The 69992-nt window shown below is 51.9% G+C and overlaps 1 protein-coding gene and 1 long non-coding RNA gene across 3 annotated transcripts; one reads left to right on the top strand and one right to left on the bottom strand.

The window, feature by feature from the left end:
• Positions 1 to 12739: 12739 nt before the first annotated feature.
• On the bottom strand, positions 12740 to 20140 carry LOC123829537. The gene is made up of 5 exons (XR_006787614.1): positions 20022 to 20140; positions 19654 to 19857; positions 14207 to 14276; positions 13972 to 14095; positions 12740 to 13208 (listed from the first exon to the last, which is right to left on the bottom strand). It is a non-coding gene; the product is annotated as an uncharacterized LOC123829537 (long non-coding RNA).
• A 19800-nt stretch (positions 20141 to 39940) lies between these two features.
• On the top strand, positions 39941 to 63706 carry LOC123829549 (inner centromere protein). 2 transcript variants are annotated; one of them, XM_045855380.1, is made up of 19 exons: positions 39941 to 40056; positions 42947 to 43097; positions 43522 to 43635; positions 44964 to 45766; positions 48361 to 48412; positions 49197 to 49251; positions 49355 to 49472; positions 50596 to 50647; positions 51065 to 51185; positions 51270 to 51404; positions 51871 to 51882; positions 55265 to 55374; positions 55457 to 55577; positions 55935 to 56057; positions 56856 to 57037; positions 58559 to 58637; positions 58801 to 58893; positions 60101 to 60251; positions 61723 to 63706. In XM_045855380.1, the coding sequence occupies exons 2-19, from the start codon at positions 42958 to 42960 to the stop codon at positions 61935 to 61937; spliced, it is 2676 nt and encodes an 891-aa protein (XP_045711336.1). In that variant the 5' UTR covers positions 39941 to 40056; positions 42947 to 42957; the 3' UTR covers positions 61938 to 63706. The 2 variants fall into 2 exon arrangements, with proteins under 2 accessions (XP_045711336.1, XP_045711337.1); XM_045855381.1 differs by lacking the exon at positions 51871 to 51882.
• The last annotated feature ends 6286 nt before the right edge of the window (positions 63707 to 69992 follow it).

The following is a 69992-nucleotide window of genomic DNA, read 5'->3' as shown; positions in this document are numbered from 1 at the left end:
CCATCACACCCTTTGACTCTGACGGTGCTCCTGACTCCAGCCATGTCCCCCTCATCTCCCTACTCCGTTCTATGGTTGGGCCTTGTCTCCACACGCCCTTGGCAGGCAAGGACCACCCCCGCCTTCCCCTCTGTGTCCATAGCAGGGCCTTAGACAGAGCTGGGCATCCGTGAAGTGACTCAGAGTCAACACAACAGGATTTGGAGGACCCGAAGCTCAGGAGGCCACAGCCCAGGGCCTGCCGCAGGTCTCTGGGTGGTAGGCAAAGCTGGGATTAGAACCCATGACTCCATTCGAATCCTTCTGCTTCCCAGTCCCGACGAGGGTGCATTTTCTACCCCCCTCACGTGGTCTCAGTGTTTTGTGATTCTGGCTGTCAGCCTTGTCGGGACTGTCACACCTGCTCTCCGGCGGGGTCGGAAAGCTCTTTGTGTGTAACGTTACTACCCTTGACCCACGACCCGGAAAACTGGTGCACCACAGCCCCCAGGAAAATTGGGACACACACGCATTGCAGAAGGCTCAGAGCCAAGTGCGTGGGATTTCCAGAGGAAGTGAAAGCTTGATCTCAGCACCAGCCAGGACACCCAGGCCAGCTGGCCACAGCCCCTCCCCACAGCCAGCTCTGCCCTACGACCCAGAACAAGTGTATCTCCCCTGAGCCAAAGCTCCGAAGCCCCTCAGCGGACAACAGAACTGCGCCTCCTGTCAGTGCCACTGGACGACGTGACCCCCGGGGGTCTGGGAGGTCTCAGAAGGACTGAGGCTTGGCCGTGGATCTTGCACTTAGAAAACAAAGAGCCACCCCCGAGTCTGTTTCTCAAATGAGCCCTAGGGCCGCCGGGAACGGACAGGACAGACCAAAGACGAAAAGCTGTTCCTGGACAACTCGGAAGCGGTGTCATGTCTGTCCTCTAACCAGAGCTGAGGAAGGACGTGCCCACCGATAATGATTCTGAACAAAAGTCAAGGCAGCAGCTGGCCTGCGCCTCCAAGCCAATCTGGAGAAAGAAAACAGTGCCAAGAATGATGGTATTCAGGCCCCCTCTCCTGCTCCATCGCCCCCTCACTCTCCGAAATAACTCTTCCCACCCACGGGCACCAGCCCTTTCTGCCCCGTGACTGGTGCGTGGGGGCAAAGGGAGAACGGGCTGCCAGACTCTGTCTGCCCGGCTGGCTGCAGTTGCAGGTCACGGAGTGCAAGGGGGTCCAGGCTCAGAGTGATGCTCCCCAGATGTCATCCACCAGTCCTTTGGGGTCTTCCGTTTGCTCCCACCCCAGGGACCTAAGCTTTTTCTCTCCCTCAAACCACACGGCTGGACTCAGAGCCTTTTCTTCGAGAAGGCTTATGGGCGTGTGTGTGTGTGTGTGTGTGTGTGTGTGTGTGACAGCTTCCCCAGGGGAAGCGACTCTCCGGCCAAGACTGCGTTGAGCCCATTTGTGCCTCTTGGACTCGGACAGGTGGTTCAGATGGCCAACAAGCGGCTTTCACCCCGTGAGGGGTGCCACCAGCAAACCCCAGAATTTATGTATGAAGAGTTGTGTCTTTATTCTTCCTTGTTCAAACTTCAGTGACCTCCAAAGTACTCTCCAATCCATGCAATACCCCTACGGAGGCCTTTTTTCCACCGCTCAAAACAGTTTCTCAGCCTGTTGATTTTGATGCCTTTTAGGGCTCCTGCCATTTTTTTGATTCACCTCTTTCATATGGGCAAAAATGTTTCCCTTTGAGGACTTTTTTCACTCAGGCAAACAATAAAAAGTTTATTTGAAGTAAGATTGAGTAAATAGGGAGGGTAGGGCACAGGGGTCATGCTGTTTTTGGTCAAAAACTACAGGTTGCTCAGTGCGGTGTGGGCAGGTGCGCTCATGAATCACCCATCATGAAACGGGCAAATGCGTTGAAAGAGTCTTCAGAACAATTCACTGAAGCTGAACACAGCCTCTCACAACAGTGCCAGCTGGCACACAGACTGAAGCTGAACACAGCCTCTCACAACAGCGCCAGCTGGCACACAGACGCAGATGGGATCCTAGAACACTCACCTAGCAGGGAAGCTTGTCCTACGAGGGGCCCGCGCTCGGGAAGATGACTGTGTTTTGGGAGCCCCTCCTTTTGCACTCCAGGGCGATGGCGAGGAAGGAACCACCAACACACACAGCGACTTGGATGAACCTCAAAGGCCTTACGTTGGGTAAAAGAAGCCGATCTTAAAAGGCTCTAACTAAGCTTCCATTTATATGACACTCTTGAGGACCAAACTGAGGGGAGGGGCAGCAGATTCCTGGTTGCCAGGGGTGATGAGAGGGGAGGGGCGAGGGAGAGCGCCAGAGAGTCTCAGAGATAATGGAACTGTTGTGTGTTCTGATTACGGTGACAGTTACACGAATCTATACGTATGCTAATGAGAAGGATTGTACACCAGAAAGGCTCAATTTTACTGAAGTGATCATTTTTCAGATAAAACCCTGAAAAGTTAATGATAATAATAACGGCTGCCATTTGCTTCCCACACGCCCAACTCTGTGCTAGCTGCAATCCATCCATTGTCTCTCTTTTCCCTCTCAAGCGGCCTTCTTGGCATTCAGGTCATGCAGCTTGCTCCAGGCCACGTAGTAAGTGGCAGAGCTGAGACTTGAACCCGTGTCTGTCTGACTCAAGAGCCTGTGGTCTAACCACCGTGCACTGGTGGTGCCCCATTTAGGGGCAGGAGTGGGAAATGATACCAGCGTCTGACACCCTGGCTTGGAGAGAGCGCCAGAGAGAATCAGGTTTTCTTCTAACGAAGGGGAACTGCCAGGGGGGTGAGGGAGGGCTGGCCCCGGTAGTGGACCGGCCCACAGGGTTGGATTTACAGCCCTCCGCTTCAGATAACCCTTGGAGACCCAGCTCCGCTTCTCTGGCTCTGCCCCGGGGAGGGTGGGGGGTGGGTAGCTGAGTTGAAACCCTGTCCACCAGAGGCCACGCTCTGGAGGAAAACCAGGGTTGGACTGTGGTCCCAGAAGAAAGAGTTCGTCCACCGGCACTGGCAGAGCCAGACACTGAACGCGGAGCAATATCGACCGTTTTAGTATCCACGGCGCCGTCCGAGAGAACGGGAGCCGGAGCTAAGGCTGGAAAGCCCGAACTTCCTGCTGGCGTGTAGGGTGCAGATTACACAGGGCAAAACCACGACGCGTCGTGGGTTTGGGTCTCGGGGTCACGCTGTGAGCTCATTGGTTGGAGGTAAGGCGAGGGTAGTGAACCATTTCTTCAGGTCTTTTTTTTTTTTTCTTCGAAGATTGTATTCATTTTATTTTTAGAGAGCGGGGAAGGGAGGGAGAAAGAGAGGGAGAGAAAAACATCGACGTGCGAGAGAAACGTCCATTGGTTGCCTCTTGTGCGTGCCCTGACTGGGGACCAAACCTGCGACCCAGGCCTGTGCCCTGACGGGCAATTGAATCAGCCACCTTTTGCTCCGAGAGATGTTGCTCAACCAACTGAGTCACACAGGTCTGAGTCGTTCCTTTACGTCTTGAGGGCCATTCCAAGGCCTGTTCTAGTGTCCCTCTGTCCGGTTTCATGGGAGAATAGCCAGGGGGTTGCTCCACCTTGAGTCCGAGGAACTAAAAGATAACTCGGGTCAAGGTGTTCTGTTTAGCCAGCCAGAGGCCTGGACTGCGTGATTATCAGTCAGGTCCTGGCTATTGTCTTCTGCTCTCTTGAAGGATGCTGATTATGGGGCGGGGGGGGGGAGAGGGGGAACTAGATCTCTGAGGGACACACACACACACACACACAGATGGGTTTCTAGAGATAGGATTAAAACGACATTTAATCAAGGTCGTAAGGAACCTTGGTTTCACTGGTTGCAGCCTCCTGCCCCCAGGCCAGGGGTGGAAACGTGGGGATTTTTCGATAAAGGGGCAGTTCTTCTTCCTATTTATATGTCCCATAGACGGACTTCTTCTCCTCTTTTGTTACAGTGTTTCATCCGTTGGCCCAGGCAGGTGGGTGAGGGACCGCTGACAGGCTGCCTGTGAATCAGAATCAATGAGGCTGTCCCACGGAAGGGCCTGGAACAGTCTGTGCTCCCTGGGAACGGGCGGTCCCTGGGCTTCTCAGAAACACAGTAATCCCGGGTGCTGAGGGGCAAGTGTCATTCTGGGAACTTCCAACCCAACAGGTCTTGGTAAACGGAATCCCGAACCCCTGCAGGGTTGAGAGCCGCTCAAAGTCACGAGGCTTCCCAGCAGTCAGGTCTGGTGGGGGGTGGGGGGTGGGGGAACTCGGAAACGAAGGTGAATCAGAGGAAGATCCCGCCTTGGGCAAGGCAGAGTTAAGGGGAGGGTCCAAGTTCCTAGGCCCTGCTGACCTGCAGCCAGCTCGCTCCAGCCAGCTTCCGGCTGCGGGGGGCACCACGTGGCTCAGGGTGGTGAAGGGGGCAGAGCTCGGAAGGCTGGGAGTCTGGCCTCTGGAAAAGTGTGGGTTCGGCTCTTTCACACTCCCCGGGAGGCTGAGCGGCTGGGAAGTTCCCATCACTTGCCTCCTGCCTTTCCTGGAACTCTCTGAAGAGCCAGGCCAGAAAGGATCTGCCCAGGGGTCCCCGGAGCTGCAAATCCTCTCCCTCCCTGCCCCCTGCACTGTCACCTCCCCCTGGGGTGGCAGCCTTTGGTGACGACAGTAACAGGAGTAGGGTTGGGGTTGAGTGACTGTCATCAGTGTCCCAGGCAATGTTGACCTCCTTGTCTTACCCGAATTCTCTGGACAAGTCTGGGGGGTGTTCTGTTGGTTTTACGGATGAAACGGGAGCGAAGAGGCTGAGTAACACCTCCAAGGAGTGGCAGGGCCACATTCCTTCCTTCTGAGAGGGCTTGTTGCCCTCTCGCCTGTTTCAGGTAAAATCCACGCTCTACACGGCCCACAGGCCCATGGGGTCTGGTCCCCACTGATTCTCATCTCCCTTTAATGTTTTAGCCAAACCGCACCCCCTGGGCCACCCTCTGCCTGTGCTGTTCATTCTGACTGCAAGCTCCTGGCCCCTCACTCCCACTCTTCTTCTTCTTTAAAGGTTTTTATTTATTTATTTATTTTTATTTTTTATTTATTTATTTTTTTAAAAGATTTTATTTATTTATTTTTTTGACAGGGAAGGGAGGGAGAGAGAGAGAGAGAGAGAGAGAGAGAGAGACACCAATGTGCGGTTGCTGGGGGCCGTGGCCTGCAACCCAGGCATGTACCCTGACTGGGAATCGAACCTGCGATACTTTGGTTCCCAGCCCACGCTCAATCCGCTGAGCTACGCCAGCCAGAACTATTTATTTATTTTTAGAGAGAGGGGAAGGGAGGGAGAAAGAGAGGGAGAGAAACATCGGTCAGCTGACTCTCAGGGACCGAACCTGCAACCGAGGCATGTGCCCCGACTGGGAATTGAACCGACAACCTTTTGCTTTGTGGGGTGACGCCCAGCCACCTGAGTCACGCCAGGCAGGGCCCCATTCTTCTCTGCTAATCCCTCTCAGGGTCTCCAGGCTCAGTTCCTTCCTGAGGACACGCGTGTTAGGGGTATAGCGAACATCTCTGGTGGCTGTCCTACTGACCTGAACTTTCCTATAAGTTTGAAATATTTCATAACTGAAACTAGACGACCATGCATGTCCTTCTGCGGGGCACTGTGGTAAGGGAAATAATGGCCTCCCCAAATGTTTGGGTCATTCCTTATCCCAGGACCTGTGAGTATCTGACATTATAGGCAAAAGGGACCTTGCAGATGCAGTTAAGCGAGGGGTTTCGAGATGGAGGGATTGGCTGAGAGAGGCAGGCACCTGCGAGTCAGGAGACGAGAGTGGAAGCTGGACCGTGAGTCCAGGCGCCTGGGCAGCCCCTGGAGACTGGAGGAGTTGAGGAACGACGCTCCCCTGGAGTCTCCAGAAGGAACGTGGCCCTGTTGGCGCCCTGGTGGTCCCCGTAGGACTGGTTTCAGACATCGGACCTCCAGGACTGCGAGATAGGAAACTGGTGTGGTTTGAAGCCACTGAGTTTGTGGCAACCTGTAGCAGCAGCCATAGGAGATGAAGGCAGGCACGGTGAGCAGCTATGGCGTTGGTGGTGATTCAGTTCCTTAAAACAGGAACAGGAGACCCAGGAGGGCACGGCTGGCCCTCCCAAGTCCTGACTCCCCAGTCCCTTGCTTCCGCTAGAGCCAGTCAGCTCTCCGACTTCAGCGGGAAAGTGGGGATGCCAAAGGCCAGTGGAACCAAGAGCCCTGACCTGCGTGGCCAACATGGAAACCCTGTCAAGGCCTCAAACACCCAGTTCCTCCTGGGTTTCCGGCTACAAGACACAGGGTACTTCTGGCCCAGGGTTTCCTGCCCAGGCCTTCTCTTCTGGGTCGTGCAAATGAACAGACTGATTATCCAGCAGGTGGACAACCACCTGCTTCTGATCAATCCCTCATACTACTGCCTCAATGTCCTTGTTCTTCTGCTGCCGTGGAGGTTGCTGGTCAGAGAACTGTGGCTTCTGAACGCCAAGCCGATCCACCCACTCTGTGAGCACCCAGTCTGCACGATGTGGGTTCTGTGGGAGATGGAATGGGATCCTTTTGGAGGTGCCTTGCCCCACTCACCCGAGGAGCTTACAGTCCAGTCGGGGTACGTGCGACATGTACCTGGCCAGCCGTAGAACAAGGCGGTACGTGACTGTAGCAGGGGGAAAGGGGTCTGAGATTCCACACTTACTGATTCAGTTCCTTGTTTAGGCTCCAATATCATTTCCCATCTGCCCACTTAGGCTCTAGACACTGACAATGTGGTCCTTTGTCTTGAAGGAGCAAAGCGCCTGACGAGAGAGACAAAAACACGGGCCACTGAAAACCTCACTAGCAATACCCAGTGGCACTGGGAAGGATGGGAGTGGCCTTGCCTTGCTGAGACAGGGACAGGACTCAGAGAAGAGAGAGCACGGACTGCTCTGCAGGGGAGGTGGCCTCAAGATCTTGAGCAGGGAAAGGCATGGCGGCATTCTCAGCCGTGGGGGTGCAGTCAGAGATTGGGGTGCAGAGGGAGGACAGAATGAGATGAGGTATGATGAAGGGGCTGACGGAAAAGGTGTTCACAAGGATGGGTGGCTCAGGAGGCGCTGGCATTAGCCGTCGAGGGAGACCAGGTTTGTGTTGGGAAATAATCTATGTCTGTTAAACCCACGACAAACCACATGTCCATTTACTGGCATATCCGTGTCCCTGTAGAACCTGCTCAGCCTTCCCTGGCAAGTCTGTCAGGGCAGTGGGGGGCAGGGACTCAACGGTGGGGGGAGCATTTGTCCAGGGTACAAGCCCTGAAAAGACAAGACAGGGAAGAGACAGCCGACAGGATAGGCCGGTCTTATAATTGAATGTGCTTGCTCTGGTTGGGTAGCTCTGTTGTTTAGAGCATTGTCCCAATACGCCAAGGGTGTGGGTTCAATCCCTGGTCAGGGCACATACAAGCATCCATCAATGATGGCATAAATAAGTGGACCAAGAAAGTGATGTTTCTCTCTCTGTCTCTCTCTGTCTTTCTCTCCCCCTTTCTACTTCCTCTCTAAAACCAATCAATAAAAAAAAAATGTGAGGGGGGGCTAACAAGATGAATTCAAGTGATAAGGGTGAACTGCCAGAGCTGAGGAGAGGAGATTATTCCCAGGAAATGAAAGCGACACCAAGAAGGAGTCAGGTGCAGGCACCTTCCCTGGAGACGTGATCTGAACTTCAGCAAGACGCAGCCAGGACTAATAAGTTGGTTGTTGCATAGTGGGAGGGGGCTGCCCCCTCCCTTGATTCCCAGATGGGAAGGTGGGAAAAGGTAAAGCAGGGGTGGGGGCTGCTCTCAGTGTGGCTGAGCCTCCGTGGAGGACAGGGGGCAGGGAGGGAAGGAGAAACAACATTGCACAAAGCCAGCACCATATGGGTTTAGGATGAATGGTCAGAGAAAAAGAAGGGCTAGGAAAGGAAAGGTAGAGGCAAGTCACTCTATGAGTATGAGAGGGACAATGCAGAGATGAAAGCTGGAGGCAAGAGAGGAGGAGGGGAAAACATGAAGATAACCAACAGTAACCAAGATGGGGTACAAAAAAGACCAGCGCACAGAAAGCACAGGGTCTGAGGACACTGGGTCCTGGGAGAGAGCAACAAAGGCCCCCAGAGCCAGCGCAGGCTGCACCCAGAGGCAGGTCCCCAGATCTGGTCACACAATGGGGACCGAGAGCATCTGCCAGACCCAGTGACAAGTGCCCTGCTGTCCAGCTGGGCCCAGAAACAGGTCCTGCAATCAGTGGAATGTTCCCTGGACACAGTCTCTGCACACCTCAAGCCTGAATGAATGAGGAGGCCTTTCTCTGCGGGGTGAGATGGCCGGAGGGTTTCACGCCAGCAGGGATGGAGGTAACCAGGCCACCGAGGTGAGCACAAGTCTCCATCGAGGCGATTCTGGAGCCTGAAAAGTCAAATGGCAGCATCTGGTACAACAACACAGAATGTAAGTCAGAGCCTAGTTCAGTTACTTGTATCATTTCTTAAAAAAAAAAGAGATTGTATTTATTTATTTATTTATTTTTAGAGACAGGGGAAGGGAGGGAGAAAGGGAAAGAAACATTAGTGTATGAGAGATACACAGGTCAGTTGCTTCTCACATGCCCCCAAATGGGGACCCGGCCCACAACCCAGGCATGTGTCCTGACTAGGAATAGAACCAGTGAACTTTCAGTTTGCAGGCTGGCACTCAATCCACTGAGCCACACCAGCCAGGGCTGTATTGTATCACTTCTGATAGTTGCACCTGATCTGGACGGGAGTGTAATGTACCTTAGAAGGGACAGTATGATATACTAGTTGACATGCAGGCTCCATGCTCTACTGACCTGGGTTCATGTATCTGCTCTGCTACTAGCAGAACCTTGGCCTCAATGTTATGATCTGTAAAATGGGTACAATGATTACGTACACCTCATAAGGTGGTTGTGAGTATCAAATGAGAGCATACACATTAAGACCTTAGAACAGTGCCTGGAGCATAGAAAGTGTTCACTCTATGGTAGCCATAATTATGATTTATTGGAGTTCATTAACCCAGGAAGTAGAAGGAGGCCCTACGATGAGGGAGGAGAAGTAACTTCTGAGTCAGCTGCGTGCATGGGCTGTCTACTGAAGCTGGGGTGTTGGGTGTGGCCCTTCCTGGGGATCCACAGCATTTCAGAACCCAGAGCCTCATCCGTTCACAGCGCCTGCTCTGGGGGGGGGTGGATTACTACCTGGGATCCCGGCCTAATCGCTCGCCTGCTTCAGAAATCTGTTCTCTAGTCTAGCAGTTGGACATTTGAAGAAACAAAATCAGGTTTGGGTTCTGTTGCTTGCTAGCATCGTGACCTTCTTTGTCCTCAGTTTCCTCCTGTGGCTCAGAGAGCCGATGCGAAGATCCGGGGAGGAAAATGACTCAGGACAAGCAAGGCTGGGCCCAGGGCAGCACCACGTACAAGCCCGTTCGTAGGGGGACTGCAGCCCCACCTGTGGAAGACGCCCTTGAAGGTGATAGAGAAAAGAGCTGCAGGTAACATCTCTGTGAACTGGAGGTGAAGAAGTGCTTCTTAGAAAAAACTCCAAAAGCACAGTTCGGCACGAGGCTCCGCATGAGTGTGGTCCCTCCAAACAGACGACACAATATAATATAGTGAATAGGTAACAGATTAGGAAAAGATATTGCAGTATCTGAAGCCCAAAAGAGACTAATATCTTAAATAGGCAGGAACTCATGCATGTCAACAAGCCAGAGAGAAGATCCCAGTGGGAAAATGGGCAAAAAGTATGAATGGGTAATTTTCAGAACAAGGAAACTAAAGGAGTAAACAAATAAGTGGAGAGATGTTTATTGACTATAAGGTAATTGCAAATCAAGCCAATGAGGCATTCCTTCCCACCTAGTTGGCAAAAATGTTTAAATTGAATAATGCCACGTGGGTTAGGGACGGGGAGCTATACGCTCCCTGTATTATTGGTGGTAAATGGGGAGGTGGTGTGGCCATTCTGCAGATTCTATCTATTACCTGTCTATCACCTGTCTGTCTATCTGTCTGTCCGTCCGTCCATCCATCCATCCATCCATCCATCCTACAGTCTCTCACAAGGGGGGCTAAGGACACATACAAGAGGTTGGTCATCATAGCACAGGGCTGCTTGTGGAGGCAGGAAAGTGAATACAGTCGGGGCCCTTCCATGGGGGAATGGGTGGGTGAAGCATGGTAGCTGCCTTCTGGGTCATCACACAGCCGGGAGAAGCGGGCAGCTGTGCAAAGCCATGCAGGTGGATCTTCCTAACGCCATGCTGGAAGGAAAGGGGCAGCCTTCTAACTCACCTGAATGTATCTGACGTAAAGATAGAACACATGCAGAGAATACAACCACCTGGAGTTCCCGAAACACAGACGAGATCATACATGAAACCCATCAGGATGGTTGTTTATAGAGGAAAGGACAATGGGAATTCTAATGAAAGGAAATGGCTATTTGAAAAAGGGGCCACAAACCAAGGGTTTAGCACAGAAACTGGCATGCAGTAAGCACCCCTGAAGTCTTAGCTATTGTGACTTCACTAGAATAGTCCAGAGTCAGAGAACGCCGTTTCCCAAGCACATGTTAAGTCTATGAGGAGGCACGGTCCAGCTAAAAAGCAAAAACTTCTACTCTGTGAGAAACAATATCTCAAGTATAAGAAAAGCCACAACCTGGGAGCAGATACTTGCGATAGGCACATCTGAGAAAGGCTATGTCCAAAATACAAATATAAATATAAAACTCAACAATAAGAAAACAAAAAATGCGATTATGAAAAAATGGACCAAGGACTCGAACAGACACGTCACCAGAAAAGATACACAGATGGCAAAGAAGCACATGTAAAGATGCTCCACATCGTACATCATCAGGGACATGCAAATAAAACAGCAACGAGATGCCACTACACACCTATTAGAATGGCTGGAATCCAGAACCCTGACAGCACCAAATGCTGCCAAGGGTGTGGAGCAGCAGGAACTCTCATTCACTGCTGGTGGGAGCGCCAAGTGGTGAAGCTGCTTTGGAAAACAGTGTGGTGGGTTTCTTACAGAACTAAAATACTCTTACCATACAATCCAGCAACTGCACTCCTTGGTATTTCCTCAAAGGAACTGAAAACTTACGCCTATGTCCATATGAACCCCTGCACACGGATGTTTATAGTAGCTTATTCATAGTTGTCAAAACTTGGAAACAACCAAAATGTCCCCTAGTAAGTGAATGGATGCATGAACTGTGGTCCATCCAGACTAATGGAATATTATTCAGTGCTAAAAAGAAATGATCTACCAAGCCATTAAAGGACTTGGAGGAATCTCGCCCTGGCTGGTGTAGCTCAGTGGATTGAGCGGGGGCTGTGAACCAAAGGGTTGCTGGTTCGATTCCCAGTCAGGGCACATGCCTGGGTTTCAGGCCAGGTCCCCCAGTGGGGGCCACATGAGAGTCAACCACATATTGACATTTCTCTCCCTCTCTTTCTCCCTCCCTTCCCCTCTCTCTAAAAATAAATAAATAAAATCTTAAAAAAAAAAGACTTGGAGGAATCTTAAATGAATATTATAAAGGAAAGAAGCCAATCTGGAGAGGTTATGTATGCTAAGATTCTAACTATATGACATTCTGGAAAAGGCAAGACCGAGGAGACTTTGAAAAGGCCAGTGGGTGCCAGAGGCAGGGGAGGGAGAAATGAGTAGGATGTGCACAGAGGGTTTTGGGGACAGTGAAGTGACTCTGTACGACACCATAGTGGTGGATACAAGCCACTGCATGTTTGTCCAGACCCATTCAGGGTGGGGCCAAAGTAGGTTTACAGCTGTGAGTGTGAAAAATAATACAATAATGAATAGATAGTAATGCAAGAATAAACTGTGTTCCACATACTCACAACTGTAAACCTACTTTGGCCCCACCCTGTAGACTTTGTGCACCACCAGGAGCAGACCCAAAGGTGCATTAGGAGCTGGGAGGGATTACGGTGTGTCGGTGCAGGCTCCTTATTGGTGAAACTGTACCGTTCCGATGGGTGACGTTGATCATGGGGGAGGCCGTGCGTGTGGGGGGGCAGGGGGTGTCTGGGAGATCTCTGGACTTCCCTCTCAATTTTGCTGTAAACCTAAAACTTCTCTAAATAACCGAAGTCTTAAAAAAATAAAAGGAGGCAGTGCCCGGACCTGCCTTGCCTTGGCCGTTTTCCAGGCGCCTAGAACAGCGTCTGGTGACGGATGTGTCCCCAATGGCCACACACAAGCTGGTTAGTGTCGGAGTCACCGGCAGGACGTTCTGGCCCTCTCCTGAAAGGTCAGAATTAGGGCCAACCACACATCTCCTTTCCTACAGAGAACTCAAGCCCCAGATGCCACCTAGCTGTCCGTTCGACACCCTGCTCTCCCCACCGTCCATCAGTGGGAGAGTTGTTGAAATCGGAATTGCAAGCCCTCGCTGTTGAGTCTGGAAGTTTCCACCCCAGTCCCCGACCTCTAGGAGGGGAGGCGCCTGCAGGGTTTGTGGGCCCAGGAGCAGCAGCACTCTTCCAAGTAAGCTGGGGGAAGTGAGTCAGCGCCTCGCCACCGTGGATTTCAAAACAGAAGACATAGCAGACCTCACAGATGGAAGAAACCCATTGGACGGTGTCGTTACTACTTCGGAAGGGCTGAAGTCAGCAGAGCTGTCTGCAGTCAGCAGACACGCACAGGACAGGGCGTGAACAGGTTTGTTTTGGCCACACCCCTCTCAGGCCTCAAGAGTCAAGGCAAAGGGAAGAGCCCAGATAGCATGACTGGCAGAAAAGCGACCATTTCTTTTATTGTAAATTTCACAAAACCATGTCCTCAACACGCAAGGCGGGCCTTCATGTCACTGGGTGCGCAAAGACCGAGTCAGCTTCAGGTCAATGACCCTGCCCACGGGAAGCAGCCTGCCTGGCACACGACTGTGCCTCGGGAAGCCGCCGCTCTGTTGCGTCGTTGGCTCTTGCGTCCTTGCAGCTCCTCCTTCGCTCTCGGGGGCCACAGGCCTCCTGTCTGAACTTCAGCGCCACAGTGGTCAGCCTGGGTTGCACAGTGCCATTACCCGGAGAGCTTTCAAAGATCCCAATCTCACCCTGGCTGGTGTGTCACAGTGGATTGGGCGCCAGCCTGCGAACTGAAAGGTTGCTGGTTTGGTTCCCAGTCAGGACACACACCTGGGTTGTGGGATGGGTCCCCATTTGGGGGCGTGCAAGAGGCAACTGATCTATATATCTCTTGCATATCAATGTTTCTCTCCCTTTTTCTCCCTCCCTTCCCCTCTCTCTAAAAATAAATGAATAAATAAAATCTTTAAAGATCCCAATCCCGGTCACTGACCCCAGAATCTCTGGGAGCTGGTGCAACATCAGCATCGGTAAGGCTCCCCAAGGTTGAGCAGCACCCACTTTGGAGTCCTGCTCAGAGGACATAATCAGTAAAGGTTCATTAAACAGGGCATGAAAGGGGATTCCTCCCGCGGAGGCCAGGGGCGGCCCTTGTCCTGGGCATTTCACTGGGCATTCCAGGTTACAAGCGAGAATCATCTGCCCAAGGCACAGGCTGCCTGGTCCTCACATCCCGTGGGTCCCACGGTGAAGTGGCTTTGCTGAAGGCCCAAATGGGACCCAAAAGCCTTCAAACTCAATACTCATTGGAGCCTTAGCATCGCTTCTCGGGGACCTGCCATTTGCCCGGTGCTGCTCTGAGGGGACCCCACAAGGGCCCACTTCTCCAACTCCATTGGGTGGATGGTGAGGGCCAGGAGCTGCAGCCAGAGTTCCAGCAGGATCGGGGAACCTCTTATTTCTTTTCCTCCTACTTTCCCTTCTAGGCTGTTCCACGGTTCTTTGGGGTGCAACACAGACGGGGTTGTATCTGAAGGGGGAAAGGTAACTTACCACACCTGGGAAGGCACGAGAGGAAGCCAAAGGTGAGCTCTACCTGCCAGGGTTACGGGGCCGACGGTGATTGTCGAATCCTCTGGGGCTCTCCTCTCCAGAGAAAGCTTCTCGAAAGCTGAGACTGAAGGTAACAACGGTGAACACTTCTTTTTTTAAGTTGTGGTAAAAACCACATAACATAAAACTTATAATTTTCACCATTTTCAGTGTACAATTAAATGGCATTAGGTACCTTCCCGTTGTTCTGCTACCCCCACCACCATCCATTTCCAGAACGTTTTCCATCTTCCAAAATGGAAACTCTGAAAAATAAAATAAGATAAAATAAAATAAAATAATAAAATAAAATGAAATGAAATAATAAAATAAAATAAAATAATAAAATAAAATAAAATAAAATAGAAACGCTGTCCCCATTACACAGTGAGCCCCCATCCGCTCCCCAGGCCCAGACAGCCACCGCTCTACTTTCCGTCTCTACGGCTGTGACTTCTCCAGGACCCTCAGACAAGTGGAATCACACAGTCTTTGTCCTTTCCTGTCCGGCTCACCTCACTGAGCACACTGTTTTTGAAGTCCATCCATGTTGTAGCATGCGTCAGAATTCCCTTCTTTTTAAAGGCTGAATTATGTTCCATTGTCTGTGTAGACCATATTTTGTTTATTCATTCGTCCAGGGCAGAGATACCTGGGTCATTTCTACCATCTGGCTGGGACAGAACTGAGCCTTTCTGAGCACCCTGTAGTGCCAGATGTTCTTCGGAGCACTTCACCTGTATTCACTCATTTCGTCTTTCCAGCAGCCTGTGGGTTAGGTTCAGTCATCACCGCTGTTTTTCAGAGGAGGAAACTGAGGCACAGCGAGGTAGAGCAGCTCGCCTGGTTACTCAGCGAGCGTGGAGTCAGGACTCCAACCCTGCATCCGGTATCCAGGGCCACCCGTCTGGGATTATCACAGCAGGAGTGGACTCACCCACCACATGTCCAAGCCATTTTATAGATAGGAAGCTGAGGACTTACAGTGTTCGATGACCTGCCCCAAATAGCTCCGGAGACCATATTATCTGAATCTCCTAATCAAGATGTATAGTTTCATATTTTTAATGTTTCTTGGTAAAAACAACAACAAAAATTCAAGCTGAGAGGCATAATTTAAAAGGACCCCCAAAGGCCAGTGAAACTGGCTCATCTTGGGGGTTTGAAATGGGGTCTCCCAGACAGAGCATTCAGGATGAGCTCTGTTTTTCTGGAGAACCCAGGTCTATCCCTCGAGCTGGCGTGCAAGTCTTACATAGAGATCCACCAACCTTGGCCAAGTGAGCCTTTTCAGAGTGACAACTCCAGGCAAAAGTGAGTCACAGAAGGAAGACAGGCAGATTTCTGCTTCGTCACTGCCTGGGACACAGCTTCCGGCCCCCAGGTCACAGCCCAGCTCTGAGCCCAGGCTGGTCTTATTATCATTTTCTACCTTGGCACACAGGGAGACTGGGGAGGAGGGGAGATGTGGACTTAGCCCAACCCGTTCCCCTCCAGGGAGAGCAGAGCACTGTCCCCTTGCTGGAGAGGACGAGGACATGCTCATTCCAAGGATTCCCTAGTCAAACTTCCCACCTGCAGGTTTTACTCCGTTTCACACTTTGCAAAGAGCTTCCATTTCCATAGCAACTGCCCCGCCTGGCAATTCCTCTTTGGGCTCCTGACAGCTAATTTCATTTTGCACCTTGTTGCCAGATATCTTCTAAAATGGAGTTTGGTCATGCCGCCCTCATCCTCAAACACCCACAGTGGCTCCCCACGGCCTGCAGAGTCTGCGCACTAACACCCCTGGCATTACGTGTGCCCCATGATGGAGCCCCACAGTTCCTTGCCAGCCTCAACGGCCGCCTTCTCCCTACACGTTAAGTAAGACACTCCACGCGCTGCCGGCCCCCACTCGATGCCTCTCCTCTTGGCTCTCCGGCTAAGCCCACTCCCTGAAGCTTCTTCCTTTGCACACCTGCCCTTCCCGGCATTTTCCGGTCAGAATTAGCCACTTCTTCCTCAGTGCCATCACTGCAAATAGCCTCTGAGTCGGCTCAGCCCTGCCGATGCCCTGCCGACGCCCTGCCTTGGATTCCTGGGAGGTCTTTGCAGCCCTTCCTCTACAGACAATGAGTAGGTTCCTCAAGGGCACTGACCATGAATTCACCTTTGTGAATGGCAGAAACCCAAACTCTTCTATTTATAGGCAACACAATATCCTCCCTGGGTATAGCATCCTTTCCTAGCCACCTCCTCTCTGTCTTTTTTTTTTTTTTAATATATCAATGTTTCTTAAAAGGAGATGGGAGGAAGCTGACGTCAGCTGAAAGTCACCCCATGGCGAACACTGCAGCTGCTGTCGGCGTGAGGCACTAGCCTGGCATAGGACAGAGCGAGGAAAACAGTGGAGAACCACCGCTGGGCAGCCACACTGCTGGAAAGAACAACCCTGTTTTGTCTCAACCCATAATATGGGCATATAAGACATCCTGCACTAGGGATTAAGTAAGGTGGCTTGGGGACTTCAAAGGGCCATTGCAGAATGACAGGAGCAGGTGTTTAGCAAATAGAGAGGTCAGAAGAGGCCATCTCTCAGGGGAAAGACATACTATGGGCTCAGCCCATGGCAGATGGGATGTGGGCCCTGCAGAGTTGCCAGATGCCTTTCTCGAAGGTGATCCCCGAAAAGCAAAACCCAGCACAGTTGTCACACTCAACACTGCTGGCAGCATTGGCCTTGTTGGGTTTCAAAGTCTCTCCTTCCTTGCCCTCTCCTCCTTTCCCTCTGCTGGCCCCTGTTTAAATCCCCTGTACTTGATTGTCTTTTTGAGTCCAACTCACATGAGTGATATCCTGGCTCCATCTGGGAGGATACTGTCCCCAGACAACTCACTTGTGGGGCATCAGTTGCTACCTAAATGCAGGAGAGCCAAACTCTGGTCTTTGCTTTTGAGCTTCGGATTAGAATTTCTCACTCCTAGCTAGACACCCCTGCGATGGAGGAAGAAATGTTCCCCTACCTTCAAGCTTCTTTCGGCTGATCTAGTAATTAGACATGAGAAAGATTAGCAAGAGAAAAGAAACATATGTATGGGAACCCCATATACATGGAGACTGACTTTCACATGCACGAGAGGTTCAGAGACAGGAGAACATGTGTCTATAAGACATTCCGAGCTGGGGTTAAGCAAGGTGGCTGGGGGTTTCCAAGGGTCATTGCAGAATGATGAGAGGAGTTGTTTAGTAAATAGATAGGTCAAAAGAGGCCATCTTCTATTATGGGGGGGGCCCTAATTCAAGTTCTTCTAGGTAGTTGAGTCAGGGGCAGAAGTTTCTCCTGAGTTCATAGCTAAAGTTGCCTTTAGTTCAAAACAATCCGAATACCACAAAGGCACATCTTGGGGTGATTCATTCTGAACCCCGACACCCAAAGTCACCTCAATTTTCTCCCTAACTAATACTTTAAAAAATCCTTACCCAAGGACATTTTTTTTCATTGTTTTTAGAGAGAGAGAGGAAGGGAGAAACATCAATGTGAGAGAGATGCATGGGTCAGCTGCCCCCACATGTGCTGGGACCAGGGATCATATGTGTCCTAACTGGGGGCTGAATCTGCAACCCAGGTATATGTTCTGACCAGTAATTGAACCCACAGTCCTTCAGTTATGGGAGGCCACTCCCACCAACTAAGGCACACCAGCCAGGGCCTAACTGAGACTTTTATTGGGAGAAATAGACATGCATTATTGGCTCCACTGTCTTCACCCCTCTGCCTCACTGTGGGCAGAGTATACACCCCCACCCCTTGATGTGGGTTTGGCCATGTGACTTTCTTTAGCCAATGAGGTAGAAGTGATAGTGTGCCCAGGTTAAGCCTCTGATGTTGCCATGGGAGGAGCTCCCCCTAGGTAGCTGCAGCCTCCCGAGTCTGGGTGGAAATGAACACCCATGGGGCAAAGGTGCGCCAGCCAATCTGCAGCCCAAAGTAAGAACCACTGAAATGGAGCAGAGCCACGGGCCCTGCTGACCCCCTAAGCTGTGAGAACACAGGCTTGCGGTTTGATGTCACTGAATGCTGGGGTGGTTTGTTATACAGCATTATTGTAGTTATAGCTAGCCAAAACAGTCTTACACAGAGATGACGTGTATAAAATACAGGTGCGCAGGTTACAATGAGTTATTCTGGGAAAACCCACATAACCATCACCATGGCCAGGAAATCAACACGGGTCAACACCTCAGAGACCTCTAGGCGCCTCTGCCTGGTCACCACCTCCGCCCTCAGCCCTGCAGGTAATCACAGCTTTCACGGTTAGAACGTTTGATTTCCTACTTTTCTTCGTAGCTTACCATCCATATATGCCTCCCTAAATTAGATGTGTGTTTGTTTTTGATCTTGATGTGACTGGAACATTCCTATGTGCAGTGTGTGTGTGTGTGTGTGTGTGTACGCTGTTTTATTTGCTCAGTATAGTATGTAAGAATCACCCCAATTACTACACGCAGCTATGGTTCGTTCACTTCCATTGCTGTGTGATACTCATGATCTGAACAAACTCTTGATGGGTATTGCACGTCTCCAGCTTTTCATTATTACAGACAATCTTGTGTAATCATTCCTACATATCCGGGGCCGACAAACTTTTCCCATAAACAAGCAGATAGTTAAAACTTCAGGCTTTGTGGCCACATATGGTCTCTGTCACAGTCTTCTTTATTTACAAATAAATCTTTAAATGCTTTTAAAGATGGAAAAGCCATTTAAAAATTGGAAAACTAGATCCTAGCTCCGGGGCCTTACAAGGAGGGATTGGGGGCAGGACTTGGCCGGCGGGCTGTGGTTGGCTGAGGGCTGCTTCCTGAGCTCCCTGGCGCATGCGCACAAGTGCTTCTGCGGAAGCATCCTGGCTGGGTGCAGGGTTTGCGCATCTTGAGCCTCCCTAGGTGACGCCCAGTCTTAAAGGCAGCACGCAGACAAGGGAAATTTCATCTTCTCAGTCAAATGAGTCTGTGGGCTCTGGCTTCTCAGAGAGAGTGACCTTCCTGCTGTCCCCGTGGGATCTGAGCCCTCTGCCACTCCAACCTTTCCTCCCTCTCGTTCCAGAGGGTGTGGTGAGCGGTGCCCTTGTGAGTCTGGGTGCCCATCAGGGTGAGCCAGGGCGGTGGCACCGGGCAGTCCAGCGCAGGGAGTCACACTGGGCCTTGAGTCAAGGTGGGGGGTTTGGATTCCATCCTAACTGGAATCGAATACCAGTGGGGGCGGGGTGTGAAGCGGGGTGCTGACAGGCCCGAGCTCTGCTTTAAAAGGAGGCGTTGGCTGCTGAGAGTGGATTCTTAGGGAACAAGAGAGGAGGTGGGGAGACCAGAAGGCGGAGAAGGCCACTGCAGGAGTCTCATGAGAGGGGTGGGAGCTGTGGCCCAGCGGCCTAAGCCAGGCCTTGGCCTCCGCCGGCGTCGGCCACCCGGCACTTCCGCGCTCATCCCCTTGCACATCCGGTACCCCATTCCTGCCCCAGTCCTCTCCCCTAACCCAGGGAGCATGGTTCAGGCAGCCTGCCCACTGCCTGTCCTTCCCTGGCTGGTGTCGACCCCAGGCTCCCCCAACAGGCAGCTAAGTGGCCCCACTTCCTACAAGTTCATAATCAATGTGGTACATACCCTAAGTCTGTTTCCTCAGTGAATTTCAGGCAGCTCTCATCTGTGGGATCTATCTTTGCAGCAGTCCCATCACAGGCCACTGAGTGGCATTGAGGGGAAGGAGGAGGAGCTGAGCGCATGGCCAGGCACCCAGGGAGGGAGAGCGGCAGGGCAGATTCCTTCCTCACTGTGGTGACAAGGCAACCCAGGGCCCCGCCAATGAGCCTACAGGCAGGACACCGAGAAAGAGACAGTTAATCAAGTGGCTGAGCTGCACCAGAAGGGGTGGAGAGGCTTTTGGAGTAATTGGCACCCAGGCTGTGCCCAAGGGAGCAACACTAGAGGCTCCCAGGCTTGGGCTCTCCCTAGAATGGAAGCCCAGAACATACCTTACCGTTGCTTCACAAAGAATAAGCTGTATCTCTCCTCCCACCACGTTAGCGGTTGTTACAGCCACCTCTGCACCAAGATAGGACGGGAGGTACTGCTCCTACTCCACGTGAGTTCTTGGCACTTTTTCTCCCTGTTCTCTAGATAAGTGGCAACACCCAGAGATAAATGAACTAATAAAACAAGGTCAAACCGTCCAATTAGTTGGCTATTGAGATTCTGGAGAAGGAAAAAGGGAGGCTAGAAAGGCTGAGCTGGGTAGAAGGCTGGTAGAAGTTTAATCAAGTTATTTGTTTGTCTTGCTCTTTGGCTAGAAGGTGAAGGAAAGTACGCAACAGTGTAGGACTGGTCAGAATAACCGAGGTCTTTCTAGGTAATGAACGCAGCTTAAGTGACTCAGGTCTATATCGGCGCAGAGTTATTTACCCTCCCAAGGGTTATAAAACCAGAGACTCCAAGAGCACCCTCGGTGTTGCCCATAATGTTGAGAATGGCAATAAGGAAGTCGCTTCAGAATCATCAGGATCAGCCAACCAGGGTGATAACATCGCTGGTTACAACCAGGGGAGAAGCAGGAACTCTGCGTACTCAAGGAGAACAGTCAGTGCCATCCTGACATAAAATGAGACAGACATTCCCCGTCTGGGCTGAGGGGGAGCCTGCTCCCACCCCCATCTGTAGATCAGCCTGACCTGCATGGCACACTCCCAGTGTATTCCCAGCAGAGGAAGAAGGCGGCCAGCTGGGAGGCACAGCTGGGTTCTGGGCTCCCAGAAGAGACACCCGGTGGCTCAGTGGGTTGGGCGTTGTCCTGCAAAGGTCGCCAGTTTGGTTCCTGGTCAGGGCACGTGCCTGTGTTGCTGGCTCTGTGCTCTGCCCCCATCAGAGCTCCTGCAAAAGGCAGAAGGCAACTAATCGATGTTTCTCGCTCACATCAATGTTTCTCTCCCTTTCTTTCTCCCTCCCTTCTCCTCTCTCTAAAATAAAATTTAAATGAAAAAATTATTAAAAAAAAGAAGAGACCCCCCCGAGAGTAGAACCTGGGCAGCTGCCTGCAAGGTGGAACAGAGCCTTGTTGCATCACCTGATTTCTTTCTAGAACACTGTCTTGCTTCCTTCTTTTTTTTTAAAGATTTTATTTATTTATTTATTTTTAGAGAGGGAAGGGAGGGAGAAAGAGAGAGAGAGAGAAACATCAATATGCGGTTGCTGGGGGCCATGGCCTGCAACCCAGGAATGTACCCTGGCTGGGAATCGAACCTGCGATGCTTTGGTTCGCAGCCCGTGCTCAATCCACTGAGCTATGCCAGGCTTCCTTCTGTTTATACGCTAAAACTCTCTTTTTCTGGGAAAAAGTCTAGGTGGTTGTTTTTCATTTTCAGAAACCCTCAAGGAGCAAAACAAGCATGTAAGGCCTCGAGGGGAAACAAACCAGATGCTCCAGCAGCTCCCTTAGGCCGGGCCAGTCCTGCAGGGGGCTCAGAGAGCGCTTGGTGGACCCCGGGTGCTCTGCTTATTCGTTTAGTGGGTGTCAGCGCGGTATCAGCACAGCCCGGCACTCCAGTGAGCCTCTGCTCACCCAGCACATCGCCCTCCTCCAGGCTGGCCTGACTTCCTGCGTTCTCTACTCGACCCCACCCAGAGGCCCAGGGTCATTGTGGATTCCTTCCTTCTCTTTCGCTCTCCTCCTCTCTTCACCATCCCAGCTCCCCTGCCGCCTAGTCCGTCACCAAGCCCTCTCAGTTTCATCTTCCACAGCCTCCAGGGCAGAAGGCCGATAACGGGTGACTCCGGGTGTCCTCATACTACCCTCCCTACTTGTGTGCGAGTCTGAACGTTTCTAAAGCAGAAAGTGAAATTTCACAAAAGAGAAATCAACTTGCTCGAGTTGGTCCCGCTGCCAGGACGGCTCCTTTGCCATCGCTTTGCCTCCTGGTGGTGCCCTGCTGAGCTCCGAGTCTCCATCGGCTCCATCTCCACCCCCCCCCGCCACCCTGGGCCTGACAGACGTTCTTCCCTCATTGCTGAGTGTAGCTGGCGGCAGGGTTTCCTCTCGCTAGACAAGAGTTTCAATTGCTTTTAATTGAAGGAGTTACCAGACATGAGACATGGATAGGCAGTCTGCCAGGCATGCTTTTTACCCCAGCACTGAGGGGATCACGCCCGGGTTCTAGGCGGAGCACGGCTACCAGCCCGGCAGGGGGACAGGTCCGGTGAGGAAGACATGCACAAAAACAGCCCCAGCCCTTGGCCGGTGCTTCCACGTTCAAGGAGATTTGAAGATGTTATCATCTCCTTTGGATCTCAAAACAGACCCTTGGGGAAGGGAGGGCACATTTTAAAGTTACTTCAGCCAGTGCTTGGCAAGGAATAAAATGAGCACCTGGCCCGACCCCCTCCCCTGAGGAAGACCCACACGCGTCTGGCTCCAGCAATTTACCGGTCCCGCCTCAGCTGACTCACTTGTCTGAAACGCGGTCAACTGCCGAAGCCAACGGGGAAGAGGAGAGGCTTTGTAGGAAGAAAAGCAGACACACATGTCAACTTAGGAAGACGTATATTTAAAGGCATGTGTTTTTAACCACGCCGCAGGAAAGGGCTGATTCTTTGGAAGGCCAGCCTGACGTGCACAGAGGTGAACTGATCTGCCCACAGTGATTCTTTGTACTAGCAGGGAGAGCACCTGGTCATAATAGCAGGAGAAAATGAATCTTCTGCATCAGGAGCAGCAAGAAGGGCTTTCCTTTATGGAATCCCTACAACCACCCTGTGATAGGAGTCTGTCCTGTATAAACGACCGTGTCCTTCATATAGACGAGGAAACAGGAATGGGTCGCTGCTCTGATGGACTCCATGGCCCCTGGCCCTGTGACCACCGCATTGTACATCCCCCAGCTGAGCCAGATCCTTTCCCAGTTGCAGTTGGAGCTGGGAAAACACTCAGATTCCTGCACTGGAGTCTTTTCCATTATGCATTCCCACCATTCTCGCAAATGGTGGCTAGGGCCTTTCCCAGCCCTGGGAGAGCATGATCAGCAAATGCAGCCTGTGGGAAACTCTGCAGGTCTGTCACAGAGAAACTGGGGGGACGGGGAAGCTCCAGGGGAAATCCAGACAGGAAGGAGGCCTACGAGACACACCCAGTTAAACACGAAGAAGACGAAGCAAACCGGAGTGCCTGGTGTGCATGCCCGGGTGGTACAATCAGAAAAAGCTCAAGTGTGTAATTCCTGTAGAAGTCAGGGGTCGCTACTGTTTGGGGGAGGGAGGGGCTTGACTTGTGGGGGGGGGGGTGGACCCAGAAGGCACTTTGGGGAAGAGTTCTACTCTTAGATCTGGGTAGTGGCTACAAAGGCATTCACCTTGCAGTAATTTATGAAAGCCATACATTTGTTTTGCATGATTTTCTCTACCTGTGCTGTATTTTATTTTTAAATTCATTTTATTTTGGGGTGTGTACTTGTGTTTTATTTGACAACAAAGTGATTTTAAGAATTTACCCGAGGCCAGTCCAGTTCCACCACATGAAAGCCACCCCTTCCAGTGTCGCTTGCCCATCCCGTCTTTGACCCCATCATGATCCACGCAGAACCCTCCTGAGATAAAGCAAGGCCCAGGTAGATTCATTCTAAGCCAAAGCGTGTGCACAGGCAGGCCTGTGTGTGTGTGTGTGTGTGTGTGTGTGTGTGTGTGTGTGTGTGAGACCCAGTCACATGTGTACACCCTCCCTCACTTCTCAGATTATAACTTACACTATTATGACTCTCCTTTCAAGTTCAAGTTCATTGCTCTCGTTGGCCACTTTCAATCTTTAATGTCTGCAGTTGAGGAAACCCACCCTTAGTCTTAACTGTACAGAAGGTGCTCACACCCTCAGTTTGCTTACTGATTGATCTTCCTTACATGGCGTGGAGAGAACTTCTCTCTCTGTTGCGTGTGTCAACTTTGTTACCTGATCCTCTCGTACGCCTGGTGTTTTTACCACAGGTGTGCCCCCTTGCTCTCTCCCTTGGCCCTTTTCCTTTCCTTTCTTTATCCTCACTTCTTGCTTCACATACATGTTTGCTCCTTTCTGCATTTGAAAAGAAAGTGGGGGAAAATCCTTAAAAGGCAGCAGAGAAAAATGGCAATAGAGAGACCTCCCACCAACTCTGTCCTGGCCACATGGGATCCCCCACTGGCCCAGGGCAGGAAGGTCAATGGTCCCTGCCCTCTGCCCACAAACAGGCACAGGTGGGAGCAGAGGCGGTACCCTGTTGCCTTCTGTAGTCCTGTGTACCCTGTGGAGCATTTACAGAGTCTCTTCCCTTCAACAGGTGAGAAGAACCTTGTTGCAAAGGAGCACAGAGCTCCCCAGTGCACCCTGGGCAGGAAAGATAAAGTGGAAAAACCCACAGTCAAAAAAGGGAAGGAAAACAGAGGCGTGGCCTTAGAAAGGGGCGAATAAGGGCCTGCTATCCCCTAACACAGCTGCTGGCTCCTACCTACGTACTAAGGGGCTCTCTCCTCCTCTGGTGCCCAAAAAGGACAGAGGGCAACCTTCTTTGTCCAGAGCCAGTTTTTACAGACTAAGCAACCTCGAGGTCATTGCTTTTCCCTTGAGCCTGCTGTTCCTCCCGCTTTCTTGTGGGCTGTTTTCTCCCTTGACTTTTCTCTCCCTCCATCCCTCCTCCCTCCGTGCAGGAAGGCCCCGGTGAACACCGCCAGACCCGGGCGTGCGGTGACAGCTGGGGCACAGGAGGAACTGAGAGCAAAGCCTGTTCGTTCCGCCATCTTGTCAGTTCCCCTCCGAGCACCCGGTCATTTTGACAGTTCTGCAAGCACCAGCCACAGCACAAGGCTCGCAGACCCTGTCCCCAGTTGTCAGGCTTGGGGGGCACTGAGGTGATAGGAGCTCGAGACTGGATTCGAGGGACTGCAGACGGGTGTGGACAGGGCCAAACTTAGGTTCCGGCCTGTGTCACCTCGGGGCTTTCACAGGCGGCAAAGTCCCCTGGATCCCTCAGATGCCCCTGTCGCTGCTTCGTGACCTCTGTCTGTGCAGTGAGCCTGTCCCTGTTCCCCACTGTTCAGTCAGTGAGTGTGGGAGGAGCAAGCTTCCCTCTGCTCTTGAGGTTCTGCTGGCTGGTCTAATAATCAAATAGACACGAGAGAGGCTGGCACGAGAAAAACAAACACATTGAACACGAACGTGTGGGTGGGAACCCTGCCCACACGAGAGTTAGAGACTCCACCTGCCCCAGAGGTTCCAAGATAGAAACGGGAATTGAGACTTATAAGACATCCTCAGCTAGGGATGAGGCACTGCATCTTGGGGGCTTCTAAGGGTCATTGCAGGATGATGAGAAGAGCAGAGGTGAGTTTGTTTTGCCCTGTAAATAGGTCAAAAGAAACTATCTGATAATCTCTCACTGTGGGCAAGGTCCTTCATTCAAGTTGTTTGAGGTAGTTAAAGGGAAGGGTAGAAGTTTCTCTTGAGCCCAAAGCTAACATGCCTTTAGGTCAAAGTAATCTGCATACCGCACACAGAGCACCTCTCGGGATGACTTATTCAGAACCCCCACAGATGCCTACTTGCTGAGTGCCTGACCTTAACACTCTACAGACTGCTGTGGGCGACGCCAAGAAGTAGAACAATACATTCCTTCCCCTAGCTCTCAGGTGGCGGCGGAATATGTCAAACATGTGGGAAATAAGCACATCCTGGTTTATGCGGCTAATTTAGCATCAAAGTAAGCACACAAGGCATACCAACGAAGTTCAAAAGAATTTGGGGAGTGTATTATTGTCCTGGGGCTGCCATTTTTTGTCCTAGGGCTGCCGTAGCAAATACCACAAACTGGGTCGCTTCCAACAGCGGGAACGTGCTGTCTCACGGTTCTGGAGGCCAGAAACCTGAAATCAAGGTGTTGGCAGAGCCCGGCTGCTAGGGTTCCGCGTGGGAGGACCCTTCCTTGCTTCTCCCAGATTCTGGTGGCTCCAGGCATGCCTCGGTTTGTGGCAGCACACTCCAGTTTCTGCCTGTCTTCACAGGCGCCTGCTGTGTCTTCTCCCTTTCTGTATTCTTTTTTTTTAAAGCTTTACATTTTTTAATTAAATTGATATATTAGTGAATATTAATTTTTACTGATATATATTTTCTTTTTTTAAGATTTTATTTGTTTATTTTTAGAGAGGGAAGGGAGGGAGAAAGAGAGAGAGAAACATCAATGTGCAGTTGCTGGGGGCCATGGCCTGCAACCCAGGCATGTGCCCTGACTGGGAACCGAACCTGCGACACTTTGGTTCCCAGCCCACGCTCAATCCACTGAGCTACGCCAGCCAGGGCCCTTTCTGTGTTCTTATAAGGACACTTGTCATTGGATTTAGGGCCCACCTGGGTAGTTCAAGATGATCTCATCTCAAGATCCTTAACTTAATTAAGTCTGTAAAGACTTTTTTTCTAAATAAGGTCACAGTCCCAGGTTCTGGGCACAGACATATCTTTTGAGGAAGGCAGCTTTCAACTCACTGCCAGTGAGATTCCTGAGGTTTTGGAAATGCACTTTAATTTTTCATTCATTCACTCAGTCATTCTTGTTCTGCACCTGCTATGTGTCAGGTATCATTCTAGGTGCTGGGAATACAGCAGTGCAACCTCTGCCGTTCATGGAGTTTCCATTCTAGGGGTGATAGGGTAGCTAAAGAGTTAAAGATTTTATATCAAGTTAGAGTTGATAGGCGTAAGTGATTGATGCATGGGGAAAGCTGTTTTTCCAGGAACAGGAATACGTGACTTGCGTGACTCAGGGGGTCAACAAGCAACTCAACGTTTGTGCCCCAGAGGGTCTGAGCCGCCGTGTTTCAGGGAAGGAACGACCAGCGATGAAGAGAAAGAATTGCTGAGCCCTGACTGGTGTGGCTCAGAGTGTTGAGCATCATCCCACGAGCCGAAAGGTCTCCGGTTCACTTCTTGGTCTGGGCACGTGCCTGGGTTGCAGACCAGGTCCCTGGGCTGCGGGTGTGCAAGAGGCAACGAATGGATGTTTCTCTTGCACCTTGATGTTTCTCTTTCTCTCCTTCTCCCTCCCTTCCTCTCTCTCTAGAAATAAATAAAATCTTTTTAAAAATTGTTGATCAGTAGATAAAGATGTAATAGGAAAAGTCACTGCTGGACTGCAACTCTTACCTGATTAACCTTTTCCCCAAACTCCTGACCTGCCATTTCCTTCTTCTTATGAAAAGGTTGGCTTGAGATGAGATGTTAAGATGACCTTTAGGGTACACAACCCACTGTCTTCTCAGACCACTTGTATCTGAATAAAGTACCCACAAAGATTCATTCAATCCTTGTCTCTACTTATTGGTTCTGGTAGCGACAGGCAGCACAAACCCTGACTTTCCCGATTTTAGCGGGAGGAGATAGACAATACTTTATTAGACAAATAAACAAGAAAATACTAAAGAATGCAAAGGGCTATAAGGAAAACGCAACAGGGACATGTGATGGAGGGACACCTTTCTGCAGAGGTGAAATGAGGCTGAGGTCTGAATGGCAGGAAGGAGCCAGCGTGCAGGGGCCTGGCCGAGGAAACAGCAAGGGCAAAGGTCGTGAGGTGGGAACAAGCTGAGCATGTTCAAGGAGCAGAAAGATGGCCAGAGTAGCTGGATCATGGACAGCGAGTAAGAAAGTAGCAGGAGATGAAGCTGAAGATGCAAATTGCAGTGGATCACATGGGGCCTGGGGTTCAGGTAGGAAGCTTTAGCTTTTATCCCAAGAGCCAGAAGAAGCCATTAGGTTTCAAACAATCCTTTGATATGAGCTAACTTACCATCTGTCTTCTGAGAGGGAAATGGGCTCCAGGAGGGGAAGGGCCTGTCAAAGTGATGAGTCCGGAGTGAGGAGGTTACCGCTGAGGTCATAAAAGGGGACAAAGGTGGCTTGGAACAGGGCGTGGCTGTGGAGATGGAGAGAATGATTCCAGAAGTCAGAAGTCTTCTGTAGGAAGAGATGACAAGACTTTCTGATAGATTGATCTTGTAGGGTAAATAAAGGAGAGAATCAAGAATGGACCTTAGGTTTTAGAAGCAAGCGAGTTTCTTCCTTTAAAAAAATTGTGATGAAATTCGCATAAAACTTACCATTGAAAACATTGTTAGGTGTACAATTTGGTTGCATTAAGTACACCCACAATATTGTGTGACCGTCACGACTGCCCACTTCCGGAACATTCCTGGGTTTGTGTTTTGTGTGTTGCGCCATGGGACCAGCCCTCAGATTCCGTAGAAAGCAAAAAGCACAGGGGCTGTCTTGGCGGTCTGCACCACGGCACAGAAAGCCCATTTCTGATGGGGGACCCCAGTACCTCCAGTTCTTTCCCATGGGCTTCCTGGCATGGGGAACGTGACAGCATGTTGCCTTTTTCTTTCGATTTTGCCTCAGCGAAGCCTAGGAAAAGTCCTGAGCATGATGCTAATGAAGAACTTGCCTTTGACCTTGACTAGGACGCAGGCCCTGATACCCTATACTTCCTGATGCCTCTGGGCACAGGTACAGGAGGGTTCTGAGTGCAGCAGGGATTGCAGTCCTTTTGACATTAACCTGCAGCTTTGTTCCCACTGGTCCACAGGGAGAAATCAGTTACAGAGAGGTCCACGGAAGGACTGCAGGCCGGAGTGTTCTGACATTTCCACCTGAAACCCTAGAGGAGGTGGGACAGGGACTGCAGAGCCCAGCAGACCAGGAGGGGAGAGTAGGGAGCTGAGGGGTGGAGGCCACCCGGTTTGCAAAGACACCTTGGCCTTTAATAGCTGCCTTTAGAGAAGTCTCTAATGACTTGAAACAACAACGGCAGCAAAGGCCACCTAAGGAACTCACGTTGTGTAATGGTAAACGTGTTATATTAAAATATGATGGTAGAACTAGGAACTCAAAAGAAGGACTGGAATAAAAATTGAGGGAGACTCCCAGAAAGTAGAGACAAGGACAAAAGAGCTTTGAAAAAACAAACCATTTCTGGTCCTTTTCCCAGAATTGAACTCTTAACCTTTGGGGTGGAGCTGAGACATCTGGATTAAAAAGGACAAGTCCTCTAGGTGGCCCTAACATGCAGCCAGGATTGAGGAACTCTCTGCTAAGATTAAAGCAAGAGTAGACCGGCTGGGCTGTGTAGTGCATCATCAGCTATACTGGCTATTGCTCGTGTTCTGTAAAGTGATGGTAACTAAGGTCCTTCCAGTAAGAGAGCTCCTGCTTCACATCTTTGAAAACACAGGGCATTGTTATACCAGTTAAGTGATAAGGAAACCCCTGCTCAGAGCTCTGGATGACTAGGGGACGTGCCTGCAACTCAAGCAGTGGGGTACTGTGGTGTTCCTCCCCACCATCTCTGACCTCCTGCCTCTCCATTTACATATGTTACTTCTGTCGAATGTGCTGCACTCCCTGGCATCCCTGGACAAGGACACTGGCCATGTTTATGGGTCTGTACACCCCATCCGGCTCCTCAGCTTAAAAAGAGAGATTCACCATTCACTTGACTTCTCCCAGAATTCCGGGATCCACCACTCCCATAAGCCTGGGCTTTCAAAATATACAGAAACAGCAGATGAAGGGGGGCTGAATATTGACCAATGAGGTAGTCCTCAAACGTCAATGGGCCACCGGGAATTTGTCAAGTTCATAAAGATGTGCGTGTTCCTACCTATGTGTCAAGGAGCAGGTAAGATGCTCTAAGAGTTTCAGAAGTACAAGGCAGGGTTTCTGCACATTGGAGACACCGAGACTAATGTCAACGAGGGAAGGCTTATGCAACTCAGTTGTCGATTATCCTCAGAGATGTTTAAGCGGTTATTTTAAAGAAGTGATTCATTTGGGTTGGCCCCTCAACTAGAGGTGGGACATTTTAACAGCAGTGAAAACAGTTCTAAGATTATACTTCAGAACCCTGGAATGTGTGCATCTGTATTTCAAGGGGCCCCCAGGAATAATAACCTCACCTGGAGTGGCTTCCCCATCCCCACGGACCACAGGAGGAAGCAGACACAAAGCTAACCAGTTCAGTTCATGGGTAGACGAGTGGAATGTCACACAGAAGTGCTGAACCAACTTAGAACTACATTGGGAATGCATGGAAGGGGAAAGAGTTCTAGTCTTCCACTTTAAAACAACACTGCCTCTCTTTATAACTGCATTTCAAGTGGAGCGTCTGGTAATCACAGCCGAGTATTGTGGCCCTCTCACTCGCATTCTCTGCGGAATGCTGCCCTTGGACATCACTGCTGGTCTCTAAATGGTCATCGGCGGGAAGTGTCACTGCAGCTGGTTCTGCCTAAGAGACTTAACCAGGACGTCACCAAAATACAAGGTTCAGACAAAAGGCTACAGGAGAGCATTCAGCTTCGCTGGGAATCCAAGAAATGTATTCTAGACACAAGCTACTCTTTGTATTTGTCCAACTAATAACGATTCTGAGGCATGACGATGGCTACATAGGCGCTACATAGGCAAACGTGCACTTTCATAGATTTCTGGTGGGAAACAGCAACTAAAACAAAAACCCTCCCACCCTCACGCTCCAGGGTGTCTTGAACTGCAGTGAGCCACCCACAAGAAGGAAGTTTGTAGCCAGTGGAAGTGAGACTCCTGGGGCGGTAACATGCGCGCACACACACACATAGGTGATCAGAGAATAAAAGGTGGTTCGGGCACCGCGAGGCCACCTGTTTCTGGAAAAGGACACAGGAAGGGTAAGTGACAAGAAGACACAGGGCGGTGGTGTAACCAGGGGCCAAGAGCCTGGTGATCAACTTCTACCTCTGTTTGCCCCCAGGTTCCCATAACGAGGATGTATTATTTTAGTACCTTCTTTTACTTTCTGTTTTATGTTAAAAAGTGTTGGGATTATGTCAAAGTCCAGTGGTCAAACATCTCACCTGTTGCTTAAGGGGACGAGAGTCTAAGTCACAGGGACGGTTGGACTGTGCACGACGGACTCCAGAAGCATTCCAGAGCATCCCCAGGTGCCTCACAGCCTGTCCTCGTGAGCACGGCTAAACTTCCCTCTGGGGAAAACTGTACTAAGCTACCAGAGCTTTAATAGCAAAAAGAGCTAAAAAGTTGTTTAGGACTAGATTTCTTATTTCAGCGTCTTCCCCCTTTGGGGCATAATTCAAGGTCGGGAGAGAGGTTGTGGCAAGAACCTCTCTGCGTCTCCAGCAGCTGTGGTTTTGTGGTTTCCTGTTTTCCTGTAGGTGAGGAGCGCACAGTGCAGCGGCTCAGGGGTCCCATGAATGCCCCCACTATCCAGGGGGAGTCCTAGATTGACTTTTACCTGACTAGTTGAAGAGAAAGTATTATAAGAGACAGCAAAATGCAACAGTGTCGATCAGACAGAACATAGGAACAGCCTTATGACCAAAAATGACATAGGACTCATACCCTAAGTTGTACCAACCCAGTAAATCCCACCAAGGGCTAAGGTGGGGTGTTTTGTTTTTTTTTAAGTATCTTTTCTCAGACAATATGATGTAGGACACAGATAAAATGAGGTGTGCGAGTGGCTGTGACAAACTTGTGGTTCTTTACAACCTGATATCTTTTAAAAAGAAGTTGCAGCATTATCTGAGTGGATAACGTTAAGAACCGTTTGGGGTCCTGTTAAAACTACAGACTGGAAGTAGGCTGTTGCCAAAAAGCCACTGAGTGAACAAAAGCGGAAATTCTGGTTTCTCCGTTTCTCTTTTGGGACTATGACCCTCTCCCTTCAGCATTTGCTCCCAGGCCCACACAGCTGCTACAGCCTCCAACCATCTGCCTCGGGCTTAACTTCCTTCCACCTCCCTGGTCCAGCGGGTTTGCGTCCACAGAGGGTAGCATTCTCTGCACCTTCCCCATCCCTTTCTACTTCTAGGGCATTTTAGGCCTGAGGAGTGCTTTATCGTACAGGAACAGAAGTTGCAAATGTTCTCCTAGGAAGTTCTTTGGAGGTTCGGCTTGACAAGATGTTACTTTCCTTCCCTCGCTGTTTTCTTACCCAGCTTGGAAATCTTTAGCCTCCACCATCTCTTGAAAGGAGCCATTCATAAGCAGAAGAGGTCTTTTGTGAAGGAACTTCTGTTGCTTTGGCTAGTTCCTTACAGCAGTGGTTCCCGGGATGATCCGTAGGCTGGATTCAGTGGGCAACAAGGATTTTACTGATCTGTACAAAGTGAGAGAAATAAGAACAATGCGAGAGTTTTTCCAAAAGGAATTTATTTATCTCACTGTGACGTACTCTGAGATTGTGTACTCTCTACTTTCGCATTGAAATGTCTTTTCTTTTAAAATAGGAGCATCATGAAAATGACAGGTTTAAAATAAAAGTGTGCAAAATATAAAAAAAAAACCCACACTCAGTAACATTAACCTAATATAGATGCCCAAACATTTTTGTTAATTTTCCTGTTTTGTGAAATCCCAAAGTCCAGAGAACCACCATTATAGAGGATTTAGCCAGAGATTTAATTTGAGATAATTGATTTAATGATGCAGGGGTTCAGCATGACTCACCCCAAGATGTGCCACTTTGGCCTGTGAAATTCCTTGAACTGAAGACAACCAAGACTCGGCAGGCTCCTGAGAAAAATGTCTCTCCCGTAAAGAATTTAAATTAGGGGGCCTTGCCCATAATAAGAGCTATCGCCAGACAGAACTTTTGTGACCAGTCTATAGGGCAGGGCAAACCTCTAATTATTGAAATCTGCTCTTCGGTGACCTTCCTCCCCTCTGAAGCCCCAGGGCCGCCTCTCCCATCTGTAGCCCATGGGGTCACATGACCCTCATTTTCCCTTTCTGTCTGTGAATCTCTCATGTTTGGGGACTCTGACCGTCTCCTGAATGTGGCGTTTCCATATAGATTTGTATGCATACGTAATTGAATTTGGTCCTTTTCTCTGGCTAATTTGCCTCTTATCTATTTGACTATTATACCGGAAGAACCTTGAGGGTAGAGAAAAGTTTCTTCCTCCTTTACAATGGGATTTCATTGCCTCTCTCTCTGAGGAGGAAGGCTTTGAATAACGCATCTGCACATTCAGAAAGTCGATGCCCTTGGAAGCAATCCAGCTGTCCTTCAGTAGGTGAATGGGTAAATAAACTGTGGTCCATCCAGACTGGGGAATATTATTCAACACTAAAAAGAAAGGAGCTATCAAGCCTCGAAAAGACACGAAGGGAGCTTAAATGCATTTACGAGGCGAAAGAAGCCAATCTGAAGAGTCTATATACTGTAAAACTTTGGAGACAGTAAAGAGGTCAGTAGTTGCCAGGTGTTGGGGGCCGGGAGGGGTGAATAGGTAGCACACAGAGGATTCTTAGGGCAGTAAAACTAGTACCCTGTGTGACGCTATTGTGGTCGATACATATCATTATACATTTATCTAAACTATAGAATGCATAATGCCACAAGTGAACCTGCTGTAAGCTGTGGACTCTGGGTGATAATGAGGAGCCAATACGAGTCCAGCAGTTGTAACAAATGGACCACCCTGGTGATCGATGTCGACAACAGGAAAAGCTATGCATGCCTGGTGGTGGGAGGTATATGGGACATCTCTGTACCTTCCATTTAAGTTTGCTGGGTACCTACAAATGCTCTAAAACATGGAGTCTACTTAAAAAAAAAAGAAAGCCAACCTACTAAACATAATGTTTAGTTAGAGCCACCGTGAGGGAGCAGAGATCACCGGCCAGACATGATTGAGACCAGAACATCAGACCGTTGGCCTCCAGGAACTTCAGAGACCGCCTCTCCTTACTGAGCCGAGAAACTGACTTCGGCTGTTTCCCGTCCTGGTGCAGCCGTTCGCTTGCGGGAGCCACTCACCACTCCGGTCTGTTTCCTTAACTGCAAAGAGCCCTCCTAGGCCTGAAATTCTGTCACTCAAGTCAATGATCCCCAAGTTCAATATAGTAGGAAAAAGTGATGGTTTTTCATGGGTCAAGTCTGGGGAAATTCAAACTGAGGCAGAAAGCAGCAAAACACTCATTTTTGTTTATTGCCAAAAGGGACATGACTTACAAGTTATTAGTCCAGAGTAGCTTGCTTGGTATTTAGGGGAAATCTAAGAAGAGATTCCTTATTTCACCACTACACCTTTTTAACTGACATCTAGTTAAGGTGAGGCATCCAAACGCAGACAGTTACTGCCTCCTAGTGGACACAGCATAGGGCTTGCCTCCAAATTCAGAGATTGAAACAGATTTCCCAGCTGCTGCAAGAACTCATGTTTAGAGCTGGAGGGGCCGTAAGAAGCCAACTTTTTCATTTCCTTTACATTGCAGATGGGGATCTTGAAGCTCAAAATCATTCACTGGGGTCCAGGGCCATTTGTCCCAAGTCTGAGCCCACCCTGCTACATCGCACTGCAGCTCCCTAGGCTGCCCAGACTCCGCCTGTTTCTGCAGACTTCCTGAGTGCTGGGATCTGCTTTACCTGTGGCTGGGAAAAAAGACACCACCTGGTGTCAGAACTTTGACTGCAGGAGGATGCCTCAGACACAGCCATGTGGCCTAATAAGGCAAGCACACAGGGAGAACGCCATGGTACCCATGGGTTGTGAAGGAGGAGACAGGATGTGCCAGAGTTGCCAGCAAACCACCAGAAGCCAGGATGGAGGCCTGGAACCGGTTCTCCCTCACAGCTCTCGGAAAAGACCAGTCCAGCTGACACCTTGATCTCGGACCCCTCTCCTCCAGGACTGTGAGACAACGCTTCTGTCACCTAGCAAACTAACAGAGGCTCTGTAGCGCTTTCTCTGCCAAACACCTTCCAGCTGTCCATCACACTTTGATTTTGCAGAACCAAACGAAGTTGCCACTTCTTCAAGGCTGCCAACGACTGTGAACTTTCAGAATGTGAAAAGGACCACGTGAGCTTGGAACCTCAGAGTTATGAGGTGGAAGGAACGCAGTCCAGGTACACTCATTCTGTGCAGGAATTCCTTATTCAACGTCTCCTTCAGCCAGGCGCAGAAAAGACTGCTGCACCACAGGGTGCCAAGAAGCCAGACAAGGTTCTGTAACAGAACAGGGACTTAGAACGCTGTGGACGATTAACGTGCTCCACCACCTCCAACGGTTGGAGCTGCAGAGAGGCGCTCCTTACAAACCTTGAAATGAGAAAAATGGGATTGTCACCTGTGAGCTTAATGCCAAGAGCACTTATAAGGCATTAGAGTGGAGACGTGCAAAGTCACCAAGCAAAGCAAACGGGAAGTCAGAGCAGCAAATGCCTCTTATCCAAGGGCTGTACAGGGAAGAATGAGTCTGAGCCAGCAAACCTCAAGTATTCCCTGTTCCAAAGGAAAGGTTCTCTCTTAGGTGGCGATGGATGCAGGGAGTGCGGCATACCTCTTGTATTTCTGATCCCACTGGCAAGACTGTTCCTGTTAAAAGCTGGATGCATCAGTCTATCATAGCTTGATGCCTGCCATCCATCCATCCATCCATCCATCCATCTCTCCATGCTGATTCCATTCACAGGAAAACCTCCTGTGGTGCATAGGGAACCCACTTAATTATACCCAGGCTAATTCTGCTACTCCACACAGTGATTCCTCGTGCTAAATCCTCAATAAAAGAGGTTCTATTATGAATTCGCTCTGTGCCCTGCTTATGAAGGAGACCACACAGACCTATTCATGACAGGATTTTAGTTCAGTGATTTTATTCCTCACTGCAAGTTGATGAACAGCCTTCTGTCCACATGGTTTTAGTTGGTATTAGAATTTCTCAGCCCTTATTATCATAGGGCAACAAGGACAAAGAGTGAGTCTTGGAGATTTTAACACCTAGCACTCCCCCACCCCCCAAATAAAACAGGACAGAGGACTGCTGCTACCAGCTGTGTTGAAGGGACTAGTACAGAATTAGCCCTCCCATCGTGAACATGTGAAATGAAATTTTAAAAACTTTAGGAAGAATCAAGATTTAAGGGTCTAACTTTAATACATACATATTTTAAGAAAACTGTCACTTCTGAATCACCTTTTTAAAAAAAAATATTTTATTTATTTATTTTTAGAGAGGGAAGGGAGGGAGAAAGAGAGAGGGAGGGAGAAAGAGAGAGAGACAGGAATGTGCGGTTGCTGGGGGCCGTGGCCTGCAACCCAGGCATGTGCCCTGACTGGGAATTGAACCTGCAATGCTTTGGTTCGCAGCCCGCGTTCAATCCACTGAGCTACACCAGCCAGGGCCTTGAATCACCTTTTTGATGTACAGAGACCACCCTCAAGGGCACCATAAAGTTCTTAAGATGTGCAGACTCCCAGCCACACTGTCACTGCTGACTTCAGTATTACTTTTCACTGCCGCTCGGCACACCACGAGTCTCAACATCACTTCAAGTGCCACACGTACAACGGTACCACATTTTTAAAAAAATTGCCAATGTATACCCATCATGCCAAAACAAGAAAAGATAATTTAGAAGGTTGTGCTTTTTTTAAAAAAAGATTTTATTTATTGATTTATAGAGAGAGGGTAAGGGAGGGAGCAATAGAGGGAGAGAAACATCAGTGTGTGAGAGATACATCGATTGGTTGCCTCTCGCACATCCTGTACTGAGGACCTGGCCCGCAACCCAGGCACCTGCTCTAACTGGGACTCGAACCAGTGACCCTTCAGTTCACAGGCCGGCACTCGATCCACTGAGCCACACCAGCCAGGGCTAGAATGTTGTGCTTTTAGGACACAACCAAGTGTGAATTAGTTTGTTCTTTAATTAGATGGCAAAGCATTGTTTATTATGCAATGACAGCAGCTGGGCTGAACGAGTGCAGCGTACCTCAGCACTATTTCAGACTAAGCATATGACCGGAGTATGCCCGATGATCCACAGTGATTAGAAAAAACAGAACATTTAAAACATTATATCTCATCACAGCAGACTTTCTTTACGAAAATAAAAAATGAAAATTCCCCTGCAACCCAAGTGAGTTTCCTAGTGCCTCATTTGTTCACCAAGCATCGTGATTACTTGCAGCAAAGTAATGTGTCCGGAGAAAATAAACTTGTTTAAAAAATATTAGCCTTTTAGCGAGAACAGTTGCTCAGAGAGCTGAGGGCACTGGGAGCAACATCAGCAGTTCTACGCCAGGCCCAAATGCCCAGTCCATCCACATCTACCCCCTGGAACCTCTCAATGGGACCCTTATTTGGAAAAAGGGTCTCTGCAGATATCACTCAGTCAAGGATCTTGAGATGACATTGTGCTGGCTTATGAGGCACAGAGGAGAGACACACGGAAACAAGAGAAGATGATGAGAAGGAGGAGGTAGAGATTGGCGTGATACGACCACAAGCCAAGGGATTCAGCGACCACCAGAAGCTGGTCATGAACAGACCCTCCCTGAGGGCCTCCAGTGGCAGGGTGTCCTGCTGACACCTTGATTTCAGGCATCTGGCCTCCAGAAACACGAAAGAATTCATTTCTGTTTATTTAAGCCACCAAGGATGTCATAATTTGTTACAGCAGCCCCAGGAAACTAATACAATAGTGGATTAAAAAACAAGTCAAATGATTTTTAGTGGTCTTTCTTGGCTCTAGGTGAATGGACAGATGGCACTAACACTGCCAGCCGTCTATTTGCAGAGTTCCTATGGCACTCTGTGATGTTAGCCCACAGCTACTGTCATCATCACTACGGAAAAACTGAAAGCCTTCCATCCAAGATTCGGAACAAGGCAAGGATGCCCACTCTTGCCACTTCTTTTTAACATAGTAATGGAAGTCCTATCCAGAGCAATTTGACAACACAAGGCAATAAAAAGCATTCAAGTAATTTTATCTCTGCAGATGACATGATAATACATGCAGAAATTCCTAGAGATTCAACAACAACAACAGAATCCCTGTTAGAGCTAGTAAACCGATTCAGTAAAATTTCAGGATACAAAACCAACATACAAAAAATCAGTTCCATTTCTATACCAAAGCAATGAACAATCTGAAAAGGAAATTAAGAAAACAATACCATTTGCAATAGCAACAAAAAGAATAAAATACTTAGGAATAAGTATTTTAACCAAAGAGGTGAAACACTTAAACACTGAAAATTCAAAAACATTAATAATGAGAATTAAAGAAGACACAAACAAATGGAAAGACATCCTGTGCTCATGGATTGGAAAACAATATTGATAACATGTCTTTACTACCCTAAGCCATCTGCAGATTCAATGTAGTCCCTACCTAAATCCCCATGGCATTCTCTACAGAACTAGAAAAAGAACCGTAAAACTCATATGGAACCTCAAAATACCCCAAATAGTCAAAGCAATCTTAACCAAGAAGAACAAAGTTGGAAGCATCACACTTCCTGATTTCCAAATATATCACTAGGCCATAGTAATTCAAAAGCATGGTAGTGTCATAAAAACAGACATACAGACCAGTGGAACAAAATAGAGAGCCTAGAATTAAACCCATGCATATACAGACAACTAATCTTTGTTGCGGGTACCAACAATATACAATGGGGAAAGGACAGTCTTTTCAATCAGTGCTGTTGGGAAAACTGGATATCCGTCTTCTTACACCACCCACAAAAATTAACTCAAAATGGATTAAATACTTACATATAAAACCTGAAACTAAAACTCCTAAAAGAAAACACAGGGGAAAAGCTCCTTGATGTAGGTCATGGTAATGATTTCTTGACTATGGCACTAGAAGTGCAGGTAACAAAATAAAAAACAAATAGGACTACACAACCAACTTTAAAACTTCTGCACAGTGAAGAATCAACAGTGAAAAACGCAACCTACAGAATGGGAAAAAATAGTTGCAAACCTATTTGATAAGGGGTTAATATCCAAAATATATACAGGGTGGGCCAAAAGTAGGTTTACAGTTGTGAGTATTCAAAACAAGAGTTTATTCTCGTATTATTAGTTATTGTATTATTTTCATAGGAACCTTGCATAAAGAAATCCTACACCTCAGTGATGACAATGAAACCCAAATAGTTTGATTTAAAAATGACCTTTTCTTTCTCCATTCATCTATTGATGGACATTTGCTTCCACCTCTTGGCTATCACAAATAATGCTGCAATGAGCATGGGTATGCAAATAATGACTTTTCCAGATTTAACTGCTTTGACACGTTACAGCAATCCTGACTCATCAAGTTACTGTCTGAAGCAGTTTCTCAACAGCTGCGACACTGGCATTTTGAGCCCCGTAATCCGTAGCCGTGCTGAAGGGTGTTCAGAAGCGTGGCTGGCCTCACCCCCTGAAAGTCAGTAGCAACTCCCTCCCCTCAACAGGACGTATTCGTGCCTTGCCACGAACGGGGTGGGCGTGGCGAGGGCACAAAATCGCCGCGACCGAGAACCACTGCTTCAAAGAAACACTCGGGGCCAATATAGGTGGAATTCAAGCTGCTGCTGCCCAAGAGGTGACGGAGGACTTTACACAAACTCTGGCGCGACTCAGAAAGCCTTTTTTTGTACTTCTCAAAAGTGACAGAGGTGGGAAATCCGTCATCCTGCAAGGAAGACAACGGTAGAGGATGAAACGGCAAAGCAGAAGAATCCCCGGACCGGTTCGACCTCCCACGCCCCCGAGGGGCCTTTGCAATGCATCCTGGGGCGTGTAGTTCCGGTGTGCGAGGTCCTGCGCGCGCATGCCCCGCCCAGGGGCGACTTCCTCTTTAGGCCGCGGATCGCGGGTCCCGGAAGCTTGAGCAAGTTAAAGTTTCAACGCTTCCTTTCCCCGCCTATTAGTACTGCTGACTGCTAATCCATGTAGCCAATAGGTAGCCTGGATGGCACTTTCTTTTATCTGATTGGCTTAGACTTTTGCAGCCGCCCAGACAAAGTTGCCGGGGATTGGTCGAGCCTTCAGTTTTGAAAATCGTAGGTTTGGCCCGCGCTACCCGGCCCCATTGCTTCCCAGTTGCAGTGAGCATCTGAGTTCGGGAGCTGAAGGTCTGGGCGGGCGGGGGGGCTCTTCTAGGGAGGCGGCCGGACTTGGATCCGAGCAGCGCTTAGTAGACGCGGTGCAACCGGGTGAGTGCACGTGGGCGGCCGGCGGGGGTGTGGGGTGGTTAGCGATTTGTAACCCCTTCTGCCAACTTCGGGCCGGGGGCGTGACCCTCTGTCCCCTTTCGGCCTGGGAATGGATGGGTCACCTCTTTAACATGGCGAGGTGACCTTCCTTGGTCCTGGGGCCTGTAACCTCCCACCTTCCACCTAGGTCACCAGGTTCCGAAAAAATAACCTCGTGCCCTCCAGGTGCCTAGCACCCCTGTTGTGTGCCTGCGGGGCCATTTGTTGACTTGGACGCAGAGCAAGCTGACTTCTTGTATAGATAACCTTCGCCCAACCCCTCCCCCTCCAGCTGAGCAACATTTTAAACTAACCATTTCCGGATGCCAGTGCCGCCCCTTGTCACACCCCAGGCACGTTCGCTGTCAGCGGTTCAGTCCTGTTCAGCCACCGTGGCCTTCTCTGGGGGGTGCCCAGAGCCCAAGCCTGACGCCTGCCTTTCAGAGGCTGAAACCGTGTAGGCGGCACAGCTCGTTTAAGAGCACACTTTAAATCCAGGCCCCCCGGGGGTGGCTGTGTTAACTTCTCTTAGCCTCAGTTTCCTCGTCCACACATGGGTATCCTTGAGGTTGAGGACAGAATTCAATGACATGGTGCCTGACCTGGGCCTGGAGTAGGACTTCCATAAATGGAGCCGCTATTGTGATCCTTCTTCACTGAAGTGTGGTAGAGGGTGAGGTCCCCAACTTCCCGCACCCTCAAAAGAACAGGCATTGCAGAAGAGGGCAGTGGGGCGTCTAGTCTGGTATACGGAGTATTGGGAGGGAAAGATGACCTCTTCTCTCTCCGAGAGAGGTCGGGTGCTCTGGATTCGTGCACAGGTTTTGACACGGGCTGAAGATGTTTCTGCTGCTCTTCCCAAGAGCCTCATTACTTGGTGCACTGATTCCTCCTTTTGTGGGGTCGCCTTGGTTCTAACTTATGATGACCCTTTTTAAAGCTCAGGTCCGCTAAAAACAAACTTCCTTGTGGAAGAACCCCAAACCTTTTCGCGCTTCGTGAAAGGAGCTGTCACCTACTTTGCCACTTTGAACAGATATTTAAGAAAAAAGAAAAGGGAGTTGTTGCTTTCCTGCAAACCTTTGTTTTGGTTTTGTCTTCCTTAAGCGATTTTCTCTTCCCTGGCCTGGAACTGGGATTTTGCACTTTGCTGGGGCTGAGCTCTGGAGCTGAGGGGCTGGGGAGAGCCAGAGGGATGGCGGTGGAGAGGCCATGCCCGTGACTGGCTGGCTGCAGAGCTGTCTTGCAGAGCTTCTGCAGTCCTGCCCATTTGGCCCTACCCTGATGAGTGCTGCTCTCGGCATTCAGGAGCAGAAGCTCCGGATGAGTATGGCGTGTCCTAACCTGTGTAGAATGAACTTACTTGGTGTCCCTGTGCAGGGTGGGGTGGGTGGGAAGAAAGCCTGTGGGATGTTTATTTTAAGGTGTAGAGTTGATAGGTGGATTAATTCATTCAATAAGTGTTTCTTTCATGCCAGACACTGTGCTTGTCTCTGGGCTTTCGGCAATAAGCAAGACAGACAAGGGCTTGCCTACTTGTGTTTAGTGGGCAGAGACAGGCAGTAAGCAAACAGATACAAAGTCACCCAAGTGCCATGCAGAGAACTGAAGTTGATGGGTGGGACTGTGGCTGGTGGTCAGGTCCTCCCTGAGGTGCTGAGATCCAAGTAGCGAGGAGAGAGCTGTACAAAGTAGGAGACAGAAGGTTCCAGACAGAGGGCAGAGCTTGTCTGAGGAACAAAGGCTGTGTGCCCTGGAAATCAGATCCCATGAGGCTGCAGCCTGACTTGGTGTTACGCTCTGTTGGGTGTTCAGGGGTGACCTAGCCTAGCCCTCCCTTCTAGGCGGGAGGCTGAGCTTTGCATGGTTCTTGGGTTTTGAAGGTACAGGTTAGGGTGCTGGCTCCCTGCCATGGCGTGAGACATGCAGTCTGTTACCTATGACCTTCAACCCTTCACTTGTTCTTTCTGCCACTCACGCAGCGGGAATATTTACTGAGCCCCTGCTCCGGATGACTGCAAGGAACACTTCCTCCTTGCCTGGGACTTTGGTGGTGACAATATAATCGAGTCTTAAGGAGTCTTTAATAGAAAACTGGTTTTGTATTTCCCCCTGTCTGATATTTCTACACAAATTTTCTTAAAAATAAGACATGGCGTATCTGCTCCCTTGATGCTTCCTCATCCATTTGTAAGACGATTTCAGCTCCAGGGAGAGAGAGGGTCGTGGGCCTTTTGGAGAGGAGCAGTCCCTGCCCCCTGCTTTCTTACCGACTCCTTTGGAATGCAGAACCTCTTCCGTTCACTGGCTTCTTGAAGAGGCAGTTGGGTTCGATGTTCTTTGGCCTGAGGCCTGGGGTCAGCTTCTGTGCAGCTCGGGCTGGCTGTGTCTAAACCCTTGCTCACCCACAGGGAGGAAGAGCAGGGCTGTGTCTGGGCAGGTAGACAAGGGGTCCTGTGCTGGTCCCGGTCTCTCCCTGACCCAGGAAGGCAGTTGCCATGCCCTGTCATTTTAAACCCTCCCCCCGCAAGGACCTTGGTAAGGAGGACTGTCGATCGCAGGATCGCCTTGGAAGTGTGGGGACACCGTGCTATGGGTGGGGTAGAGGCCAGGCCTTTGAAGAATGTGAGTGGGATAGCCCTTCCTTTTTCAAAAATGAGATTAGTGGATTGGCATGTGGAGTCCTCTGTCTCTGGGGAATGGTTGTGAGCAGGGAGGGGCCCTGATCCAGGCCCTTGGTGTCTTGTGGTGACTGGGGGGTGGGGGCTGTGGCCTAGCAGGCTCTTCCCCCTGAGGAGGGTCCGGTCCCCAGCGCTGAGCCCCAGTGCCTCTTGCCTTTGTGTTTCATCAGAGAGAGCCACCATGGGGACGACAGCCCCAGGGCACATCCACCTGCTGGAGCTTTGTGATCAGAAGCTCTTGGAGTTTGTCTGCAATGTGGACAATAAGGACATGGTGTGGCTGGAGGAGATCAAGGAGGAGGCCATGCGCATGTTCACCAGGTGAGGGCAGCGGCATGTGGCAGGAGGCGGCAGGGGCTGCCTGGCTCCTGCTGCCTTGGGGACATAGCGGCCACTTCCTCACTGGACCGGCAGGACAGACAGGCTGCCGGGGTCTCTCCTGAGCGCCCAGCCTGCTGGGGGCCTAGCCCAGAATGACGGGAAGAGGAAGGAGAGGTGTTGGGCTGGGACTCAGAGGAGGGGGCCGCCCACGCTTGCCTGGCAACCTTGCTCCCTGCCCCGACCCTGGGAGGAAGCCCCGAACGCCTCGCAGGGGACTTGCACATGGCCTTGGAGAGCTCCCTTGATGCTGCTCACCCCAGCTTGACCTGTGACGGCCAGGAAATGGGCAGGCGCTAGGCGGGGTGGAGGAGGGGGCCGGTGGTTCCCACGCAGCCACAAATATCACCCTTCTTGTACCGAACAGAGAATTCAGCAAAGAGCCTGAGCTGATGCCCAAAACACCCTCTCAGAAGAACCGACGGAAGAAGAAGCGGATTTCTTACGTTCAGGATGAAAACAGAGACCCCATCCGGAAAAGGTGGGAGCGCGGGGCTCCGCAGGCAGGGTCTGGGGGCCTGGCGCCCACCGGGGAGTGTGACCCAGCGTGGACTGGGAGCCGAGGCCTGCAGCCATGGTGATGGCGCCCTGTGGGCTGTGCTGAGGGGCGAAATATCGAGGGAAACAAAGCGTGACCCAAGACCGTGGATGGAGTCCAGAGCAAGTGCACACGTGTGTGTGTGTGTGTGTGTGTGTGGACAGGGGTGTTTGATCTGGGCCTTGAGGGTGGGAAGGGTTTCCGGAGGTGGGAAAAGAGAGAACCCAACCCTGTGCTTGGGTGAGAGCCGCCGGGGTTGTGGGCTGGGGGTCTGTTGCTCAGCCCCTGTGCTCGGCTCCTTAAGATGCTCATGGAAATGGCTGTGGGCTGCAGACCACGAGCAGAGGGGCTGGGGGTCTTGGGGTTGGGAGGTCCTCGGCTCAGACCCCAGCGCTGCCCCTTAGTAGCTCTATGTCCTTTCGGTAATTTTCTACCTCTCTGCACCTCAGTTTCCTCAAATCCAAAGTGAGAATGGTCCTGGCCCTGACCCGTGTGGCTCAGTGGGTTGAGCGTCGTCCCACAAAATGAAGGGTCGCTGGCTTGATTCCCCGTTCGGGCACGAGCTCACGCTGTAGGCCAGGTCCCTGGTCAGGGCCTGGGTGGGAGGCAACCGACTGATATTTCTGTCCCTCTCTTTTCTCCCCACCTTCCCCTCTCTCTAAACATAAACAAAATCTTTTAAAAAGTCAGTGAATAAAGTGAGGACGGTCCCTGCCTCTCAGGGCTGCCTCGTGGGTTGAGGGATAACGTGAGCAAAGCCTGTCCAGGGTAGCCAGCGCCAGGTTTCTGTGAATTTATTCTTCCCGGCAGTGCGGTGAGGACCGGCATTATCCCCAGGGTACAGGTGGGAAGAGTAAGGCTCAGAGAGGAGCGGCCAGGGTCTCAGGGCAGGGGGTGGCAGAGCCTGAACTAGAGCCATGGTCTTCTGCCTCCAAGCCCTCCACTTTATTTTTTTATTTGTTTTTAAAGATTTTATTTATTTTTAGAGAGGGAAGGGAGGGAGACAAAGAGAGAGAGAGAGAAACATCGATGTGCGGTTGCTGGGGGCCGTGGCCTGCAACCCAGGGATGTGCCCTGACTGGGAATCGAACCTGCGACACTTTGGTTCGCAGCCCGCGCTCAATCCACTGAGCTACGCCAGCCAGGGCACCTGCACTTTATATTATACCGGAGTTGGTGGCTCCTGGGGAGACTCGTACCCCTGCTCAAATTTTGGGGTGCCTCCCTGCCCTGCTGAGCCCTCTCAGCTTCTGCTCTGCTGTCTTTGGCAGGTTGTCCCGCAGAAAGACTCGGAGCAGCCAGCTGAGCTCCCGGCGCCTGCGCAGCAAGGACAAGGTGGAGCAGCTGGCCCTCATGGCAGGGGAGAATGGCTCCATCCCACAGCGGGTGACCCGTGCTGCGGCCGCCGCTGCAGCTGCAGCTGTGGCAGCCACCATGGCTGCTGCTTCGCCCACCCCCGAGTCTCCCACAGTGCTGACCAGGAAGCCCACGGACAGTGTCACCCAGGACCAGCTGGTGCCCATGGTGGAGATAGGTGCCAGCGAGCGCTACTCTGCTGACGAGCGCCTCAACCAGCTCAGTTCTTCCCGGGCTGCGTCCCCAACCCTGGCTGCATCCGCTGCTCCAGCCTCTCAGGTCACTGTGATGCCAGACGGGGAATCAACACCCAAGAAGTCAGAGGCTGGGAGACTGGAGTCTGTCGCTGTGAGCTCCCTGATGGCTACGCCGCAGGACCCCAAGGGCCAAGGGGTCAATTCAGGCCGGTCTGCCTCCAAGCTTAGGATTGCACGGACCTCCCCAGGCCCCCCGGACTCACCTGGCTCTCCAGCCTCCCCATGGCAGCAGCGGGTGCTGGCTCCCATCCTGCCGGATAACTCCTCCACATCCGCGGGCTCCCGTGTGGACCGGCAGCCAGTGCTGCGCAGCCTGCTCACCTCATCCTTCCCGGATAACCAGGATGCTCTGGCCCAAAAATACTCCCTGGTTGCAAAGCCAGAGAGCACCGTTCGCAGGCCAAGCAGAAGAGTCGCCAAGAAGGCCACCAAAGAGCCGGCCGCCTCTGCCCGCATCATCTGTGAGTCTGGGGCTCAGCAGTGGCGGGTGGATGCTGTGGGGAGCCCCGGGGGCCCAGCTGGGCCGGGGGGGGGGCTCTGGGTCACCATCTCATACTCGAGCAGCAGCTGTGCGTTGGGCTTTCTGTGACGATGTCCACGTTCCTCATCTGCTCGTCACAAAACGTAGCTGGCGTGATTGAGGAACTGCATTTTTTCCTCGATTACATTGTGCTTAATTTAGAGTTAAATAGCCACACTTAGCAAACGTTTACGATAGTGCACAGCGCGGATCTCGGCCAGCCCTCTTGTTTTTCAGGGGAGAGAACGGAGGTCCCCGTGGGAAATGTCTTTCTGAGGCTTGAACCTGGGCCTTCTCCCCGGGGCCGGTGTGCCCTCCTTCCCGGCTGTCGCGGCGCCCTTGGGGTCACCACCTTCGCGGGCCGCTCCCGTCGGTGGACCCGCTTAGTCTGGAGACTCCTCCTGGAGGGGACAGGTCACTGGGTTTGAGTGCCAGCTCCGCCAGTTACCTCCCCTGCGACCTTGGGCAGGGGACAGGAACTTTTTCATGGGCCTCGGTTCCTCATCTGTCACCTGGAGTGACGATAGCATCATCTTAAAGGGCCATTATCTCTTGAGTGAACCCACACGGAGCGTTTAGAATGGTGTTTGCCATGTACAAAGGGCTCTGTAACATTAGCCGTTTCCGTCACCATCGAACCCAAGTTCAGAAGAAGGTTGTCCCAGTGGGAGCCACAGAGGACAGGCAGCTGCGAGAGTCAGGGCTGGCTACCTGGAGGAAATGTGGGGAAAGGTATCCCTGGCAGAGGGAACAGCTGCTGCGAAGACCCTGGGGCATGGAATGGCAAGTGCTGGGGTGTCTGGGGCTCATGGGCCACACGGGCTTGGGTCCGATCCCTTTCATGTGGCGATGTGGCCCTTGATGGCTGTTGGGAGCTTCCTGGCACTGTACAGACGATGACAAAGAGGGAGGGAGAGAAGGAGGCAGGGAGACCAGGCAGGAGGCCGCTGCGAGGGTCCAGGCAGAGGACGGGGGGGGGGGGTGGGGGGGGCGGGAGAGGAGTGGGACTGATGGAGGAGAAGGCCGGGTTTCACATTAATGTGCATTAAAACTGTGGCCGATATCTGCCCCGCACTTGAAGGCTTATGAAACTCAAGGTCATCGCATTGGGTCCCTGCAGCTCCTGTTAGCCTGTTGGGGTTTCCCCACTGCGCAGCGGGGGAGACTGAGGTGCAATGCGGTCACCGAGTCTATGAACTGAGAGGCTGCGGATTGAGCCCACGTGTTCTGTCTCTTCCAGTCCTGCAGCCACTCGCTGAGGACACCTGGTGGCGAGCCCCGTGTGGGGCTCAGGCAGGCAGGTGAGGGCACCTCACCTTGCCGGGGGTTTCTTCCCTTCCCCACGTGGGGAGGGGCTTGCTCTGGGGTGTGGGGGGGCTCAGGACACTAAATCTAGGGCAGGTGCACGTGTGTGTGGTCTGACCCACTGTCTGTTTTTGGGTCTTCAGAAGGACCCGGGTGGTTCTGACCTGCCTTGGAGATCTCCTCAGGCCTGGCTCTGGCCCTGGGAAGAGGCCCCAGGGGCAGGCGAGCCCGGAGCTCCAGGGGGAGGGCAGGAGAGACTCCAGAGCCCGCTCTTGCTTTGGGATCTGAAGCCGGATTCCCGGCATGAAGCCACTCCAGGGGCTTCTCCCCGTCCGCCCTCTCGTTCGACTTGCCCTTGACCCAAGCCTGTCTGACTTCTCTCCACCTCGAGGGGGGAGGGAGGCAGTTCTGGTCTCATCAGAAAAATCTTCAGGGATTAGGATGCTATGAAGTTCATGGTGGTGGGTACCCGTGTTCCAAAATTCTATTTTTGGCACCCCCCCCAATTATTTATTTTTAATGTTTCCACTTCAGAGAGAGGGAAAGGGAGGGGGAAAGAGAGGGAGAGAAACATGCATGTGAGAACCATCAATTGGCTCCCTTGGCGAGCACCCTGACGGGGGTCGGAGAGCAGAGCCTGAGCCCCAGGCTCATGCCCCAGCCGGGAATCGAACTAGTGACCTTTCAGTCTGCGGGACAACGCCCAGCCACCTGAGCCATGCTGGCCAGGGCTCAGTTTTTTATTGTTGGCCACAAATACTGTTGCTTTTTCCAAGTACTGTGTCGCTTTGTTCATCCTTAAGAGGAGGTCTGCCAGATACCCACGCTCGCATAACCACAGCTTGTCAGTCGTTCCCTCCGGCCGGGGGGTTCTGTGAGCAGAGCGGCTGGTTTAGCTGGGAGCCCCATGGGGGTACTTTTCGCAGAGACCTGGGCATCCCGCCTGCTTCCTGTCTCATCACGCAGCCTTAGAAGGACGCACCCTTCAGCTCATATTTAATAAAGTGACTAGTCTCTACTTGCATCCAGGACATCCTTAAGTGGAACTGGACGTGTCTGTCCTGTGTGGAGAGGGTCTGTCCCGTGGAGGGAGGGGTCTCTGAGAGGGTCTGCCTTCAGACCAGGAGTGGCCACGCCTCCCCCCACCAGCCTGGTTCCCTGGGCCCCGTAGAGTGGCACCTGGCCAGTTTTCGAGCTTATCTTTTGTTCCTTTGTTCCTCCCCCGCCCAGGTCACAGTTACCTGGAGAGGCTCCTGAATGTCGAGGTGCCCCAGAAAGTCAGGTGAGTTCAGTTCCAGGGCTTGGGGACCTTCCCAGGGCTGGGCAGGACACACCGGGGCCAAGTGGTCCAGGTGCACACCCCAGGAATGGAAACATTTCCTAGGTCGGACCCTTCCTTCCTGCTGGGACCGCCCACTGCGGCAGCCCCGGCCCCGCCCCCGCCCCAGTCTAACCAGGCAGCAGGTGGCACAGTGTCAAGTCTCCCTACTCGCTTGTCAGTGCCGCTTGTCCGCCCCGGCCTATCCTGGGACATGGGGCCCATAGGCTGTCAGCTCAAAGGCCTGGGGACGAGCCAGGGCAGCCACGAGGAGCCACAGTCAAATCTGGGTGGGTAGAACGGGGGCGGCGTGGGGCTTTGGCTGCTCCCTGCTCTGGGACCACACCCCAGCGCTGCTCTGGGCCAGCGCCCCCTGGCCTGCAGGCCAGACCCTTGCTTTGGAAGAGAGTCCGTGCTTGGGATGGCGAGGCGGGGTGACTGGGCAGAGCTGCTGGCTTTGCTGGCCCCGTGGTGAACGGGGAGCGGGCCTCAAAACAGCCGTGGCTCGTCCGGGCCCAAGGGGTTGAGGTGGAGCTGGGAAAGGGCTCACATCCTGAATCGAGGCCCAAATTCAGAGGAGGACATCCCTCATCGACCCAGGGAGCGGACGCTCCAGGGAGCCGCTGGTTCTGGCTGTTGTCCCGCCTGGGGCTGTGGGTTTGTGACCCAGGCCAGGGTTGGGGGCGGAGCTCCTGTGGGGACGATTTAGGCTGGGTGGGCTCCATGGCATCTTCTGCTCTGCTTTCAGCCCCGAGGAGGACTCCAGCGAGGAGGCTGAGCCCGTGGAGGAGGCCGAGCCGGCGGTAAGGCGGGCCGGCCAGGGAGGGCCGGGCTGGAGGGCCTTGGGGCTTGTGCTCTGTGCCGAGTCCCAGGTCTGGAGCCCTGAAGTCTTGGTTCTTTGCCCAGGTCCCCAAGAATGAAGGAAGTACATCGTCGCCCCGCAGTGCCAACAAGATTGTTGTTAGCACATCCCACTCACAGCCTGTGGCTGGTAGCCAGGAAACACCCTCTGCAGGGCAGCAAGGTGAGTGAGTCTTCCTGACCTGCCGTATGCGGATACCCAGGGCCACCCAGGCCTTGGTGGCTCCGACCTGACTCTCTGGGGAGAGGGAATCGCATTTCCTGGGCTGGCAGGCTGAAGGTAATAATGAGACCCAGGGTGTGTAGGCCTCCTTGGAGTCTGCAGGTTTCATCACCTGCCTTTGGCTGGAGCTGCTGCCAGGTGCCTGTGTGAGTGGCCATGGCTGCTGGCGCAGGGAACAAGGAGAGATGGGGGAAGGGCTTGAACTGTTGCATGGCCTTGAGCTCCACTCGAGGGGGCAGCAGAAGGAACTGTGTGTTGGGGTCTTTGTCCCTGGTCACTGGCTCTTTCTTACCCTTGTGAGTCTCCTGTCTGCAGAGAGTGGGAGAGCTGCAGGTTCTGGGCTCCGGCACCCCCAGTCTGCCAGAGGTGCCCTGGGGTTCGGCTCACGTCCCTGTGGTGGGAAGAGCACTGTAGTTGTGAATTCTGGGACACAGCTTCCCCTCTGAACCCGGGTCAGGGACAGTGGCCCTGCCAACCCCGTAGCCCCTTGGAATAAGGACCCATCGGAATAAAGAGTGTCAGAGGGCAGCGGGGAGATTAGTGCTTTCTCCTGGCAGTGAAACAAAACGTACTGACCCCGCACCCCCATGTGGACCCTGCCGAGGAGCACCCCCGATGCGGCCCCCCCTGCCCCCCACACCCCCACCGCCTCCTGTCCCGTTGGTTCCAGCTGACAGGGCCAGGAGGGGTGGGATTTCAAAGCTGGTCAAGGGGTCTGTTCCATAGGCTTCCATTCCTGAAAGATGCCCCCCCCGCCTTTCTCTTAGAGGTGGCTAGGTCATGGTTGGGGCCCCCCCGGGACTGTCCTGCAGTCCTTGTCACAGAGGCGCAGGGGTGAGGGGTCTGTGTGCTGGGGGTGCATGCTGGACTCGGCATGGCCACAGGTGCGTCAAGGCCAGTCGGTGCTGAGGCTGATGTTTCTGCCACTGGCCACTCGGGGGTCTGCCCGGAAGAGAGCCTTGCTCCTCTGCACTTGCCCCTGCCACAAGCTGCCACCAGGGGGCACCTTTCCCTGACGCCTCCCTGCTGCCCCGTGCCCTCACTGAAATGGCTCTCTTCACAGAGGCCAGGACTGGTCCAGCAGATGGCCCCAAGGAGCCACCCCAGAGTGTCAGGTTTGTGTTTGGGAACGGGTGTGCAGGCCACTATGCCAAAGGGCCCAGGGGGGCATGAAGCTCGAGCCCTCTCCCGGGTGGGGGAACGTGTGGTCGGGGGCCCCGTTTCCCCCCAGCAGAAGTGGGGCCTGGTGCTCTGGCTTTAATGAAGGAGGCAGCTCGGTGCCGCGGGATGAGCCTGGCCTGGGCGCGAGTGACCCGATCCCGGACCCCGTCCTTCTGTGTCCTCCTGGTCACGGGACCCCACGCTGGTCCCTTCCCTTTCTCAGTTAGGGAGACCCTACCTCTCTAGCAGTGAGGCCCGTGGGCTGGTCCCAGTTTTCTTCATGGAGGTGCCCTTTCATGGGGTGTGGCTCGGGCTCTGGAGGGGGCTCCCTGGGCAGCCCCGCGATGCTCCTGCCCACCGCGCTCCTGCAGGAGGAAGCGCAGCTACAAGCAGGCCGTGAGTGAGCTGGAAGACGAAGAGCAGCCCCTGGAGGACGAGGAGCTGCAGCCCCCCCGGAGCAAGACCCCTTCCCCGCCCTGTCCAGCCAGCAAGGTGAGCAGGGGGACACAGCAGAGGTCTGCCCTCCCTCGGTGCCTCCACCCTGCCTGTGGCCCTGACCCTGGTCCCCACCTGCAGGTGGTGCGGCCTCTGCGGACCTTCCTGCACACCGTGCAGAGGAACCAGATGCTCATGACCCCGACCTCGGCCTCCCGCAGCAGTGTCATGAAGTCCTTCATCAAGCGCAACACTCCCCTGCGCGTGGACCCCAAGGTGAGGGAGCCCGTGCCCCAGACTGAGCTTGGCTAGGGTTGGGCGGCATGGCTGGAGGCTCCCGGAGGTCCCCAAGGCTGCTGAGAGCACCGTGTGTCTGGGCCCAGGCAGGTGTGACCCGGCACTGGTCGAAGGCCAGCTCAGGGATCCGTCCTGACCTCTTGGGCTCTGTACTGTGGCCTAGAGGTTTGGACAACTCAGCGTGACCCTTGCGTCTTGGCCCCGGGTCTGTGCAGTTGCAGAAGTGGCCTAGCAGGCCCTGACCTTGTCCACCTGTCCCACACCCCCGGCGCCTTGAGGGTTAAGGCGAGGGGCACGCCTGTGACGCTTTCCCGCATTGGGGGCGAGGGCTGGGTGAGATAAGGGAGCGGACTCGCTGGCGAAGTGGGAGCCTGGGCACCTTTCCAGGACACCCCCTGGCCCCGCACTAACTCTCGGCTTCTTCCTTGTCTCCTCTCCTCCACAGTGCAGCTTCGTTGTAAGTAAAACCCTTTCCTGCCCTTGTAACCTCGCTCCACCTGGCACCGAGCTGCTGTAGCCGTCCTTGCAGAACTGACCGCACCTGTAGTGGCACTAACATGCTGAGCGGGAGCGGTGAGGGAGGTGGGAGGTGGACCAGAGGCGCTGGGCGGCAGCTGCAGGCCTTGGCTGTGCTGGGCCAGGCCCCCTCCCTGCCTCTCTGCCTTTGAATCTGCGACCAGCAGGAGGAGTCTCGGAGCCTCCCTGAGCTGGAAGGGAGCAAAGGGTGTGTGGCCTGTAGCTTTTTGCCCAGGGTCTGAAGCTGAGATTTGCTGGGTCACACACCTGAGCTCCTGCCTTAAGGGGAGGGCAGAGCAATGGGTGGTTGAAGGCCAGGCAGGTGACTGAGGGTGGACTGTCAGCAGTGGCCTCTGGAAAGGAGGCCACAGAAGCCGTCCTCTTCTCAGACACCTCAGCGCTAAGCTGGGCCGCCAGCCGTGAGCAAGGAGCCACAGAGAGCCGGGATCGGCCGGGCCTGCAGTCGCGGCTCTCTGGGGCTCCTGAGTTGCAAAGCTGCAGCTGCTTCACTCCTCAAGTTCCCCCCGGTGCGCTGAAGGGCCTGCGGGAGGGCTTCTGCCTCCACCGGGAGCCAGAAGGCCTCGGCAGCACTGCCCTGGACCCTGGCAGAGCAAGGGCTTCCCAGCAGCAGACAGGTGGGACCTGAACTTGCCTCTCTGCACGGAGGCTGGTCCCCTCTGGGTGGCCGTGGCAACGGCTTACCTTCCAACATGCCAGTCAGTAGCCTGGGAAGCCTTATGTGCCTGTTTTTCTGCCAGGCGCCTGCTAGGCATCTGGGCCCACGGCAGTGAACCAGACTCAGAATTGTTCACCCTACAGGGCACTCCTGTGCCCCACCGAGACGGGTCGGAGCCTGGCAGGGCTCACGGGGACGACCGAGAGGCCCATCCTTTTCCTGCTTCAGGGAGCCCAGGTCCCTGCGCAGGGCATGTGCGGGGGGTGGGTAAGATAGTCCTCGAGGAGCCTCGGTAGGTCGCACGGGCCTTGGGGCCTTGGACTAGTTTCCCAACCCTTGGACGTACGTTTCCCATTAGGCCCCTCATAGAGGTGGGGTGAACCAGAGAGTAAGGGTGTCAAGCATCCAGCACGGGGCTAGGCGTGCAGGGAGACTGCTCGGGCGAAGCCCCTGGAGGCAGAAAGGGCTGCACCAGCTTTGGGTTCCTCCCACCTTCTGCTTTGGCCTTGTCGGTGGCCTCTGGGGCGCAGGGACAAGCCAGCCCGCCTTTACGGGTTGGGGCAAAGAGGAAGCATGTCCTGTAACACAAACAGCTCTCGTGTGCTATGAAACTTGCAGTGCAGCGGGGTCGGTTCTCTGACCTGCGCTGGGGAAATCCAGCACTCGGGTTTGGGGACGAAAACCTGTTTTGCCGGGCCCTGTTGAAAGCAGGACTCTGTTGGGTCCTCGGGGCAGGAAGATATGGTGGTGGGCGCCCTCTGGGCCACCTGGCTTTCGCTCCCACGGTGCTTTCCTCACAGAAGAGCAGGTGGGTGTAGTGGGTGGAGGCCCGGCCTCCTGCTGGTCTCCTCTGGGTCTGGGCCGTCCCGGAGCGGGAGCCAGCCAAAGACCACCTACTCCCCCCATGGGAGCCTCCCGGAGGCCAGCGTCCCCCAGGTCCTTCCTGCGCTCAGCTCTGCCGCTCTGGCTCCCGGCCATCTCTCTTTCCTTCTATTCTTTGTTTTTTAAAAAGAAATCGCTTTTATGTTAAAAGATTATACAGTCAAGTTTGTGTTGAGAACTATATAGTCAAATCTATACTTGGTAAATGCTCACTCGAACATTTTAGTATTCCATTTTCATTTTTTCATTGTCATTGTGACTCTTGCATCTCGCAGTCCTTCTCCTGGTCCCTCTGGGCATTACACACTTCACTTTCACGCCCACCGTAGAATGGGCACCGGTTCAGCTGTGACGTAGGGACCTCACCGCACGCCTCCCGCCCCGTGTGCGCTGTTCCCATCTCACACGCGGCGTCCTCGTGCTTCGGCCGCCTCTCCAGACAGCGTCGTAATTTTTGCTCTCAACTGGCAAACACGGCGAAGGCCTCAGGAGGGGAAGAATGGTCTATTGATATTCACCCAGATATTTGTCGTTCTTATTCTCTCGTGTTTGATGTTTTGCTTGTCCCGGTATCGTTTCCTTTTGTCTGGAGAACTCGCTGCAGCAGCTCTGTGAGGAGGAGTCTGCCAGCAGCGCATTCCCTGGTTTCTCTTCGTTGGGGAGAACCTCTGTGCTTCAGGCCGAGGGGCGTTTTCGCTGCGCGCAGATGGAGTTCTGGGTTAACAGTTCTTCCCTTTCAGCGCTTTGCAAATGTTGTGCCGCTTCCTTCTGGCTCCGTAGTTCCTAGTGAGAGGCCTTCTGTCCTTCGAGTCATTGTCGTGCCCCCCCCCACCCGCCCCCCGCCGCTGCTCTAGGTGATGTGTCTTTTTTTCGTGGCTGCTTTTGAGACTTTTCCCCTTCGTATTAAGTTTTCAACAGTGTGATTATGACGTGGCTAGGCATGGGTTTCCTTAGGTTGATCCTGCTTGGGTTCTGGTGACCTTGAATCTGTAGATTTATAACTTTTACCAAATTTGGAGTGTTGCCATTATTTTTCCACATTTTTTTGCCCTGCATTGCACCCTTCCCACTATGGGGTGGCGATGGCACAAATGACGGGCCTTGGTGTTGCCTTGCAGTTGCCTCGGGCGCTGTCAGTTTTCCTGTCAGTGTCTCGTCTCTGTGTTCGGACTGGGTGCGTGTTACTGATTTGTCTTCATGTGTTGCCAACGTCTGTCTGCTCCATCATCTCTTGGACCCATCCCCTGAGTTTTTCAGTTATTGTGTTATTCACCCTAAAGTTTCCATTTCGTTCTTCAGATCCTTTACTTCGTGAGGTTTTCCATTTTTCCAGTTGTCTTAAGAATGTTTGTGACTGCTTGTTAAAGCGCGCACACACACAGTAAGGAAGTCCTAAAGCGGAACAGTAAACTCCCAGTCTTGCTCTTCAGCCTCCTCTCAGACGCACCTGTACGTAGTCATCATCAGAGCGTACGTCCAGGTGGGAACCTCGTGTTTGTCCTGCCCACGCTGGGCAGGGCTGAGTTGAGGACATTTGTGACTCAGGCTCTTGGGAGGCCTTAGGGTGCCCGGAGAAGAAAGATGGAAGGCCCAGTCCTCAATCAGGGTGGGAATGGAAGGTCTCTGGGGGCGACTCTGCCCCCAGAAGCAGTCTGATGTTGCTGTCCATCTGGCTGGAGGCTGTGGGCCTGGTGGACCATCCTGGACGAGCCAGGTCCCCGGCCCAGCACTGGGCTGTCCCTGCTCACTCCCCGCTCCCACCCAGGAGAAGGAGCGGCAGCGCCTGGAGAACCTGCGGCGGAAGGAGGAGGCAGAGCAGCTGCGCAGGCAGAAGGTCGAGGAGGACAAGCGGCGGCGGCTGGAGGAGGCGAAGCTGTAAGTGGCCCAGCTCCCGGCCCCCTGGCCCCCGGCCAGCCCAGGCTGCCGCGGGCTCCCCCTGATTGCCCCGTGCTCACAGGAAGCGCGAGGAGCGCCTCCGCAAGGTGATGCAGGCCCGGGAGCGGGTGGAGCAGATGAAGGAGGAGAAGAAGAAGCAGATCGAGCAGAAGTTCGCCCAGCTGGATGAGAAGAATGAGAAGGTGCGAGCCGGGGGCTGGTGGGCAGCCCGATCTCGGGGGCCGTTCCCTGCTGGGGCCCAAGTCTCTGGCACTTGGTGGTCCGAGGGTTAGGACCGTATCCCTCAGGAAGTTAGGGGTTTGACACCCTGGGCCCCGCTCCCGTCCGTGCAGGGGTCCAGCAGTTGGTTCTGAGCCCAGCTGAGGGTGGACGGTCTCTGCTGTGGACCAAGCAGCAGCCCTCTGCGAGTGGGCGGGCCGATGCTCCTGGGCAGGGCTGGGTTTGCAGGACATGGGGTACCTGTCCCGGCTCCGGGGCTCACCTGGTAGTTCTGAGGGAGCAGGGCGGCTCTCATGGGCACGCGTGGGTGGGCTCCGCAGGCCAAGGAGGAGCGACTGGCAGAGGAGAAGGCCAAGAAAAAGGCAGCAGCCAAGAAGATGGAGGAGATGGAGGTGCGCAGGAAGCAGGAGGAGGAGGCACGGAGGCTGAAGTGGCTACAACAGGTGTGGGCTCAGGTGGACAGGGGCTTGGGTACCCAGGGAGGGAGTCGCAGGACAGACAGCCTCAGCCACTGCTGGGCATACCCCACTTTGTCGGGTTCGTCCGGGGGGGCCTTGTGGCTTCAAGCCCTGAGGAGTTTCAACGAGTGCCTTGGAGGTGGGGATGGTGACAGTGACGTGCTTTCCGTTTTGCTGGAGGCTGAAGCACACGGACTCGCTCTCGGCTCTGACTTCCACTCTCAGCTGTGCTCGTTATTAGCTGTGTGACCTTGGACAGGTTACTGGGCCTCTCGGGGCTTTGGGTCCTCCGGGTAGCAGCAGAGTCTACCTGACAGGGCCGACGTAAGGTGACCAGTTCTGCCTCTTCGAGGGAGGGCCTGCCTCCCCCTTGGAGCTGTCGACCTTCCCACTCAGGGAGCACAAGTCTGTCTCGGGGGGTGTAATATTCATGGCTAAACTTTGCGCAGTGTTTACTGTGTGCCAGGCACAGTTCCGAGTATGTTAGGTGTTCCTGTTGTTCCCATTTGCTACACGAAGAACCAAGCCGGAGGGCTGAGTGATAGCACAGTGTCACACAGCGAAGTGCGTTTGGCTCCAGTCTGTACCCTAAGAGGTTGTCACAGGATGCCTTTCCAGGCAGGCAGTGGTGATTCTGTGGCACCTGGTGTAGGGTGACCCCGGCTCAGCCCCGGATGGTCTCTGATGCTGCAGGGGGCCTGGGCTGCAGGGAGGGAGCAGCCTCCCGCCATCGCCCCCAGCCCGGGCCGGGTCTGATGCCCTGACCTAGCTCTGTGCTCACAGGAGGAGGAAGAGCGGAGACATCAGGAGCTGCTGCAGAAGAAAAAGGAGGAGGAGGAGCAGGAGCGGCTGCGAAAGGCGGCAGAGGCCAAGAGGCTGGCGGAGCAGCGGGAGCAGGAGCGGCAGCTGGCGGAGCAGCGGGAGCAGGAGCGGCGGAGGGAGCAGGAGCGGCTCCAGGCCGAGAGGTGAGGGAGTCCCGAGGGCCGGAGAGATGGAGCTGTCCTCTAGAAACAGCTCCTACTTTCACTTGGCATTTGCAAAGGAGGGACACACCTCCTCGGCTCCAAACCCAGGGGCCCACAGCAGGCAGACCACCCGAATGTGGCGTGCTGGCCTTGGGAGGCTGAAGATATAATGGGCAGGGTCACTTGGGACTCTGTTAGTTCTTCCTCCATCCGGTGTGGTGCCCCTTTGGTTCTTTGTGTCCTCTGCTGACACGGCAGGGGTGGGAGGTGCTGCTGTAGGGTTAGCCAGCATTTCTCACCAGGCCCCCATGGGCATTTGGTGCATCGCAGGACCTTCAGCATCCTTGGCCCCTGCCCACTAAACGTGCCTCTTCCGTGGTGATGAGGATGCAGATCCTCACCCCCGCCCCACATCCCAGCATTTCTGGTCTTGCAGTTCTCAGAGTCAGGGGTCTCTGTGCCGCAGGCAGGATCCCCACATTGAGTTCTGCGAGCCTTTATCTGGGGCTCACCTCATGCTTGGCTGGGCGGGGTCCCGGGCATGCCAAGGAGGACAAGCCACTGTTGGCCAGGATAGGTGGGATCCGTGCCTATATGAACGCACTTGTGTGCAGACGTGAACTGGGCCCAGGTGTGTGTAAGGACAGGTGGGAACACCCAAGCACAGGCCTAGTGACTGCCTCTCTGCCGACTCCACCTCCTGGGGAACAGAAGGCAACACTTCCCGTGTCCATCGGGCCATTTGGGTGGCTGCTGCCCAGTGGAAGCCAGAGGGCTGACTGCATCAGGGCCATCTCCCTGTGCTTCTTGATGGGCACAAGCTGTCCTGGGTTTGTGGCACAGTCAGAGACACAGGGGTCTGGGCGGGGGACAGAGGGTGGGTGGGTGACAGATGTGGTTTTAGAATCGCATGTGTGCCAGGCGATGCCAGGGGCTTGGAAGGGGTGATGGCGTGGTGGGCCTAGTGGTCGGCAGCTTTGGTGGGTCCTGGGCTACACGCTTCACACGTTGCCTTGGTGAATCCTCACGGAAGGCCCCTGCGGCATAGGAACCGGCAGCCCCGCTTCCCAGAGGGGAAACGGGCTGAGAGGTTACATGACTTGCTCAGGTCACGAGCTGGTTAGTGGAGGTGGCCCCAGAGCCCACGCCAGGCTCGTAGCCCAGTGTCCACCCTGTGGGCCAGGACGGTCGGAGATAACTCAGCCTATCCCATCTAATTGTCCTGGTAACTCTGGAGGAGAGGGGTCACGGTCCCCACTGTACAACAGATAAGACTGAAGCTGAGACCTAAGTTGCGTGGAAGCATGGGGGGCCAAATTTGGTGCTCTCCAAAGCTGAGTGCCCCTGCACCCTGGGCAAGAACTTTCCAGCCCTTTCGGCATAGGCGCCGCTGTGGGCTCTTGGCTGCTGTGCCCATTCTGCCATTTCCGCTTCTACGGCCAGTGCGGATGGGCCTGGCAGGGCTGGAAACAGAGCCGGGGCTCAGCTTCCTGCCCTGACAGGCTCTTGCTTGGTTTCCAGGGAGCTGCAGGAGAGGGAGAAGGCCCTGCGGCTCCAGAAGGAGAAGCTGCAGAGGGAACTGGAAGAGAAGAAGAAAAAGGTATGGGGGAGTTGGTGTGCAGGACTTTGGGCCTGGAGGGCCCTGACCTAGTGGCTCCTGGGGCAGGAGCCGCCTTGCTTGCCTGGCCGTGCGGGGCTGGCCTGGGGTCGGGGAGAGAGCATGTTCCCGTGGTTTTTAACACCCGGCTGGCTGTTGGTCCCAGGAACAGCAGCAGCGTCTACAGGAAGAGCAGGAGAAGAAAGCCAAAGAGGCTGCAGCGTCCAGCAGAGGCCTGAACACGACCGTGGACGTGCAGGTGAGGCTTGGGCACCAGAGCAAGAGAGGGCCCAGCTCTGCTTATTCTCTTTCCGTAACTGGAGGCACACATTGCATCTAGGGACCATAAGAAAGAGGAAGGGTACAGTTGGCCCAACAGTTTTTACTGATTTTCATAGGTATATTCTTTCTTATTCTCAAAATAGAATTTGTTGTAAATAACCACAACAAAAAAAGAAACTAAGCTTTATAAAGGAGTATAAAGTAAAAGGTACCTCGATGAAAATTATGGTATATGTATATTTTTATATAGATACACATGTAAACCTTTTGCGCACAGAGAGTGTAGGCGGACGCAGCCTGCACGTACTGTGCTAGTCTGCTCAGGCTGCTCTAACAAAGTGCCATCGACTAGGTGGCTTAAACAAACTGTCCGAGAATGGGAACTCCAAAGTCAAGGTGCCGGCGGATTTGATGTCTTTTGGGAGCCCTCTCCCTGGTTCACAGACAGCTGTCTTCTCGCCATGTCCTCACCCAGTGGGAGGGGAGACGGAGCTCTCTGGGGTCTCCTCTTTGAGGATATTAATTGCATTCAGGAGGGCTCTGCCCTCTGACCCGGGCACCTCCCAAAGGCCCGCCTCCTAACACCCTCGTGTTGAGGGGTGGGGTGCAACACAGGACCTTGTGGGGACTTGCCTTTACTCCGTAGTATACATACCCCTTGGCAGCTTGATTTTGTCCTCCTCCTTTCTTTTAGTATGTTGCAGACAGTTACCTATTTCAGCCCTTGTAAACCTCTTAATTTTGGCAGTTGTGTACCGGCTAGTTTCGGCATTTCTTTAGCCAGCGCCCGTGGATGCGTATTTAGGTGACTTGCAGTTTACTGCTCTGCAAAGAGAACGCGCTGTGAGGAAGGGTGTGCGGTGCAGCGTGGGCGGAGGTGTGGGAGAGTTGGGGGTTAGCTGGACGGTCTTCTCTGCGATGTTTACGTGGAGAAGGATGGGGTTCGTGGTGGCGTCCCGGGTCGCCATTCACAGCAGGCTTCTGACCTGGGCATGCGTTTGCAGCCGACTCTAGCACGAGAAAGGGAGCTACCGAGTTCTGTGTGTGGTGTGACTTTTTTAAGGGACCCGAGCCTTTTGATTTTTCCTGTGAGGTGAGGGGAGGTGGCCCGAGTCCCCGCGCTCCTCAGTGGTGGCAGATGCAGGAATGCGGGGCGGGAAAGCTGACGACCACACCCTTTCCAGTCTCCAGCTTGCACCTCGTATCAGATGACTCCACAAGGGCACAGGGGTCCCCCCAAGATCAACCCGGATAACTACGGGATGGATCTGAATAGCGATGACTCCACTGACGACGAGGCCCATCCCCGGAAGCCCATCCCCGCCTGGGCCAGAGGTAAGCAGGGTCCAGGGCTCCCTGGACATCTGGGTCCTCACTTGTGACTTTAGGGGTCCCTGGAGGGAGTGGCTTGGCAGACACTGGTGTCGGGAGGCTGTTGTACTCATGGGCTAGACACTTGACGTGTTGGCCTGACAAGCCTGCTCTGGGCCTTGGGACACGCTCAGGGAAGGGTGGCCACTCTGTGGCCAGTGGGCTCATCTTTGGAACAGACGTTGGACACCTTTGTTTTAAAAAAATGTATTAAATTGCAGTTGACTGGGGGCACCCCGGTGCTGGGTGTTCCGGCTCCGGCTCTTTAGGCCCCTTCTCGGAGTCCTGCCCAGAAGGCCAGATGAGACTTGGATCCAAATAAGGAGCCTACGGGGGGAATAGAGCCAAGAAGGATACGGGGGTTTAGTGGTGCACTAAGAGCTCGGGCTGGGAGCGCCAGCCAGCTGGAGGAGGCAGGAAAGCCATACGGTGGAGGCACGGCACTTGAGCGAGATTTGACCCTGAAGTTTACAGGCCCGCAGTGTTTAGCCAGGAGCAGGGGCAAGCATGCCCGCGGCCCTAGACCTGGGTGTGACACCTGCTGGCAGTGGAATGGGGCTGTGCATACAGCGGGTGCTTCACAGAGTTCAAAGGTCCGGAGGTCAGGGCGGGCTGTAGTCTCGCTCCCCAGGGGCCAGTGCTCTGCCGAAGACAACTTGCTCTTATGATTGTCACCTCGTTTGAGGCCCGCAGCCACCAGAATCTGAATGAGTCTCCTTAACTACCAGCATCAAGTCACCGGGAGGTGTCAGTGTGGCCAGGGAGACAGGGGACTGGCAAAGCCACCTAGCTGTAGTTGACCTTTGCCAGCTTAGTTTTCTCATCTGTGAAATGGGCATGATAATAGGATCCAGCTGAGAAGGGTCACTGAGGGTGAAGTGAGTACGCGGAAGGCCCGGTGCAGAGCAAGCTGGCTGCACGTTCCACCCGATTCTCCCTGTTGGCAGGGGTGTGCCACCCACAGCCTCAGCCCAGAGGTCCTCTCTGTCCGGCGCCCTCCCTTCCTCGGGGCGGCTGTGGCTGGCTGATGAGATAAAGAGCCGACCACTGCAGTCGAGCATGGCATCATGGGCCTACGTTCTGGAGCTAGACTTGGCTTAAAACCCCGGCTCTGCCAGTTCCTAGCTGTGCGCCTCTGCGCAAGTCTCACCAGTATAGAACGGGGAGAATAGAGGACCTGGCTCCCAGGTGGGTGCGGGCTCAGCCGAGTGCCCGGCCCTCTGAACTGAGGACCTGGGTGCAGACCCGGCTGCCAGACGGGGCAGTAGGAATGTGGAGTGAGAGCATTACAGTGTTCGGTGGTGGGGCGGGAGGAGCGGGGCTCAGAGGAGCCGATAATGGCAGGAGGTGGGGGCATGCTGGCATGGAGGGTGACGGAGGGCTCTGGGTGGGGCCCATGGGGAGCCCTAAGACAGTGACCTCTGTTCCCCGGCAGGCACCCAGCTCAGCCAGGCCATCATCCACCAGTACTATCACCCCCCGAATGTGCTCGAGCTCTTTGGAACCATCCTCCAGCTGGACCTGGAGGACATCTTTAAGAAGAGCAAGCCTCGCTACCACAAGCGCACCAGCTCTGCCGTCTGGCACTCGCCGCCCCTGCAGAGCACCAGGGTCCCTGGCAGTCTGACCTACAGCCTGAAGAAGTACTGAGGCAGGCCCGCCAGCCCTCTCGGCAGTCACAGCCTTGGCCCCCGCCCGCTCAGAGGCTGCTCTCGGTGGGTGTCTGGGGAAGTGCCAGCCCAGCCCCACCTGGCCTGCGGGCGGCACTCTGTAAATACTGATGGGTTGTTGTAATTTTAGCTTCTAGTGTTTGAGAGCTAGGTTAATAAAGTCTATTCCTTGAAGCCTGCTGTGGGTTTTGTGAAGACCAAGGGCCCTGGACCCTAGCCCTGTGGCTGTGTATCTTGGGCCACTGGACGGGCTGGAGGAGCAAGGCACTATATTGCTTGTCCTGGGGTGTGCTTCAAGGCTACCTGGGCCCCACTCACAGAGATGATGATGCCATCCCTGGGTGACCCCAAGAAACATTTCTGCTACTCTCGTGATGGGGCAGGTGAAGATACTTCCTGTTTTTCTGGGGAGCTTCCTGCTTATAAAGGGGCTGGGCCTTCAGTGGTCGGGAGAACTGGGCTCTTGACACAGCTCTGTCATTAGGGCAGGCCCTCAGCCCCTTGCTGCAGAAGGTGACAGGGGTTGAGCTGCTTAAGGAGGATTAGATGTCTCTCCCAATTACCTTGGGGCAAATGCTTGCAAGCAGCTGAGATGTTTCTCCAATAAAACCAGGCCGCTGCTAACTAAATGCTCAGTGCTAATGGAAGCTGGCCCTGGTCCTGCCGGTGAGCTGCCAGCCCCTTGGTCTCTGCTGCTCCGGCCCCTGGATGGCGTCAGTGGGCCCAGTCAAGCTACAGCCCGTTTCTGCATAGCTTTATTAAAACCCATCCAACAGGATCAAATGCCCACTGGGTGCTCTGCTGAGGGCAGAGTTAAGTAGTTTCAACAGAGGCCATAAGGCCTGCAGAGCTGAAAGTATTTACTATGACCCTTTATGGGAAAAGTTTGCTGACTTCTGCTTTAGGACAAAATACAGGCTAAATTCAAGAGTGCTTTAAAGAAATGATGCGGTGAACATGTGGTAGGCTGAACTCGAGATTCCACCCATGCCAACAAAAATATCTTACACGTCACTCAAAAATGGTGCACAATTCAAATTTGTCCCATATGTCCTCTTCCTGGAAACCTGTGTTGACTCAATTGATGAGCATCTTTGTCTAAAGTCACAATGTCAAAATGGTATTTCTTGTAAGCACATTTATATAGTGCGTCTGAGAAAAAGTCGTTACTTGGCAAAGAGTTCCAGTTGTTCTGCATCTTCATCAACACTTGGAATTGTCAGTATTTTATATTTTAGCCATATTGATAGATGTGTAGTGAAATCTCACCCTGGTTGTAATTTATATTTCCCTAATGGAATGATGGTGAATATCTTTTCATGTGCTTATTTGCCGTCTGTGTATATCCTCTTTGATGCAGTGTCTGTTCAAATCTGTCCATTTTAATTTTTTCTTTCTTTTTTTGCCTTTTTTTCTTTTATTATTTTTATTTTTCTAATTTTTTTGGTTCATTTTTAAATGGGTAGTTTAAAATGGGTAGTTTTCTTATTGTTGAGCTTAGAGTCTGTGTATTATGGATACTAGTCTGTTGACAGTGATGTGCTTTGCAATATTTTCTCCTAGTCTGTGTGTGTCTCTTCACTCAACTGGTTTTCGTAGAGTGACAATTTTTCTTTGAAGTCCAGTTTATCAATTTTTTATGAATTTTGCCTTTTGGTGTCATGTCTAAGAAATGTGTCTAGCCTCAATTCTTGAAGATTTTCTTCTAAATGTTTTATAGTTTAACATTAAAGTTGGATTTATGATCTATTTTGAGTTCATTTTTTTAAGTGTGGGGCTTACGTTTTTTGTTTGGTGTTTGAGGCATGTGGATGGATGTCTGGTTGTTCCAGGATCATTTGTTGAAAAGATTATTCTTTTTCCACTGAATTTTTCTTGTATCTTTGTCAAGAATCAATTAGCCATTTTAGTATGGATTTATTTCTGGTCTTTGAATTCTTTTCCATTGATCTGTGAGTCCTTTTATCAATACCACATGGTCAAAGTATTTTGTGTGAGTCTTAAAAATCTGGTAGTGTGATTCCTACCATTTTATTCTTTCAGATTATTTTGGCTTTTCTATCAATTTTGTCTTTCTATGTAAATTTTAGAATGAGCTTATCTATACAAAAGCCCTGCTGGGATTTTCACTGGAATTGCATTAAATCTATAGATAATTTTGGGGAAAATTCACGTAATTGCATTGGTGAATCTTCTAAACCATGAACATGGTGTGACTCTATTTATTTCAGTTTTTGTTTTTTTTTCATCAGCATTGCATAGTGTCAGCACACAAACCCTGTACCAGTTGGGTTTAGAGCTAAGTGTTTTCTGGGTGCTGTTGCACAAATGGACATACAGTTGGTTTTTGTGTGTTAGTCTTGTGTCTTGTGATGCAATGAAAGCCGTACTTAGAGGGAAAGTTACAGCACCGGGTGATACGTTAAGAAAAGCAGTTTCAAATCAGTGTCCCAATTTTCACTTAAAAAGAGCAAATAAAAGTATCAGCAGAAGAAGGGAAATAACAAAGGTAGACAGAAATCAATGACATTGGAAAGGTAAAAGCAATAGAAAAAAATTAAGCCAAAAGTTGGTTCTTCGAGAAGCTCAAAAACAATTCGTACACCTCTATCTAGACTGATCAGGAGAAAAAGGGAAGGAAATGACCAATGCCAAGAATGACAGAAGTAACACCACTACAGGTTCTATAAATATAAACAACTTATGGCAATAAATTTGAAAATTTGGATAAAATGAGCACAAATTCTTGGGGAGATACAAAATCTCTTAGTTCACTCAAGAAGAAATAGACAACCTAAATAGCCCTATTCATGAAAGAAATTGAATTAGTAGTTTAAAATCTCACAAAGAATACTCTGGGCCTACATCACCTTAGTGGTAAATGTTACCATCCGTCCAAGGAAGAAATGCCAGTCCTACACTACCCCTCCCAGGAGATTGAAGAGGAACGAGTATTTTCCCACTCCATCTGTGAGGCTGACATTGTGATCTCCGGACCAGACAAAGGTATTGTAAGAAAGGAGAGCTAGACAACTATTCCTCGTGAACATCGGCATACAATTGCTAAATAAATTATTAGCAAATCAAATCCAACATATGATCCCATATGAAAAGGGATAATGCACCCTAACCAAATAGGGTTTATCAAAAAATGTCAGTTTAGTGCTTGAAAGTGTATGAAGACAACTCACCATATTGATACAGGAGGAAAACCATGTGGTTAATGGATGCTGAAGGTTGCATTTGACAATTCATCACTGTTTGTGATAAGGGCTCTAAGCAAGTTAGAGTTGAAAGGGAATTCCTTTGGTTTGATAAAGCACTTACAAAAAGGAGATCTCCAGCAAACATCACGGTGAGTGTCTGAATGCGCTTGTCCTAACAGGTCCCACGCAAGGATGTCCACTGTCATTGCTTCCGAACAGTTTACAGGGGGTTCTAGCTGGTGCAGTGGGGTGTAAAGGAAAAGGCACCAGAAAAGAGGAAGTCAAACTACATTCAGAGATGACTTGTAGAAAATCCGATAGTGTCTACCAAAGGCTTAAGAAGTGCGTTCAGCATGGCTGCAGGGTATAAGATCAATATACAAAAATTAATTGTGTTTCTATATACTTACCTGGCACAATCAGAAGTTAAGATACAATGCAATTTACATTAATGTCCAAAATTATCAAACTCTTAGGGATAAACTTGATAAAAGATGTGAAAGACCTGTGGAGCGGAAACTATAAAACACAGCTGAGAAAAATGAATGAAGACCTAAACGGGCACACATACTGTTGTTCATGTGTTACAGAACAATACAGGGCAAAGGCAATACACTATTACCGAAAGGAACCCCCCAGGTTTGTTATGTCTGCCACCTTATAGGAAAGACATCTCTCAATGCCAGAGATTTGTGAAAAGGAAAGGAAATGTTTATTTAATGCTATACAGACTTAAAGTAGTGACCTAATGTCTTCATCAAAATCCCAAAGCCCCTTAAAACACCCACAAACACACACAGTCCTTCCTTCCCCCCTTTGCCCAGTCTGGGGTACCGTATTTCAGGAAAGGAAATAGAAGTCCATGGCTCAGACAGCTCCTGGTTCTTCCCAGTAATCCGTTTTAGCTGGTAGGCCTCCCTCGGTTCCTGGCACCCGGCAGCTGTGTTGCCAGGATCTCTGCTAAAGCCGGTTCCCCCTACTAAAGTTGCGGGGGTCCCCACTCTGGCAAAGCCATGTGGTTCTCTCTCCACTGCCCCAGCCTTGTAGTTCTCTCTGCACAACAGCTGCAGGACTCTCCACTCTGCCAAAACCGGGTGGTTCTCTCTGCACTGGCTGTGGTCCTCCCTCCAATGGCTGCTGAGTCTTTCCTCTTCAATGGCTGCCGTGTCTCGGTTTAAATCCCTGCACCAATCTTCCTCTGCAGCTCCATTTCTGACTCCTCCCACAATTGGCTACACTTGCCAGCACTCTCGTATCCTTCCAGCTTTACTGGGCTGCCATATTGAATCTGAGCAGGCGTGGCCCCATGTCATGGAGCCAACCATCTCCAAGTTCCCACGCAGGCGCTGTAACTTGGGGGGAGTTACCTCCCAGTTACATCTTGAGGGGAAGTTGCTTCCATCCCCCTGGCTCAGAGCATGGCCACAGCTATTTACCATATCTGTGCAACCAGTTAAAGGTTATAGATATGTTAAATGACCATGGCAGGGGTTAGCTGCAAAGCTGTTGCTATGCAAAACAGCTCTCAATGGCCCTGCTCCATTTGTCCCTCCAATCCACACCTGTGCAGGGGAGGGGTGAGGACATCCTAATATTTCCTGGACACTCTGAGTTCTGGGCACCATCCCAAATCCCTATTGGGGGCCCCCTCTTGGCTGCACCCTGTAACACATGGGTTGGAAACAGTATTCTTAAGATGTCAGTTTCCTTCAAATTGATTTATAGTTAACACAATGCAGTGTCAGTCAAAGTCCAAACAGGCTTTTTTGGGGGGTAAGTTTATGAAAAATCTGGTTTCAAAATTTATATTTAACTGCAAAGGACCTACAATAACCAAAACAATTTTTGTAAAAACAAGAGCAAATTTGGAGGGGCAACACGTCATAACTTCAAAACTTACTACAAAGCTACAGCAGTCAGGATAGTAGAGTATCAATATAAAGATGGACAAACAGGTCCAAGGAACTATAGTCCAGAAATAGAACTGTGTACATGTGGTCACTTGGCTTCTCACAATGGTGGAAGGGCAATCCAGTGTGGGAAGGATAAGTTTTCAACAAATTGTCTTCGAACAACTGGATATAAAAAAAGTCTCCAACTCTACCATATAAAGGATCTGGCACAAATAACTCCCCTTTTTATTACATAATTGTAAGCATACAATTCCCTAACATAACATCACACTCAGGCACACCATATGACATTTTAGGGGGAATGTTCAAATTGCTGTCTGTCTCATGTGAGACTTTCATGCACCCTACCAACCACACTCAAGCAGGTGTTACTTCTGCCAGACCCTGTATTAGATTTAATTCATGATGGATCATAGGACTAAATGTAAAAGCTAAAAACAGAAAACTCCTAGAAGAAAACAGACAAAACTTTAGTGTTTTTATGTTTGGCACAGATTTCTTAAACATGTCAAAAAAATATGAACTCTCCCTGGTTGGGTGGCTCGGTTGGTTGGAGTGTCATTCCATACACAGAAAGGTCATGGGTTTGATTCCTGGTCAGAACACATACCTAGGTTTTGGGTTCAATCCCCAGTTGGTGCATACAAGAGTCAACCCATTGATGCTTCTCACATCGATGTTTCTGTCTCCTTCCCCTCCTCTCCCCTCTCTCTAAAATCAATAAGCATGTCCTTGGGTGGGGATAAAAGTAAACAAAAATCAAAATTAAAAACTATTTTTCTCTTTAAAAGTCACTGCTGGCCAGAATCTCCATGCCCCCCACCCCACCCCCACCCCATTAGCGAGATGGTGCAGGTAACTATCCTACCATATTCCAGGAATAGAACTGGTAATGGTCACCTCTCGGTCAGCGCAAAGCTGCATGAAAGAGTTTGTCTAGGCTCTCTTGCTTCTGTAGGATCCATCCACGTGTGCTAGCCCCACCCCTAGCTGCAGCCCACCCCCTTGCCTACCTGACATTCTTCTTATTAGGCCCCAGCTAGTGACCTGCCCCACAAGGCTTTTCCTGTCTCCCTCAGGTAGACTAAAGTACAGTATAGGAGACTGTTCTGCATGGCGTGGGAAATGTAGCCCAGCTTCCACATGGAAAGGCCAGCGGAAAGCAAGGTCCAGCACACAGGACCCACGCCCATGGATAGGTTCTCCTGTGGGGAATCAGGCCTGCATTGTACCTAGGCTACTTTGAGACTTGCTTTTTGCTACAACTCCCTCACCCTGAATTGAGGCAGCAAACATTTACTGCATATCTTTAAAGTAACTTCCTAAAATCTGTGCTAAACCTCCCAAGGATGAGTGTAACCAGTTCAATCACTTTTCCCTTTACATTTGCAAATACCCTTCTTTTTTGATGTAATTAGCAACATCCTTTCCTTTGCTTTCTGTAAGAGGTAACCACCTAAAGCGAACCTGTGCATAGTAAATGAGGACCATCCTCGATGTAATGTGCTCAGAGAAGAAATAAAAGCCTGTCCAGGCAGGGGTCGGGGCCCTCTCTCACTCAGAGAGTGGCCATGATGTCCCTTTTTTTCCACAGGATTTCTGTAGTCCGTGTGAATTTGTCTCGTCTCATCCATAACACTGCAGACACTGCAGGACAGTGTCCACCTCAGTACAGCCTCTTTCTAGCTCCACCTGGGTTGTGAGCAGCTTAGTCGGCTGAGCAACAGTGAATGCTGGGTAAACTCTGCTTTGGCAAGAGCCATGGTAGCCTCTGCTCCTTCTGGGCTTCCATAATGCAAACGTTCCTACAGAAGGTTTAGGAAGGAAGAACAGAATTTCAGGTGAAGGGACCCTCCAGGATCTAGTCATACAGTTCTCTTTAGCTTTTCCATGAATATGCGTTGTCGAAAATTATTCCAGAGACCAACAGCTAACGTAGGTGAGATGCTAAAAGGCTGTGGTTCTCCGCATCACCTGCAGGTCTGATAGGACAGCTTGTTGGGCCCACCCCTGGACTTCCTCATCTGTAGATCTGAGTAGAGGTCCAAGAAGTTGCCTTTCAGACTAGTTCCCAGGCAGTGCTAGGGTGGCTGGTGTGGGGGGACGTACTTTGAGAAGAAGGCAACCTTCAGATTTCCCTAAGATGTGCCCTGGGAGGCCCAGGGTTCAGCCCCGTGCCTGAGGCTGGGATTTAGGTTGGGACTTAGGCTGGGATTTGGGGATGTGGATGGACTAAAGAAACCGCTTCTCCTTTATCAGTGGATTTGAAGCTCAGCGGAGAGCACTGGTGTACATTCTCCTCCCCTCCCAGTGTGTTTGCCTGGCTGAGAGGGAGACCGTTTTGTGAAAGACCTGTCATCCTTTCCTTCCAAACCAATGGCTTCCTGTTACTTCAAACCACATTGATTTTACTAAAATGTATCTGATTTGCACAAGCTCACCTCTTTTCATTTGCTCTAACTCTTCTCCATCTGCATATTGTGAGAATAGTAAGCTCCATATGTTTGCCCCTTTCCCCATTGCCCTGTGCCAACACAGTGCACATGCTCACGCAGGGTGAGTGAACAGAATCAGAGTGTGGGCTTGTTAGCTCTGCTGGGAGAGATGGAGAAGTAGCACTTTCTATCTGGTTCACCTCTCTCTCTCACTAACTATTCTTTTTTTTCCCAGACGGTCAACAAAAAGTGGGGCTCTGATCCCTGATGCTATTTTCCAGGGAAGGGACAAATAAGGAAATGGAATAAGGTATCCCTAAAGACAGTTTGAAGACACTTCTGGAGAGGATTCCCACAGGTGGATTCAAGGAATCCAGGCCTCGGGCTGAAAGGAGCTGGTCCTGAGCCCCTACAAATAGCGTCAGTCAACGTGACATCTGCCTTCTCTGAAGCAGAGCACTTCCAATACTCTTGGTGTGCT

Source organism: Phyllostomus hastatus, unplaced genomic scaffold, assembly GCF_019186645.2.
Source record: "Phyllostomus hastatus isolate PE091 unplaced genomic scaffold, TTU_PhHast_1.1 phas_scaffold_11, whole genome shotgun sequence".
In the NCBI taxonomy this organism is placed as follows: domain Eukaryota; kingdom Metazoa; phylum Chordata; class Mammalia; order Chiroptera; family Phyllostomidae; genus Phyllostomus; species Phyllostomus hastatus.
This window is presented reverse-complemented; position numbering and strand designations above follow the sequence as displayed.

Bases quoted from the DNA above. Each gene is read 5' to 3' on its own strand.
- LOC123829549 (XM_045855380.1), top strand. From the start codon at position 42,958: ATGGGGACGACAGCCCCAGGGCACATCCACCTGCTGGAGCTTTGTGAT. The intron at 45,767-48,360 runs GTGAGTCTGGGG...TCCCCCGCCCAG, and splicing joins CGCCTCTGCCCGCATCATCT to GTCACAGTTACCTGGAGAGG. The intron at 58,894-60,100 runs GTGAGGCTTGGG...CACCCTTTCCAG, and splicing joins ACACGACCGTGGACGTGCAG to TCTCCAGCTTGCACCTCGTA.